The sequence below is a fragment of the Macaca thibetana genome, chromosome 2 (genome assembly GCF_024542745.1).
Source record: "Macaca thibetana thibetana isolate TM-01 chromosome 2, ASM2454274v1, whole genome shotgun sequence".
Classification (NCBI taxonomy): Eukaryota; Metazoa; Chordata; class Mammalia; order Primates; family Cercopithecidae; genus Macaca; species Macaca thibetana.
Genome location: NC_065579.1, coordinates 167,587,749 through 167,659,837, shown reverse-complemented (window position 1 = coordinate 167,659,837; position 72,089 = coordinate 167,587,749).

Here is a 72,089-nt window from a genome sequence, read left to right as displayed (position 1 = left end):
GGAATAAAACAATCTTTGCCATTGTTATTAATAAAAACTCTTATGGTTGATGTCTATCTTTCATAATAGAAGTATTTCTATATCACTTGGAGTTTGAAAATTATACTGTCTTCTAAATCTTAAATTATTGGAACAGGCAAATAGGGATTTTGTTGCTTGAGTCTTCTTTCAGTCAGGCATTTGGTTATTACTTCTTTCTAAGAAAGAATGTTTCAGAGAATAGAAAATAGTTACACATATGGGGTCCAAGGTCTTTGAAAGCATATCTGCCTTAGTCTCCTCTATAGTCACAAATGGAGGCTGAATTCACTGCAATGGCAACCACAGAGCAGAAGGGATACCCATAAAGAAGGAATCTCAGAAATAGTGTGTTTCAAAAATCCTTCTGTTTTCTTTCTGATATCTCTTTTTTGAAAAAAATCAGCATCAATATTTTTAGTAGTTTTAAATTTGACCAAAAAAAATTTTTAATGAATGAATCAAGTCATATTCAAAGGCCAATTATATATTCACAACAAGAAGACCTTAATAACTCAAATTCATTTCTGGGAATTATGACATATTTTCTAAACATGAGATAAATAATAGCTCAAGGGCAAATTTTCATATGGATTTAAAGTTTTATAAATATACATTTTTTTATCCTACGAAAGTACTGTAAGACTGTCTGTTTCAGAATTTCTTTACTGTCATAGAATCATAAAACTAATTTGAAAAGTCATTAACTGGCCAGGTTCGGTGGCTTATGCCTGTAATCCCAGCACTTTGGGAGTCTGAGGTGGGCGAATCACAAGGTCAGGAGTTCGAGACCAGCCTGACCAATATGGTCAAACCCCATCTCTACTAAAAATACAAAAATTAGCCTAGCATGGTGGCATGCACCTGTAATCCCAGCTACTCAGGAGGCTGAAGCAGAAGAATTGCTTGACCCCGGGAGGCAGAGGTTGCAGTGAGCCAAGATCACGCCACTGCACTCCAGCCTGGGTGACAGAGCGAGACTCCATCTCAAAAAACAAAAAAAGAATGAAAGAAAACTCATCGGCTATTTGTTTCATTAGTGTGTTGAAAGAAATCAGGCACATTCCTCAGCCCCGGGCTCAACACAAAGCACATTCCTCAGCCCCGGGCTCAACACAAACAGGCCCAGTACAAACACATCCCACCATATATCTCTCAATTTCCTGAGCCCAGTACAAACACATCCCACCATGTATCTCTCAATTTCCTGAGCCCAGTACAAACACCACCTGGAAAAGTCCCTGATAAGGACACAGCCGTTTGTGGTTTTACTGAAAGCGTGGGAACCAATAGAAAACTGCTAAATGTATAACTTAAAATGTAAACCAATTGTAATGCTGTAACCAAAAGAATTCCCTTGTTCCTCTGTAACTTTACGTATCTTATTTACATCGGGCTATAAAAAGCAAGCACTCGCATTGTTCGGGGCCCTCTTGTATGCTGTAGAATGGAGGGACCAAGTTCGAACTTGCAGTAAAAGATCCTTGCCGCTTGGCTTTGACTCTGGACTCTGGTGGTCTTCTTTGGGGAACAAACGGTCTGGGTATAACAGTGTGTATCATTTCTTCTCAGTGGTCACCTGAGAGGAATGTAATAGGTAAACGCCTCTGGGCACTGTATGTTATCTATAATTCCTTTATGTGCATCTCGGGGCTTTGGACTCTAACAGACCTCACTGTTCTTTTTTAACTAATGTAATAGATTTCTTTTGTTATCTGACTCTGAATTCCATTAGATCTCCATTCCTCTGTTCTACAATTCAGAGACAAAGGAGAAGAGTGTATATTCACCCTCCCAGCATATTTTGGCAGCTCCTTCAACTAGTATCTAGAGCATACCAGATAACAGCCAACCAGCATATCATATTAGTTTTCTATTGCTATGTAACAAATTACCACACACTCAGTGACTTAAATAATACCCATTTGTTAGTTCACAGTTCTGGAGGTCAGAAATCTGTTATGGAGTGACGGGGATGTCAGCTCAGGGAATCACAAGACTGAAGTCAAAGTATTAGCCGATCTGAGTTCTCATTTGGGTACTGGGGGGACATCTGCTTTGAAGCTCATTCTCCTTGTGAGCCAAATTCAGTTCAGTGTAGCTGGAGGACTGAGCATCTAATTTTGTGGTTTTTGTTTTTTTGCTATGCATCTGCAGGGTCTTCTCTTAGTTCCTAGAGGCTATCTGCATTTCTTCCCATACGGCCCTCTCTAACTCCAAGTCAGAAATGGTGTGTCAAATCCCCCTAGTGCTTTGAAAGTCTCCCCTCCAAGGAGAACCCAGTCTCTTTTAAGATAAGAGCTCATCTGATTAGGTTAGGCTCACCCGAGGTAAATTTCCTTAAAGTCAACTTATACAGCTCCTTAATTACATCTGCAAAATACCTTCACATGGGGTCCTAAATTAGTGCTTGATTAAACAACCGATATGCACAGGATCATCTTAGTATTAATAGTTGGGATCCTGGGGTCTATTTTAGAATTCTCTCTGCCACACATCTATTTTAACAGTTTCTGAACAGCTACGTTATTACCTCCAGAAGAAACTTGTGCCATCTTTGGATAAATATAAAACTAGTTTTCTCCTTGATTATTATGATTGAAGGCAGCAAGCATGTTTCACTTAGACTGGTATGCCAGGAACTCACTCCAATCTTTGCATGATAAATGATAGTTTGATAGATACATAAAAATTCACATTGTTTAAAAACAATGTTTGTTGATTTAGATAAAGTTTCCATTTTTGTGACTGAAAACCATTTCATTTTTGTGACTTAAAAACATTTTGTGACTTAAAATCATTTGGAGTCACATAGAGCAAAGCTAATTTCTGCTTTAAATATTTGAAATCATCTGATATTCATCTGTCTTTGAGATTTTTGACATTTCCAGACCACACATTTCTAATGTCATCAGTTTTTCATTATATATATTGCCCAATAACCATTGCCATCATGGTGATTTAATTTAATTTTACTGCTTTCAACTGGACACAATGCTCTAGATGATTTTTCCAATGTTGTTGTGATTGTTTTATTTGTATATTTGTTTCATTCACACAAATTATAATAGAGCTATCATCAACTGGGCTTGAACTCCACACCTCTATAGAGCAGTACAAGATGGTAATATCATTTCTAGAAATCACATACAAGGTTGACTTATTGAGCCTATAATCTATTAAATTTCTTAACTTTTTAAAAACATGTACTGCTATGAATCATGGCCTGTCAAAAGTAAGGATTTTTAGATACAAAGTGTACTGATTCTTACTAAACGTCATCATTAAATGTAACCTTTCATTTCAAATCCTTTAAGAGTGCTTGAGATCCTGATTGTGTCATTGAATGTATCATTGGGACATCAGTTCTTTTGTTCCTTTTGCCTCATGGCCCCATTGGCTGTATGTCATGTTGCATCTACAGCTTCCACTTACTCACATATGTCATAAACTAAAATGTGAACTCAAACAGAACCCAGGAGAAGAAGAGTTCTCTGGACTTTATGTTGACATTAACTCAAGAAGCATCACTCAGCCAGTTACCAATATACTTGATTATATTATGTCCCAACAGACTTTTCCATATTTTAGCTACTTTAACTTTTTGTTGTTGTTGTTGTTGTTGTTTTTGAGACGGAGTCTCGCTCTGTTGCCCAGGCTGGAGTGCAGTGGTGCGATCTCAGCTCACTGCAAGCTCTGCCTCCTGGGTTCAGGCCATTCTCCTGCCTCAGCCTCCTGAGTAGCTGAGACTACAGGCACCCGCCACCACACCTGGCTAATTTTTTACATTTTCAATAGAGATGGAGTTTCACTGTGTTAGCCAGGATGGTCTGGATCTCCTGACCTCGTGAGCCGCCCGCCTCGGCCTCCCAAAGTGCTGAGATTACAGGCGTGAGCCACTGCGCCCGGCCACCACTTTAACTTTTAAATACTTACCCAATTCAGATAAATTCAAAGAGCAGTTCTCTAGCCAGTCAATTAAGTCATTTCAACACACTTTATCAAAGACAAAATTATTATAAAACATATATTAAGGAATTTATTTATTTAACATCAGTTCTGAACTGATGATTGAATTAGTTTATTATGTCTTTGTTCTTCCACTTTTAAACAGATAAGACCTGCTCATAAAAGGCGTATTTGAGATATAATTTTAAAATGTGAATTTGACCATAAGACGAGATAGGAAGAGCTAATTCATTTGGTTAAAATTATATAACAGATGTAGACAAATATATTGTACAGATCTTTTCTAAAGCATCCATATATAATTTTTACTGAAATTTATATACCCGTTATTTACCAATTAATCAGAATTTATATTTCATTCTTACTAGTATTCTATTATTATGCATATTTAATTGATTGGTTTAATAACTCATTCAGTCATCAATTATTTAAAAGGCCCTAGTATAAGTAGTTCAATATGCTAAGAAATTTATAGTTAATTTGATGAAAATTAACTATAATTTGTAATTACTAAAATATGTAACTATAACTTATAATTGATGTCCAGGCTGGGCATCAGAGCAAGACCCCAACTAAAAAAAGTATTTGTAGAACTGGTGACTTTTGAGTTATAATTTAGGTGGTAGTATGTGTGATAAATATGGAACAGAGAAATAATGAAGGTGAAGAGACCATTTAGAAGCAGACAGAATTGTCCAGACAAGAGACAATGAGAGTATGAATGTATCTGTGTGCTAGAGAATCCATCTTTAGAAGCCAGAAGTGAGAGGTTAGATTGGACTAAATATTCACAGACTCTTTTCTCACAGAAACTAAAAGTGTGTCATGCAACACTATGAAATGTCATATAAGTAACAATTCATAGTTTACTGTTGATTAGTATCATCAGAAAGATAACAAATACTCAGAACTTCCTGCTGGGAGAGAGAGAGATAACATCCACTTGCCCACTTATTCAATAAGATCTTAGCATTTACTATGTGCCAACTACTGTGATAAGCATTGGAGATAAAGAAGTTTTTCAGTCCTTCTCTTTAAGGCCTTTATAATCTACACATAGCATAAAATTCGCTGTGGCATGATAGCTCATACCTGTAATCTCAGCACTTTGGGAGGTTGAGGCAGTAAGATCATTGGAAGCCAGGAGTTTCAGATCAGCCTGGGAAACATAGTGAGACTCTATCTCTGCAAAAGAAAAAAAAAATATAGCCAGTTATGCACCTGTGGTCCCAGCTACTCAGGAGGCTGAGGCAGGAAGATCGCTTGAACCCAGGAGTTCGAGGCTGTAATGAGCTATGATCAATTCATGGCACTCCAGCCTGCGCATCAGAGAGAGACCCCATCTAAAAAAAAGTCTGTGGAACTGGTGACTTTTGAGTTATAATTTAGACCACAGTATGTGTGATAAATATGGAACAGAGAAATAATGAAGGTGAAGAGACAATTTAAAGGCAGACAGAATTTTCCAGGCAAGAGACAATGAGAGTATTAAGTGTGTGCTAGAGAATCCATCTTTAGAAGCCAGATGTGAGACGTTTGATTGGACTAAATACTCCCTGAATATAGGGGAGAAGGAAATGGAATAAATCAAATATGCCCCAAGTTAAGCAGCATGTCTAGGAGAATGAGTCCTTTGATAGAAACGCTGGGTTTAGGAAGAGAAACTTAAATGGAAAAGACAATTATTTTTAATTATTTGGATGGAAATGATAGAATGTATATGTTGCCACTACATTTTTAATTTCCAGGATGCTTCTTTCCATGTATAAGAGATTCTGACATTGGAGAAACAGTACTGTATGGTATTTAAAATCATGGGCTCTGAAATCAAACTGCCTGTACTCGAATTCTGACTCTGCTCCTTACTAGCTAAGGAATGTTGAGCCAGTTGCTTAACAACATGTACCTGTTTCCTCATCTGTAAAATGGAGGTGATCTCAGAAGTGTATATCTCATATTATTCTCATGAAGAATACATGAATTAATGCAATTTAAAACAATGTTTGGTGCATAACAGGCACTTAATACATAGACTCAGTTTATAGCTCCATCTTGACTAGACTCTTGAATGCCAAACTTAGATGTCCAACTGACTATTTGACTTCTAGCATGAACTCAACAGGAACAAAAATGAATGTATTAATACAATTCTTCTTTATTTACCTAAAAAAAACCTTGCTCCTTCTCCTCCATTGCCTATTGGAAAAGGAAACCTGAAAGTCTTCTCCCCATGTATCCAATCAATTAGCATATCCTGAAGTCTTGATCTCCTTAATCAATCTCTTATCTGTCCTGTCAATCTTTATCCAAGGTCACTTTTTTGTTCAGGACACATTAACTCCCCTATGAGCACTACAGTAAGCTCCCAATTTGTCTATGGCTTTCACATCCACTAGACATTTGATATCTCTAAAATCCAAACCTTATCATAACATTTATCTGAATAGAACTTCTCAAAAACTTGCCATTGGCCACACAATACAGAATAAACTCAGAGAAACATGCTCCGCTTGTTTTGTGTGCTTGGACCCCTGTGTGTCGTAATGCTACCACTCCAATCACCAACTCCAGTTACAGCACAGCTGGTAGTTCTTAGACCAAAACAAGTTGTTGTCCACCTGTCATAGTTGACACCATTTTCATTGCTAGTAATATCCCTTGCTTTTTTCTCCTCAGTCCTTTTACCTAGGAATTCATGGGCATTTGTCAAAACTCATATCAAGGGTCACCTTTTATCTGAAACCTTACCAATTAATCCTCCTATTCGCTGTCCAGCACTTTCTATGATCTGTCTTCTCTGAAGCCTTCATTACATCCTTCACATCTGCATACTGGAGCACATGTTACCCTAATTAAATTAACATATTTAAATGTCTATTTCACTTAGACACTAAACCTCTCAGATATACTTACCTTAACTTGTAACACAGCCTGGCACATGGGACACCCAAAACATGTTCATTGAAGAAATGTTTGATACTTAGAGGGGCTTCATAACTGATTTAAGATGAAGTACAGTAAGGATCGCAGCTATAGTTTTCATAAAAGAAAAAATTAAACTAGAAAGAAGATTGGGAATGGGTTTGGGTTTCCAGTTACTTCACAGATTACTAAGATTAAAGTTATACAGCACACTGCTAGAGAGAAAATATTTTAATGCAGAAACACAAATGGGTTAACTTTTAAGTTAAAATAATTTGGGGATTGTTATAAATTCCCACCAAATGGTTTTGCACCAATTATTTTCTTCAAATTTTTACCACCTGTTTTCAAAGTAAAAATGTCAACAATAGAATTTCACATGCTCTTCTGTTTCTCCTAAATGTAAATTTCTACTGGTAAATTCTGCCCAATTAAAACACCTTATACCTTCCCATTAAGTAAATTTTCAAGGAGAAAAAAAATTGGTAATAAAGATTTTCCTCCCTCAGTTATGTTCTTGTTTCCATAACACTTGAAAAAACAACAATTGTAATGAATTTTGAGATCTTATATGAAAATGTATGCACTATATTTACTGCCTATATAGTTTCAGCTCAGCCAAAATATTTCCTCCTCTACTCACTTTCATGTTGAAAAATCAGGCAATATTTTAATCAGAGAAAATGTAGATGTACTGATTTTCTCTAAAAATAAAAGCAAAATTTAAAAATTATTATGATAGTACTACAACACCAACATCATGTAACAATGCAAATACCTCTACACAAGAAAGTTCACAGCCGGGCGTGGTGGCTCATGCCTGTAATTCCAGCACTTTGGGAGGCCCAAGGTGGGTAGATCGCCTGAGGTCAGGAGTTTGAGACCAGCCTGGTGAACATGGTGAAACCCTATCTCTGCCAAAAATACAAAAACAATAAAATAAAAAATAGCTGGCCATGGTGGCGGGCACCTATAATCCCAGCTGCGCAGGAGTCTGAGACAAGAGAATCGCTTGAACCCCGGGAGTGGGAGTTTGCAGTGAGCCGAGATGGTGCCAGTGCACTCCAGCCTGAGCAACAGAGTGGGACTCTGCCTTAAAAAAAAAAAAAAAAAAAAAAAAAAAAAGCCAGGCACGGTGGCTCAGCACCTGTAATTCCAGCACTTTGAGAGACTGAAGCAGGAAGATCACTAAGTCAGGAGTTCGAGACCAGCCTGGCCAACATGGTGAAACCCTGTCTCTACTAAAAATATGAAAATTAGCCAGGCTTGGTGGTAGATGCCTGTAATCCCAGCTACTCAAGAGACTGAGGCAGGAAAGTCACTTGAATCTGGGAGGCGGAGGCTGCAGTGAGCTGAGATGATGCCACTGCACTCCAGCCTGGGCAACAGAGCAAGACTCTGTCAAAAAAAAAAAAAAAAAAAAAATTCACTAATTAGGCCAGTAACAGAAAAGAGTCTTTCAGAACTATTAAAATCTTTCTAATATAGATTCTTGATTATTCTGTGGCTCTGAGTCATAATGATCCAAATTAATTTGTAGGTAAACACAATCAGTATCTTGGTCCATTTTTAAAGGTCATATAAGTTATTGGCAATTTTGTACATTTCCTAGTTAATTGCATAGAATTAAATTAAAATGCATTACATTAATGGTATTAACATACTCTGTGATTGAACCACTATAAAAAATGGTATTGTTAATTACAGTTATGCACTACTGGTTATGAAAATGCCCAAACTAACATAGAAAGCTCAGGAAATCATTTTTTTTTCTCTCCACAAATTAGATTGGGAGTTAGTATTCAAGAGATTTAAAAAAAAATTCTACAAGATGAGTACCTTACTGGTTTGCAAAACTGCTACATCAGATAACAAGAAACAGGTTTACAATAAAGAGTGAGGCTGTATCCCATATCCTAAATACTGCCCTCGTTTTTGCCTTATTTTCAATGTTGAACATCTCAAAAGAGTTCTCTAAATTTATTTACTTCACTTAGTATCCACTCAGCCCCCTCCAGTCTGGATTTTCTCTCTTCTGTAATGAAAGACTACTGGTTAAAGTCATCGATAATCTTCATGTTATGAATCCAATGGACCTTCTGTTAAACACGTTCTTTCCTGAGCTTCTGAGACACTACATTTTCCAAAGTTTCTTATCCAATGAGGGCTACTCCATTTGAGTGTCTTCCGCAGACTTTATCTTCACTGCTTGGACACTCCGTGTTAAAATTCTTAACATGTGGTCACAGAGCACTCTCTTTTCTCTGTTCTTTGCCTGTGAAATTTAACTATAACTACGGACTCATTAATAACTGGTCCTAATCCAGTGTTTTTGTCTCAATCATGCTACCACCAACCATCTTGTCAATTTTAACCACTACCTATTTCTCAGATCTGCCCCTTATTTTCCATTGTAACCACCATCACCAGAGTACAAGCCTCCAGTGTATATGTTACCCTTAGTAATGCAATATACATTCTAATTGGCCTCCCTGCCTTCTAGTTTTCACCTAATGAGTTTTCTACACCACATCTAGGTGATCTTTTCAAAATGTAAACTAATACCATCACCACCACACCTTAACACTTAGAAAAAACTTTCCACTGATTTTAGGATTACAATAGTATTTTACCTTGCCCTTCAAGCTATAAAATCTTGCTCTTACACACCTCTAATTTCATCCCACACCAAGACCCCACCTCAGCCTCTGTGTTTCAGTCACACTTTCCATCACGTCCTTAAAATTCCCCTGCTCATGAGCTGAGATCGCGCCACTGCACTCCAGCCTAACGACAGAGCCAGACTCCGTCTCAAAAAAAAAAAAAAAAAAAAAAAACACATCCCCCTGCTCCAGCTCCCACAGATCATTCCAGGGCTTTCCTCCCTACTCATTGGCCCAGTTAATTCTTCCTCATCCTTTAGATGTCAGCTCACTAATCACTTAATAGGAAACTCCTTCTATAACTACTCAGATATCCCTACATATTTTTGTGGCAAGTTGCAAACTTAATTTAAAAGAATTTTAGAAAATAAAACTTACAAAACGTAAACTAATGTGCCAATTTACCAAATCCGTTTTGTTTTATCACCTCTCTCATGATCCTGTTTTTTTTTGTTTTTGTTTTTGTTTTTTGTCAGTAGTTGCCTATTTTAAGTATCTAACAATTGCTAGGCTTAATTCATTTATTGAAGAACCAACTTAATAATTTAAATCTCAATTATAGCATATTATGTTGCAAAGTTACCTATTTTGTATGAAACACTGAATTTGGAAGGAAATTCTCATAGTAATCTTTTGATACAAATAGTATTTTTCTGCTGCCAATTAGTCCACTCTTGTTTTGAGTGCTTTAATCTTTTTCCTCCTACTTGGTTAAGCCCACCAAGGAGGAAAACCTAGTAACTGACCAAGCTAGGGCAGTGGATTAGCAAGAACATACTTTCAATTTTTTTTAAATCATAATTACGTATTACATAATTTTAATCTTCACAACATTACATTGTCCCCCACGTGCCATATCAACTTAAGAAAAAAAAAAAGTTTTTAAAAATAAAATATTTGAGTCTTATCACCAGAAAAATGTCTACTAGTATAATCCAAAAGATTTTATCTTATACAGACAAGAAAGCTTTTTCAGTTTCACCTTGTACTCACAATGCCTAGCTGAGTGGTAATGTGGCAGGCCAATTCTCCCTGACAATCACACAGACACGTCTGCAGGACAGTCACACAGAAAGGCCTGCATTGCACCCATTACGCGGACAAATTTCTACAGCGCTGCCTTAACATTGAGCAAATAGTTAAACCTGGGGATATCAGTGCCCAGACATCAAAGCTAGAAATGAAACATATGGTCAGTACGAGCCTTGAATGGGCTTCTCCCTTGCTGGAGCAAGCCAAAATAACAAAAACAGTTTTACATTCCTACTGCCAGGACCCATCTCGTTGACAAAATCTGAGACATTTCAAGGTAACAGAGGCAGTTGTTTGAATAGATTCACTGGAGAGTCTAAGGCAGCTCTCCGGACGAAGCTGTAAAGGAGATGAGATAGAAATCATCACTCTGGTACCACAGTAGACAGGCATTGAAGGTATGAAGGCCCTTTAAATCAGACTTAGCAAGCATTTTTTGGCCTCTGACTTCTAGTTGAAACAAAATTAGTTACCATTAGACTTAGGCAAATGCCATGCTGCAGGTAGGCACATAACCCCAACCTATATAAGCACTAACAAAATTGTAACACTTGGAGCTGGTCTGGTGGAATTATCCCCGGCCTTCTCCCTGTATCCGGTTACAGTAATGAACTCTCCTCTTTCCTAGTTTGTCTGCTTCTCACTTCTCTGGGCCTCAAGAAAATGCAGCCAGACCTGGCTTGGTTCCAGGAACAACAAGGATAGTATCCAACTTTAAAACATTTTTATCATGATGTTATCAAAACATCAGGGCTTCAATCTAGGCCCTGCTGCTCCCCACACAGAAAGCCAATCACTGAGACAAGTATTGCCAGTGAAAAAGGCTTTAATCAGGCACTTCAGCCAAGAGATAGGAAAACAATCTTGAATCCATCTCGCTGACTGAAATAAGGGGTTTATACATAGCAGGGAAAAAAATGTAACCACGTGTGGCAAAACAGGGGGTGGTAAGAGAGAGGAGTTGGTCAACAGGAAGTAGATGGTCACTTAAGCAATCATGATGGGTGAGGGTCTGACATGTCATTGTTCACATGGGATGATCTAGTAAGCTTCAGTTCCTTGAGTCAATCTGGGAGTTCTAATGGTTGGCTCCCTGAGAAAGGAATTCAAATAAAACTAATGTAACCTTCTCAGGTTTCCAAACTGGGAGTGTTAGTTTCTATGTTAATTCAAGAGAAATCATAACATCAGTTGTTTGGGAAAATTGGATGTTTTATTAACGTACGTGTAATATTTTACGAGACTAATGTTCCATGGAATATACTCCAGGGAGGTTTGTTCAAAACATATTAGAAGAATATAAAGATCCTTGGCATGTTATATGGCATAAAGACTTAGCACATAGTAAATCATTTTAAGAAGCAACTAAGACTTTTTCATAAAGAGGTCCATGAAAAATAACAAATAAAATATTACAATCAAATCAAACAATAAAATATCAGAACAAAACAAGAAGGGCACTGTACTTTGGAGTATTTACAAAGTATAAGAAGAGCCTGAATAACGCAGGGAAGATAAATCCAGTCTGGATCAGAGATAGGTCCACAACAATCTAAAGGTTTTCATCAGTTTCTTAGCCATGAAGAAATTGAAAATTATTATAAGAATTATATGTATATTTGTCTCAATTTTCCCTTACAATAACATACAAGGAACTATATTGAAAATCAGTGTTCATTATTCGCATTCCAGAGTGTTGCTTCACTGATCATCAACTAATCATTTCATTGTCTTTTCACAAAGTTTCACATCATGAAAACATCCAGATGTTTCAGATAAACATCTGGCTTTAGTGGACCCTACTGACCATTGTAGTAAAAATGCCTAGTCATGTTGCAAGAATTCATATATGATAATTTTCCAGTTCTCAATAGGTATTTTTTAAGTAATTCAAACTATTAGAAGCTTATTATTATATATTATATAGTCATGTTCAGAAGTAGGCTCACTACACACACACACACACACACACATTCTGACTACTGCAGAGATGAGCATTCAGAAATTTACACAGGAATGTTACTTTATTTATTGCAAGAGACTAGGAGAAGACTCACTTCCAAAAATTAGAAGAAAGACTTCTCAATCGATTTTATTGAGTTGGTATTGCCCTCATACCAAAAGCAAGGACCATATAATTTTTTAAATGAGATATCAATATCCATAGTGAATACAAATGCAAACACCTTTACAAAATATTAGCTAATATAATTCAGCAATATAAAAAAGAATCAGACAGGGCGCGGTGGCTCACACCTGTAATCCCAGCACTTTGGGAGGCCGAGGTGGGCAGATCATGAAGTCAGGAGACAGAGACCATCCTGGCTAACACGGTGAAACCCCATCTCTACTAAAAATACAAAATATTAGCGGGGCGTGGCGGTTCATGACTGTAGTCCCAGCTACTCAGGAGGCTGAGGCAGGAGAATGGCGTGAACCTGGGAGACGGAGCTTGCAGCGAGCGGAAATCACGCCACTGCACTCCAGTCTGGGCGACAAAGCTTGACTCTGTCTCAAAAAAAAAAAAAGAGTGATACACCAATACCAAGTGGGTCTATTTTTATTTTTATTTTTTTTTGAAACAGAGTCTCCCTTTGTCACCCAGGCTGGAGTGCAGTGGTGCAATCTCTGCTGACAGCAACCTCCGCCTCCCAGGTTCAAGGGATTCTCCTGCCTCAGCCTCCTCAAGTAGCTGGGACTACAGGTGCATGCCACAATGCCTGGCTAATTTTTTTTTTTTTTTTTTTTTTTCCCAGTAGAAATGAGATTTCACCATGTTGGCCAGGATGGTCTTGAACTCCTGAACTCAGGTCATCAGCCTGCCTCAGCCTCCCAAAGTGCTGGGATTACAGGGGTGAGCCACCCTGCCCAGACCAAGTGGGTTTATTCTAAGGATGCAAAGTTCATTCAATATTTGAAAATTAGTCAGTATAATTCATAATAGTTCTGTGAATCTATGTAGAGAAAGCATTTGACAAAAACCAAAAACCCTAGAAAAATAGCATGACTAAAAACCCTAGAAAAACAGCAGTTGAGGAAAACTTACTCAAGTTTATGAAGAGCATCTGCAAAAAGCTACAGCTAATACTATAATTAATGGTGAACTACTACAAAGTTTCCTCTTAGGATCAGAAACAAAATATGATGTGTACTCTGTTATTCTTTTTGTTTGTTTGTTTTGTTTTGCAGGTTGCCTTTTTGTTTACAAAAACTTTTTGCTGAGGTAAAATATATGGACATAGTTACCATCTTTACCACTTTAAGTGTACAGTTCAGTGGTAATAAATACATTCATATTTTCCGCCTTCATCCCTCCCTTTCTGGCCTCTGGTAACCATCAGTTTAGTCTCTATCTTCATGAGAACCACCATTTAGCTCCTGCATGTGAGTGAGAACATGCAATATTTATCTTAATGTGCTTGGCTTTTATTCAATATATTACTGGAAGGAAGTCCTAACCAGAGCAATCAGACAAAAGAAATAAACAAAGGGCATCCAAATTGTTAAAGAGGAAGTCAAACTGTCACTTTTTGCTGATGATATGATTGTATATCTAGAAAACCCTAAAGACTCATTCAAAAAACTCTGAGACCAGGTAAATGAGCTCACCAAAGTTTCAGGATACAAAATTAATGTACACAAATCAGTAGCTCTGCTATAGACCAATAGTGACCAAGGTGAGAATCAAATCAGAAACTCAACCCCTTTCACAATAGCTGCAAAAAAATAAAATACTTAGGAATATGTCTGACCAAGGATGTTAAACACCTGTACAAGGAAACTAGAAAACACTGCTGAAAGAAATTATAGACAACACAAACAAATGGAAACACATCCCATCTTCATGGATGGGTAGAATCAATATTGTGAAAATGACCATACTGCCAAAAGCAATCGATAAGTTCAATGCAATTCCCATCAAAATATCATCATTATTCTTCACAGAACTATTTTTAAAAATCCTAAAATTCATATGGAACCCAAAAAGTTCACGTAGCCAAAGCAAGACTAAGCAAAAAGAACAAATCTGTAGACTTGACATTACTGGAACTGAAACATACTATAAGGCCATAGTCACCAAAACAGCATGGTAGTGCTGTAAAAATAGGCACACAGACCAACGGAATGGCATAAACAACCCAGAAATAAAGCCAAATACTTATAGCCAACTGACCTTTGACAAAGTAAACGAAAACATAAAGTGGCGGAAAGAACTCCCCATTCAACAAATGGTACTAGGATAACTGGCAAGCCACATGTTGGAGAATGAAACTGGATCCTCATCTCACCTTATACAAAAATCACAAGATGGATCAAAGACTTAAATCTAAGACCTGAAATCATAAAGATTCTAGAAGATAACATTGGAAAAACCCTTCTAGACATTGGCATAGGCAAAGTCCTCATGACTAAGAGCCCAAAAGCAAATGCAACAAAAACAAAGAGAAATAGATGGGACTTAATTAAACTAAAAAACTTCTGGCCGGGTGCTGTGGCTCACGCCTGTAATCCCAGCACCTTGGGAGGCCAAGGCAGGCAGATCACGAGGTCAGGAGTTGGAGACCAGCCTGATCAACATGGTGAAACACCATCTCTACTAAAAATACAAAAATTAGGCGGGCGTGGTGGTGTGCACCTGTAATCCTAGCTGCTCAGGAGGCTAAGGAAGGAGAATCGCTTGAACCCAGGAAGCGGAGGTTGCAGTGAGCCGAGATTGTGCCACTGCACTCTAGCCTAGGTAACAGAGACTGCATCTCAAACAAACAAACAAACAAAACCTTCTGTACAGCAAAAGAAATAATCAGCAGAGTTAACAGACAACCCACAGAGTTAGAGAAAATCCTCACAATCTATACATCTGACCAAGGACTAATATCCATAATCTACAAAGGACAAAACCAAAGCTGACTGTTATTCAACATAATCCTGGAAGTTCTAACCAGAGCAATAAGGCAGGAAAAGAAAATGAAAAGCACACAGACTGGAAAGGAATAAATAAACAATTCCTATTTGTAGGTAACATCATTGTCTACATAAAAAATTCCAATGAATTTACAAAAAAAACCTTGTAAATTAATGAGTTAAACATGAATGCAGAAGAGAAGCTAAGCATACAGAAATTAATTGTATCTCGATATACTAGCAATGAACACATGGACATCAGAATTTAAAATACCTTACCACTTACTAGCAGTCTGAACAAATGAATTACTTAGGGGTAAATCTAACAAAACATACACAAGATTTCTATGGTGAAAACTACAAAATGCTGATGAAAAAAATTAAAGAAGACTTAACTGTATTGAGAGACATACAAAGTTCATAGATTGAAAGATTCAGCATAATGAAGATGTCAATTCTCCCCAAATTTAACATACAATTTTAATACAAGTTCTATCAGAACTCCAACATTGTTTAATAAATATAGACATGCTCACTCTAAAATTTATATGGAATGGCAAAAGAAGTAGGATAACTAAAAAGAATTGTGTAAAAGAAGAATAAGTTGGGAGGAATCAGTATACCCAATTTCAAGACTTATGATAAAACCTGTAGATAATAATTAAGTCAAAACTCAAAAGATGCTTAAATGTAAAATGCATAACTATAAAACTTTTAGGTAAGATCACAGCAGAAAAGCTTCAGTATCTAGGGCTGAGCACAAAGTTCTCAGGCTAGATACCAAAAGCATAATCCACAAAAGGAAAAGTTGATAAACTGCAGTTCATCAAAATTAAAATATTTCCTCTGTCAAAGGTCCTATGAAGAGGCAGAGAAAACAGCCACAGACTGGGAGAAGTATTTGCAAACCAATTAAAGGTTATTATCTAGGCTGTATAAATAACTCTCAAAACTCAGTAAAACAAAATAAATAATTGAATTAGAATGTGGGGCTTAAGATATAAAAAATTTCACCAAAGATAATATGTAAATTGAAAATGAGTACATGGAACAATATTCGACAATTTATAAATCATGAAAATATGATTAAAACTCTAATGAGCTATCACTATACACCTATCAGAATGGCTAAGATAAACTGTGACCAAATGCAAAAATATAGAGAAATTGGATCTCTCAGACATGCTGGTGAAAATGCAAACAGCCACTCTGGAAGACAGCTCTCCAGTTTCTTAAAAACTAAACAAACCACTACCATATAACTGGTAATTGCCTGATATCCCATATTCCAGAGAAATGAAGACTTGTATCCATGCAAAAACATGTACGTGAATGTTTATAGCAGTTTTATTTGTAATAGTTAAAACTGAAAACAGTTCAGATGACCTGCAACGAGTGAATGGTTAAACAAACTGTGATGCATTCATACCATGGAATACCACTGAGCAATAAAAAGCAACAAACTATAGATACATCCAATACTCTGAATAAATTGTCAGACAATTATGCTAAAGGAAGAAAGCAATCCCAAAAGTTTGCATGTCATATGATTTCATTTACATGACATTCTTGAAATGATAAACTATAAAAAGGAGCAGATTAATGGTTGCCAGGAATTAAAAGGAAACAATGGGGACAAATGAATGTGGCTATAAGAAAATGATATGAGGGATGGTTGTGGTGATGACAGTGTTCTGTATCTTGACTGTATTAATGTCAATAGTCTGGTTGTGGTATCATATCATAGTTTTTCATTGTTTCCACTGGAAGAACCTGATTAAAGAGTATATGACATTATATTTTTCAACTCTATGTGTATCTATAATTATCTAAAAATAAAGAGTAATTTGGCCGGGCACGGTGGCGCACGCCTGTAATCCCAATATTTTGGGAGGCCAAGGTGGGCGGATCACAAGGTCAAGAAATCGAGACCACCCTGGCCAACATGGTGAAACCCCTATCTTTACTAAAAATACAAAAATTAGCCAGACATGGTGGCCTGAACCTGTAGTCTCAGCTACTTGGGAGGCTGAGGCAGGAGAATCACTTGAACCCAGGAGGCGGGGGTTGCAGTAAGCCGAGATCATGCCATTGTACTCCAGCCTCGGTGACAGAGCAAGACTCTGTCTCAAAAAAAAAAAAAAAAAGGAATTTAAAAAAATACTGTAAAATAGTAGGCAAATAAGAATTATATGTCTGAGAAACAAGAAAATATTTTGAATGCTATTAGTAATAAAAATGCTACAAATTCAAATGACAATGGGCCACTATTTTTTCCTATTAATTTTGAGAAAGTTTTTAAAGGTGGTGAGACCTGCACTTTTTTTAAAACCAGTGACATATAATTTAATTGACTGTGTTTTCTCTTTATTAGCAATGCATTAATTAATAGCACAATGCATGGCCTTTTAGAATCACTAAAATGTGGTAAATATGATTATTGACAATTTATACATTTACACATTTATTCATTCTTCCATTTAATAGACATTTATCTAAAACATACTATGATCCACATACTTGGCCTTGGAAACTCAGGAAAACTTTATCCTAAAGTTTAAAATCATTTATAAATGGGGGAGTAACACTGTGTACCTATTTTCTCATTAATAAATTAATGAGTTCAAATAGACAGCTTCTAACATTGGCTTTAACATTTTGTAGTCTTTAAAAATTAAATTACATGAAAGGATTTTGGGACATTTTTTGTTCCTAAAAAGGTGAGACCTGAACTTTTATACACTGTTGGTAGCAATGAAAAACCATGACAGACCTTCCGGAAAGCAATTTGTCAAGAATATTAAATGTGATATTTTTTCTTTTGATCCATTAATTTGATCTAAAGCTCAAAACTTTTTCTCTTAGTTCTATTCTAAGAGTCTATATGAATGAAATTATAACATGCATATACACAAGTAACTTTGACATGTATCATAGTTAATAATTGGAAAAACAAAAGAATGGTTAAACTGTTGCACATTCATATAACGACAAACTATGTAGCCAATAAATATGTTCTTTCAAGAATCTATAATGATGAGGAAATGTTCATCCCATAATTGTATAACGAGAATATTTGTATTGATTTTCCCGACGAATTTTTGTTAAAAAGTTAAAACCAATAAATGATCATGCCTCTAAAATATTAGGTAAACCAAGCTTATTAGCAGCTTCTATTGCCCTAAAAGGCATTATAGAAACAGATTCACTACACACAGCCACAACCACACATAAACACACACACAAATATTCTGACTCACCCAGAGTATTCTCACATTATTTTTTTCCATTTTATTGCAAGAGGGCCAAGAGGGAATATTTGGAGAGCAGAATTATACATATCAATATTCCTTTGATGGTTTCTTATTTCTCCTCTTCAATCCTTTCTTCCACAACAGATAGTCAACCCTTGGAGTCTACCTTCTAGGGACTATTAGGACCTTTCCATAGAAGACTGTCACTCAACATCTTTTAAATTAAAATATTAATGAGCGGAAACTTAAGTTATTATGCCTCCCAGATATATATTATTTTTAAAAGGCATGTTAAATTTGGATAATACCTAAGAACCAAAAGAATTTATCACTGTTGGCAGAATTGCTGGCACCCTGGTAGATAACATTATTTGGGGCATATAGCTGTATAGGATTTCTTTAAAATCACACCACATAGACCACTCCATTCTGAAAAATGTGTAGATGTTTCACATACTGGAAAACAATGTATGGCTGGATCAGCACAATCAATTCCCATTACCGAGAAAGTAATTCAAATTCATATCAATGTGATGGTGAGTCAGGATTATTATTAAGGTATATAAAGGGATGTGCAAAAAGTGGCATGCATAAGGCCAACAAAATGTATTTTAATACAACCTGATAATAAAGGCATTATAAAGCAACTGATTCACCTTGAAAAGATTTTTATGGAGAATATATTAAAGAAAAAAATAAGGCCGAGCTCATCAGTAAACCTCATCTTAATGTCAACCAAAGAGTAAGATAAGGTCCCAGATGGACCTAGACAAATTCAGAACCTTTTTTAAAAAATCATTTATTTAAGCAGTCAATTTTAATAGCTACATCTGTACTGGCCTCATAAGGTTCTCATTTATCAAACAAAATTAAAACTTTGTTTGATCAGCATTATGAAACCAGTCAAACTCCACAGTGGTTTGAGAACTATTCAAATCCACTTGGGTAAAAAGGGAATTTGCCAGGGAACTCTGTGGGCTGTCTTCATTTCCTTAACTCCTTCATTCCAAATGAAACGCTACTCTTTTGTTAATTTGAGAAAATTATGAGACTAGAATGAAAATAGCATCAGATGAATCCTGGCTATTTTCCCATTTCTCCAAGTCCTGTAACTCATCACAACTTTCCTTGTCTATTACAGAGATTCAGAAAGGGGTTTTGTAAGCTGTTGTCCTAGGGGACCAAGCATTATTTAATATGCAGGTGCTTAAACCTGATCCCTGCTGAACAGGAAGAGATAGATTCTGGGACTCTATAGTGGCTGGGATTTGTTTTGCTTAAAATGCTTCAAGCGTTGAGTCTCTGGAAAAACACAGGAGAAAAGATCATTTTCAACGTTTTCTCTTTTCTTTCTGACAATGCCATTCTTAACTCAGTGAGTTAGAGATGGGCAAGCACAAATAACACCTTCTCAGCTTTCTCAAAATGCTAACAGAAGATAAAAATGTTACGCAGTGATGCTTAAAATTTAATGTCATTTTACAAAACAAAACCCATGAGTTCCTAAGTAGAAAAAACTGCTCTGCAAGAAAATGCTATAAATGCAATGCAGATAAGAGAGACATTGAAATGTAAGTAATCCACTCCCTAACAGACTCCCCTCATCAACTTATCCCTCCTCCCCACCTGTTTTACACAGAGAAAGAATAGAGATTTGTTTAAGATGCTTATATTATTTTCCTTCTAGAGTATTCTTTACGTAGAGTGCTTAAGCAAGAATATGCATAAGGATAAGCAATAAATAGGATGAAGGTTAGAAGTAGAATAACAAGATAAATAGCATGCAGCAAAATATTAACTTTAAGAAAAAGAAAATAAAAACATTTTCTAAATGACTTTAACTCATTCTGAAACCTATAAACTACCATTCATCCATAAAATAGAGAGGGAATGTACTTAGAGATTTCTAGTAAAAATATATTGTATGTCCCATTTGTGATACTGCTTTGTGTTATTTTAAATACCAAATTTTAAAGCAAAACTGAAAAAAACCCAATCCCAGAAGAGTAATCTTCCGTCAAGATACAAATTATCTTTGAAGAGGTGCACAAACTTTTTGTCGTAAGTTGCCTCCATTTTAAATTCAAATCACCAAATTTGTGATTTGCTGCTCTCAGTCTCTGCAGTTTCATCATGTTTATCTTTTAATTGTTCTTTAAGCAGACTGAAACCAGTGGCTAGTGCTTATTAGCATAATTTGAAGACTCTCGATAGATACTTTTGAAGAACTGGCCCGACATTAAATCCACCTTCTACCTCCTCCTTGGCCTCCCCGCCACACACAATTAGGACAGATAATGTAATGATAAACTTTACCTGGGGAAAAATTAAAAAGTGCTTTTTTAATCACAAGTATAATTTGCCAACTCTTCCTTATGAGAAAATAGTCATGGTGCTATTAGATTATTTTTTACTGCTTGAAAAGTCTGTTTTCTCTAGTTTGCTTTCAGTTCTAAAGAGAGGGCCTAAATTATTACATGACTATAATTTTGATGATTTAATAAAGAAAATCAGTGTAGATCTTTTCATTTGTTTCTTCTTCCTGTAAATATAAACTATTTCTATCGAGATTAATTGCAAAAGAGCTCGGGAGCTGATAAACAGAAGGATTTTTGCTCCTTTAGATGAAGTAACAGTATGTTAGAAGGGGGATTATTTTTAAAGTTTGATGTGTTTTTTGTAGATATTCTTTAAGAGTTACAATTTAGAGACTATTTTCATCTAAAATAAATCCTATTTGTGAAATCCTAAATCACAATAATCAGTTCCAAAGTAAGTAAGTAATTAAGGCACAAATAATTATCTTTTCAAAGTATAATCTGTTGAGTTGGCATCTGAGCTCAAATAATAATTTCAAACAATTTGAAAGCAGCTTTTATATAATTTCATGCTCTATGAAAAATCCATTTGGAAAATCATGTGTAGCCTTTTTTATAAAAGTAGTGCATTCATACGTACATCCCTCTGTTTTTTTTCCATTTTTCAACTGCTGCCTAACATAGGTCTAGGAGAGGCAAAAAACTGTCATCATTGTAACCACTAGGATGTGGTTTCAATGGGAAATCATCATTCAGGCTTCTATAACTATGTTTTGCCAGAGAATCTAAAGAATATCCTGAAAAAACCTACTGGAAATCAGCAGATGTGCTTCATTATGGTACAGACCTCATATGAAGATCTGGTTTTCTCTGTACTTCTTTTAGAAGATATTCACACGTGCATTGAATAGGAAATGTGCTAAATGCCAGGAACATATCTTAGCCTTTGGTCAGGTTACCACACTGTTTTATTTGCTCTTTAACTCAGATATATTAATGATAAAATTTGAAGAGAAAAATATATTAACCAACTACGGAGGTTAATTGTTCTTTAAGCAAAACTGAAAGAAAATTAGAATGTTGAATATTTTTCTTCTAATTCTTGTTAATTGTATAATTTTAAATACTTATTGCTACACCACTAGAAGATTGTCCTATACTCTTTATGGTTGTAAACATTAGCATAAACATGTAAGAATGAGTAATTTATTAATTTTTCTTGAAGGATAGCTATCACTAGAATAAGAGCTATTTAGTTTCCCTGGTTAGTGTACCCTGCTAAATAAGCCCCAACCAGATTATAACCTCTATAGCTCATGGGTTACACACGTTGGTTTGTTCTTGGGTTTCATAGTTTACATGGAAAGGCACTGTGAATATATGTTTGTACGTGTTAACATGCTGCTGACCAAGATCAGTAAAAATATATCAGTGGAAATAGAAAAGTCAATTATAATTACTAATTGTGAGTCAAAAGCCTTCACCTTTGTATGTAATCAAAATTACTGAAATTGACAAAAACAAGAAAAAATATGATCTGCCTTTCTCTAAGAATTTAAAATCTGATGTAGGATAAGAAGTGTGAGGATCACAAACCTATACAGACATAACAATAGCAGAAATAAGGAATACATAGTCAACATTGACTCTCTTGTACAGAGCTGTGAGTGGGAGCCAAGGCCATTGCTCTCTGGATAGTCTGGCCTTCCTCTACATTTTTTGGTGACTACATGTCAGCACTTTATGATCAGGAACACATGTATTACATATTATATCCATTATGTAGCATATATGAGGAGAAGAGAGTTTCAAGTATTAACATAGGACAATAAATCCTTTTCAACATATGTAGATTATCCAAAAACTAATTTATTTGTATGTTTCTGACATCATAATGATTTTATTTTTGCCTTTAACCTTACAGACATGGATGTGGTTTTTAGAGATTAGACTGTAAGAATATGGTTAGGAAGGGGATGATATTCCTTAATTAATTATACTGAGATTATTGCCCACGAATCTCTTTGTTTAACAAAGGAGGAGTTTAGAATTATCCATGCATTTCTCTCTGATATTATATCTAAAGCAGCTGGCTCCTTGCCTGGCACATAGCTGCATTATATCCTTTTATTTCTATCTGCATATATATATTTGTAGGATTGAAATATCTTAGTGGACTTTTAAAAAAATAAATAAGTTCTGCAACATTCTGAAACATTCATTTCCCATTGGAAGTCATTCTAGAAGTATTTCTGGAGTTATCATTATGTGCCAGTTCTTATTACATTGGTGTAATCGATACAGCTCAGTCTAGAAGTTAAACAGAAATAAATAAGGCATTGCAATGTGGCATTGATGGTAAAGGGATACTACAATTACTTTAAAACAGTCTAAGAAGAAGATTGAGCCAGGGAGATTCAAGTCAAGAGACAACAGTAACATAAAGTTCCCACAGAAAGGGACAGAAAGCATGAACATTCAGAAAACGGCAAGTAGTCAGGGGATTCCAGGAACTAAATGAATTATGGAAAAGCTACATTTCAATGATATATATGTGAAGATCAACCAAGACTCAAAATCACTGAAATCTGAAAATCTAGATTAGCTATAGAAATATAATTTTCTACATGACAAAGAAGCTATATGGTTTAAACTTGAATACATTTGTGCCACCGAAATATTTGGTTGTTAACTGATCTTCAACAAAGCTGTTCAAAGCAAACAATGGGGAAAGGACTTCTTATTCAATAAATGGTGCTGGAATAATTAGCTAGCCACGTGCAGAAAATGGAAACTAGACTCCTTCCTTACACCATATACAAAATATATACATACACAAAAATCAACTCAAGATATATTAAAGACTTCAATGTAAAACTCAAAACTACAAAAACACTAAAAGATAACCAGGGCTGACCAGGTGCGGTGGCTCATACCTGTGGTTCCAGCACTTTAGGAGGCCAAGGCAGGCAGATCACGATGTCAGGAGTTTGATACCAGCCTGGCCAACATGGTGAAAAACCATCTCTACTAAAAATATAAAAATTATCCGGGCATGGTGGCTGGCACCTGTATTCCCAGCTACTCGGGAAGTTGAGGTAGGGAATCGCTTGAAACAGGAAGGCGGAGGTTGCAGTGAGCCAAGATCATGCCACTGCACTCTGGCCTAGGCAACAAAAGCAAAACTGTCCCCCTCCCCCCCAAAAAAAGATAATTCAGGACATACCATTCTGGACATAGGAACAGGCAAAGATTTCATGATGAACATGCCAAAAGCAATCGCAACAAAAACAAAAATTGGCAAATGGGATCTAATTAAACTAAAGAGCTTCTGCACAGAAAAAAATATGTATATATATTGACAGACTAAACAGACAACCTACAGAATAGGAGAAAAATTTACAAATTATGCATCTGACAAAAGTCTAATATCCAGCGTCTAGAATTAAGTTAAGCGAATTTACAAGATAACCCCATTAAACAACCCCATTAAAACATAGACAAAGGACAAGAACAGATATTTTTCAAAAGAAGACATACATGCAGCCAACAAGCATATGAAAAATAGCTCAAATCACTGATCATTAGAGAAATGCAAATCAAAACCACAATGAGATACCATCTCACACCAATCAGAATGGCTATCTTTAAAAACTCAGAAAAACAACAGGTGGGGTGAGGTTGCAGAGCAAAGGGAACACTTATATACTGCTGATTGGAGTGTAAATTAGTTCAACCATTGTGAAAGGCAGTGTGGCAATTCCTCAAGTAACTAAAACAAAACTACCATTTGACCCAGCAATCCCATTACTGGGTATCTGCCCAAAGGAATATAAATCATTCTTCTATAAATACACGTGCACACATATGTTCATTGCAGCACTATTCACAATAGCAAAGACATGGAATCAACCTAAATGCCCATCCATGGTAGACAGTATAAAGAAAATGTGGTACATATACACCATGGAATACTATGCAGCCACAAAAAAAGAATGAGATTACATCCTTTGCAGGGGCATGGATGGAGCTGGAGGTCATTATCTTCAGGAAACTAATGAAGGAACAGAAAACCAAATACTGCGTGTTCTCATTTATAAGTGGAAGCTAAATTAAGAGAACACATGGAAACAAAGAGGGGAACAACAGACAATGGGGCCTATTTGAGGGTGAAGGATGGGAGGAGGGAGGGGGTCAGAAAAAATAACTATTGGTTATTAGGCTTAGCGCCTAAATAATGAAATAATCTGCACACCAAACCCCTGTGACATGAGTTTACCTACATAACAGACCTGCACATATACCCCTGAACTTAAAAGTTAAAAACTAGTAAACAAACAAATAAATATCTAGTTGTGATAAAACTAAATAAATGGCTTATGAAGTAAATTTAAAACTGCACAATGTATTTTTTAAATCGTGCTTCTTATGCCATTACTTTTCTTATGTCATTATGATTGAATTATCATTTGTTTTATTGTTTCATAATTTTTCTTAATGAAAATAAACTTTTAATAAAAAAATTTTCAAACTGATATGATTACATTAATTCATCATTATATAGTATTTATTCACTAATACAATTTATTCTTCACCAAACTTGTAATACCCTTCATATTTAATTATTCTTGGTATGATTTAATTTGTCATTTTAATACTAAATGATAATTGTTAGTGGCTGAAAGTGCAGATTGGATACTACCACTCTGCTTATTGCAGAGTGGGACAATGTCATTTTCTACAATGCACATAAACAAAGTGTGTATAGGCGAAGAATACTTATGTTTGTACATAGAAACAAATATTCTCCTTAAAAGCATTTTTGCTTAGATCTAATACAACTTGATGATGTTTAGTTTGTACTGACAACACTGCCATGCAGAATATCACAAAATTATTTTTAGCACAATTTCTTTGAAATCTTTTCCTTTGTGTTTCTAATATTTCCTGAAGATAAAGGGCACATTAACTATCTTTATAACTGGGAAAAATATCTTAAAAGTAATCTGTTTTCATATTAGAGAGATTACATTTTGGTCCATTGAACAACATTGAGGTCATGAGAGTGTCTGTCACAGCCAAAACAATTCTCTTTTTTAACCTTTAATTTTTATACCTTGATGGAGAATTGTTAAACTTCAAATTATTTTTCTGATTGGCATTTTTTCTTATTTGTATTATTTTGCTTACAGGAAGTTCTAACTTCTTGCTATTGTTAGCAAAATTGGACAAGTAGGATTAACAAAGAAAATCATTCTGCTTTGAAAGTTACTCTTATTTCAACAAACGGATTTTACCTCCAACAAACTAAAACGAAGAATGATGATTTTCTGGAACATTTAAAAGACTAAGTATCCACAGAGTAAATTTAAAACCAGCAAAGTGGAAGATGGCTAATATAATTTATGACATGTATCTTAAAACATAGAAGACTTGTGATATAAAGAGAGAGAGTTAACAAATCTAATAAAAAAAGATTTCTAACCAAATGGTTGACTTGCAAAGATACCAAAATATGCCATAGAACAACGCAAACAGTTTTTTTAGAATTTCTCATTACTTGTCTTATAAATTAATTGTATTCATTGAGAATAACATACTAATTAAGTAATGCTGACAGGTAAAATTAAGTGTAGCAATATGCAAGTTGCCCTGGTCTTAAAAATCGACTAGTGGCTGGTGGAATTGGATGATGGAGAGTAAGATAATATTTGCACTAACATCAAAAACATTTTCCTTTCTTTTTAACTCAAGCTTTTAGTTCATGGGATGAAGATACCAGATTTTGCATTCAAATACCCTGCTAAACTTTAGAAGGAGGTAGTGGAGTGATATCCAAGAGCACCATTGGACCAGAGGAACTTTATGGCCATCCAACATGATTGTGAGTAGGGAAAGAGTAGCCCAGAGACAAAGGGAGACTACAACTAGCTCTCCCTCAATATAGGATGTGCATATATCCAGACAGAATGTTTATTGCCTAATATGCTATGCCGGAAGACTAGTCCTTGTTCTCCAGAAATAGGACTAGTCTGCAGTAACTGGGCATGTAAAGAAAGAAAATATAAATAGTCTACAACCCATATTTTCCCCTTATTTATAGATGTGCAAAAGAAGACTCATGATAATGCCTTCTATAAACATTTTGACCAAAACAATTCAATTATTAGTGTAAAAGTAACCATGACTTTTTTTTTTTTTTTTTTTTTTTTTTTTTTTTTTTGAGATGGTGTCTCACTCTGTTGCCAACCTACAGTGCAGTGGCCCAATCTTGGCTCACCACAGCCTCTGCCTCCCAGGTTCAAGCAATTCTCCTGCCTCAGCCTCCCGAGTAGCTGGGACTACAGGCATGCGCCACCATGACCAGCTAATTTTTGTATATTCATTAGAGACAGGGTTTCACCATGTTGGCCAGGATGGTCTTGATCTCCTGATCTCATGATCTGCCCACCTCGGCCTCCCAAAGTGCTAGGATTACAGGTATGAGCCACCGTGCCTGGCCTATTACTCTTTTATGTGGAAACATATAAATAAAACTTTTTAATTTGGGCTTTGATTTGGAATTTGGAATAACTGTAACAATTTGAATTAGTTTAATTTTTAAATAAGTGTTAGAAACAGTTTTGAGGACTGGTGCAGTGTGGTGGAAATAATAGTATAACAGGAGCCTAAACTTTTAGTCCTAACTCTATTGTGTGAACATAACCTAGTGACTTCAACTTTTTGCACAGTAAGTCCATTATCTTCATTAACTCTAGAGCTTAAAATATATTAGACCATCAATAAATTGTTAAATAAAAACCCTTTTTAAACAACTCTATTTGGCAAATTTAAACAAATTAATACTTTAAAAAGGTAAATATCAGCAAACTTAAAAGAAAAAGTTTTCAAATAATGCCCTAGAAACACTTTGTTTTTAAACAATGAATCTCCCAATGGATAATTATGTAAATACACAAATAATGTTTTATATTATATTTCATATAAACTGCCCCTGTAAGCATTTGCATATGAAGAACAAAATTGAAGTTATTTGAAAATGTTTTTATATACTCACTAAATTATACTCTAATTATTGAAAGCAGGTTTCTAGGTTGGGTAGTAGCTATAATGATGTGTATTTGTCTTTTGGTTTTTTGTTTGTTTGTTTGTTTTTTGAGACAGAGTCTCACTCTGTTGCCCAGGCTGGAGTACAGTGGTGCGATATCGGCTCACTGCAACCTACGCCTCTGGGGTTCAAGAGATTCTTCTACCTCAGCCTCCCGAGTAGCTGGGAATACGGGTGCACGCCACCACACCTGGCTAATTTTTGTAATTTTAGTAAGGAAAGGGTTTCACCACATTGGCCAGGCTGGTCTCAAACTCCTGACCTCAGGTGATCCACCTGCCTCGGCTTCCCAAAGTGCTGGGATTACAGGCATGAGCCACCATACCTGGTCAATGATGTGTATTTGTTTTAATCAACATTGGTAATGATATAGATCAAAATAGCTTGGAAATACTATTATGTGTTTCTGATGATAACCATTGGTAGGCTCAAAACATCTGTTCAAAATGAAAGAATATATAATTACTGTAGAGAAAGCATGAATTAAAAGGGAAATGAATTACAATATTTCATTTAATTGAATATAATTAAAATCTTGTCTATTTGAATTAAAACTTCACTCTCTTCTAGAAGCGCTCTGGATACAAAAATAAGCAAAATAAGGAATGAGGGGTGAGGAAACTTTTGCAATAACAGAAAAATACTTCCTAACCATCTAACAATAGGAAACCTTGCTGAAAGCATGCCACCCAGAGTAGTTCAGCAATCTAAGGGAAGGGAATATTTACAGAAATCTATGTAAGAAAACTTCACTAGCTAAACCATAAGTAAAGCATATCATTCTACTGTAATATCAAAGTGTTAGGTGATGATTCACCCACTGAAGAACATTTGGGCTGTTTCCAGGTTTGGCTATTATGAATAAAACTGTTACGCACAATTATGTACATGTTTTCTGCAAGCATAACTTTTCATTTCTCTGGAATAAATGTCCAGCCGTGCACCTGCTAGGTCATGTGGTACCTGCATGTTTAGTTCTTAAAGTATAAGTTGTCCTGGAGTTTGTCTTTCATCCTCTTCACTTGCGCTTTCTCAGGGTAATTTTTAATTTTGATGTGATCCAATTTATTGATTTATTTATGTATCATGTTTTTATGTCACATCTAAGAACTCGTCTAGCCCAAGACCCTGGATATTTTTCTCTTACTTTTTTTTCTTTAGGTTTTATAGTTTTACATTATCTTGGAAGTTTATGATCCATTTTGAATTAATTTTTATATAAGGTATGAGGTTAAAGGCAACACTCATGAATGCATATTGATACTGAATTGTTCCAGAACCATTTGTTGAAAAAGATTTTTTTAATTGAATTTTCATTTTGTCAAAAATGAGAATTTTGTGAGGGCCTATTTCTGGGTCCTGTATTCTGTTCTGTTGATATATGTTTCTATCCTTCCACGTATATAGTGTGGTATTGTGAGATATTGGATATATCACACACACAAAAAGCACATTGGCTATCCTTCCAATGTCACACTATACAGCCCTTAATATGCAGTCTTAAGCCTGGCAGTGAAGGATTGTGCCTCCACCTGGTTGTTTTTTGTGGTAGAAGTCCCAGTCAATTCTCCTTGTTAGTAGTGACAGGTTCCCCTAGTGTGGTCAGAGGGACTCCCATTAGATCCAAGGACAGGTAAATGGGGTCGCCTGGGCTGTCTTCAGTTTTTATTTTGGGTGCCCAGAAATGGCAGATGTGAGTGAGCTTCCTCTGGTAGGTGGGAGTATTCAGGATGCTCTGGTGCTGTGCCACTTCTTTATCTCGGGGGTCCCAAACCAGCTCACTTTCCTCTAGCATCTTTTAGAGTAATCCTTTGGTTGTTTCTTCTGCTTTATAGTTGTGCTTACCAGGGAAGAACAGGGAAAAATGGGTACACTATTTCGTTCTGACTGAAAGTTATGACCCTATATATTTTAAGAAGTTTATCTATATTGCGATGCAGGCAAAGGCTAGACGCAGCTCTGAATGATAGCAGCTGCTTTCCCCGAGAGGAACCGGAACTAGCGAGCTAGCATGACTCTTCCCTGTTCATATATATGCTCACTGCCTAACACTAGGCTTCCCCAGAGCTCTCCTTCCTCAGAAGAGCGGAGCATCAAGAACTCTGATCACATCATTTCCATTCCATTTAGAACACATAGCCCATATTTCCATTCCATTTTAGAACACATAGCCCACTCTAGTGTTTGAAAAATGGATATCTTTTTTTTTTTTCTTGAGACGGAGTCTCGCTCTATCGCCCAGGCTGGAGTGCATTGGCGCGATCTCTGCTCACTGCAAGCTCCGCCTCCCGGGTTCACGCCATTCTCCTGCCTCAGCCTCTGGAGTAGCTGTGACTACAGTCATGAGCTACCACGCCCGGCTAATTTTTTGTATTTTCAGTAGAGATGGGGTTTCACCGTGTTAGCCAGCATGGTCTCGATCTCCTGATCTTGTGATCCGCCCGCCTCAGCCTTCCAAAGTGCTGGGATTACAAGCATAAGCCACCATGCCCGACCATGGAAATCTACTTCTAATCAACTACACATGCTGAGAATTATTTTAAAATCATTTTTTCTCTTCTTAATATGACATCACTGACTTAATATATGGATAAGAATGCAAGCCATCATAATAAAAGTTATCCCACATTGATTTATTATTCAACCATTTATCATAGTTTTTAATACTATCAAAAAAGACACAATTTTTACTATTGTTTATACCTGGACTTTGCTCAATCAACTGGCAATGGATCTCATGCCACATCTGATAAATTGTAAACAGTTATTTTGATTGAGACCAATGCGTGTGATTTGAAATAAGCTACTTCCACGTTGTTCATGTACATGTTCTTGAAATAGCAAGGACTAACTTCCTTGCCCTCCATTGACCTTGCATACAAGATAAATAAATGTGCTCAAGTAAATATGCAAGTCTGTGGCCTGCTGGGTCACTAGCACATAAATTAGAACTAGTGTTCTGAATGGTGTCCAGCCAGAGAACACTGATCACAGTAGGAGAGAATATGGTTTTCTTTGGACCAAGCCTCACCAGAAAGAAAAATGCTAGATCCACAGACTTTCAAATTAACTTTACAGAAAAGCAGATGTGTTATTGTGTTCTGCTGTGGAGTTACATATGCTTCCTTTAATAGTCAAAGAAAAAATGTGACTTCTAGGGCCATTTTATTTTTTTTTATTATTTTTTTTATTTTCATGTCTTTTTCTTTTTTTATTTTATTTTTTATTTTATTTTTAATTATACTTTAAGTTCTAGGGTACATGTGCATAACGTGCAGGTTTGTTACATATGTATACTTGTGCCATGTTGCTGTGCTGCACCCATCAACTTGTCAGCACCCATCAACTCGTCATTTACATCAGGTATAACTCCCAATGCAATCCCTCCCCCCTCCCCCTTCCCCATGATAGGCCCCGGTGTGTGATGTCCCCCTTCCCGAGTCCAAGTGATCTCATTGGTCAGTTCCCACCTATGAGTGAGAACATGCGGTGTTTGGTTTTCTGTTCTTGTGATAGTTTGCTAAGAATGATGGTTTCCAGCTGCATCCATGTCCCTACAAAGGACACAAACTCATCCTTTTTTATGTCTGCATAGTATTCCATGGTGTATGTGTGCCACATTTTCTTAATCCAGTCTGTCACTGATGGACATTTGGGTTGATTCCAAGTCTTTGCTATTGTGAATAGTGCTGCAATAAACGTAAGTGTGCATGTGTCTTTATAGCAGCATGATTTATAATCCTTTGGGTATATACCCAGTAATGGGATGGCTGGGTCATATGGTACATCTAGTTCTAGATCCTTGAGGAATCGCCATACTGTTTTCCATAATGGTTGAACTAGTTTACAATCCCACCAACAGTGTAAAAGTGTTCCTATTTCTCCACATCCTCTCCAGCACCTATTGTTTCCTGACTTTTTAATGATTGCCATTCTAACTGGTGTGAGATGGTATCTCATTGTGGTTTTGATTTGCATTTCTCTCATGGCCAGTGATGATGAGCATTTTTTCATGTGTCTGTTGGCTGTATGAATGTCTTCTTTAGAGAAATGTCTGTTCATATCCTTTGCCCACTTTTTGATGGGGTTGTTTGTTTTTTTCTTGTAAATTTGTTTGAGTTCTTTGTAGGTTCTGGATATTAGCCCTTTGTCAGATGAGTAGATTGCAAAAATTTTCTCCCATTCTGTAGGTTACCTGTTCACTCTGATGGTAGTTTCTTTTGCTGTGCAGAAGCTTTTTAGTTTAATTAGATCCCATTTGTCAATTTTGGCTTTTGCTGCCGTTGCTTTTGGTGTTTTAGACATGAAGTCTTTGCCCATGCCTATGTCCTGAATGGTACTACCTAGGTTTTCCTCTAGGATTTTTATGGTATTAGGTCTAACATTTAAGTCTCTAATCCATCTTGAATTAATTTTCGTATAAGGAGTAAGGAAAGGATCCAGTTTCAGCTTTCTACTTATGGCTAGTCAATTTTCCCAGCACCATTTATTAAATAGGGAATCCTTTCCCCATTTCTTGTTTCTCTCAGGTTTGTCAAAGATCAGATGGCTGTAGATGTGTGGTATTATTTCTGAGGACTCTGTTCTGTTCCATTGGTCTATATCTCTGTTTTGGTACCAGTACCATGCTGTTTTGGTTACTGTAGCCTTGTAGTAGAGTTTGAAGTCAGGTAGCATGATGCCTCCAGCTTTGTTCTTTTGACTTAGGATTGTCTTGGAGATGCGGGCTCTTTTTTGGTTCCATATGAACTTTAAAGCAGTTTTTTCCAATTCTGTGAAGAAACTTGTTGGTAGCTTGATGGGAATGGCATTGAATCTATAAGTAACCTTGGGACGTATGGCCATTTTCACAATATTGATTCTTCCTATCCATGAGCATGGTATGTTCTTCCATTTGTTTGTGTCCTCTTTGATTTCACTGAGCAGTGGTTTGTCGTTCTCCTTGAAGAGGTCCTTTACATCCCTTGTAAGTTGGATTCCTAGGTATTTGATTCTCTTTGAAGCAATTGTGAATGGAAGTTCATTCCTGATTTGGCTCTCTGTTTGTCTGTTACTGGTGTATAAGAATGCTTGTGATTTTTGCACATTAATTTTGTATCCTGAGACTTTGCTGAAGTTGCTTATCAGCTTAAGGAGATTTTGGGCTGAGACAATGGGGTTTTCTAAATATACAATCATGTCATCTGCAAACAGGGACAATTTGACTTCTTCTTTTCCTAACTGAATACCCTTGATTTCTTTCTCTTGCCTGATTGCCCTAGCCAGAACTTCAACACTATGTTGAATAGGAGTGGTGAGAGAGGGCATCCCTGTCTTGTGCCAGTTTTCAAAGGGAATTTTTCCAGTTTTTTGCCCATTCAGTATGATATTGGCTGTGGGTTTGTCATAAATAGCTCTTATTATTTTGAGGTACGTTCCATCAATACCGAATTTATTGAGCGGTTTTAGCATGAAGGGCTGTTGAATTTTGTCAAAAGCCTTTTCTGCATCTATTGAGATAATCATGTGGGTCTTGTCTTTGATTCTGTTTATATGCTGGATTATGTTTATTGATTTGCAAATGTTGAACCAGCCTTCCGTCCCAGGGATGAAGCCCACTTGATCATGGTGGATAAGCTTTTTGATGTGCTGCTGAATCCGGTTTGCCAGTATTTTATTGAGGATTTTTGCATCCATGTTCATCAGGGATATTGGTCTAAAATTCTCTTTTTTTGTTGTGTCTCTGCCAGGCTTTGGTATCAGGATGATGTTGGCCTCATAAAATGAGTTAGGGAGGATTCCCTCTTTTTCTATTGATTGGAATAGTTTCAGAAGGAATGGTACCAGCTCCTCCTTGTACCTCTGGTAGAATTCAGCTGTGAATCCATCTGGTCCTGGACTTTTTTTCGTTGGTAGGCTATTAATTATTGCCTCAATTTCAGAGACTGCTATTGGTCTATTCAGGGATTCAACTTCTTCCTGGTTTAGTCTTGGAAGAGTGTAAGTGTCCAGGAAATTATCCATTTCTTCTAGATTTTCTAGATTATTTGCGTAGAGGTGTTTATAGTATTCTCTGATCGTAGTTTGTATTTCTGTGGGGTCAGTGGTGATATCCCCTTTATCATTTTTTATTGCGTCTATTTGATTCTTCTCTCTTTTCTTCTTTATTAGTCTTGCTAGCGGTCTGTCAATTTTGTTGATCTTTTCAAAAAACCAACTCCTGGATTCATTGATTTTTTGGAGGGTTTTTTGTGTCTCTATCTCCTTCAGTTCTGCTCTGATCTTAGTTATTTCTTGCCTTCTGCTAGCTTTTGAATGTGTTTGCTCTTGCTTCTCTAGTTCTTTTAATTGTGATGTTAGAGTGTCAATTTTAGATCTTTCCTGCTTTCTCTTGTGGGCATTTAGTGCTATAAATTTCCCTCTACACACTGCTTTAAATGTGTCCCAGAGATTCTGGTATGTTGTATCTTTGTTCTCATTGGTTTCAAAGAACATCTTTATTTCTGCCTTCATTTCGTTATGTACCCAGTAGTCATTCAGGAGCAGGTTGTTCAGTTTCCATGTAGTTGAGCGGTTTTGATTGAGTTTCTTAGTCCTGAGTTCTAGTTTGATTGCACTGTGGTCTGAAAGACAGTTTGTTATAATTTCTGTTCTTGTACATTTGCTGAGGAGTGCTTTACTTCCAATTATGTGGTCAATTTTGGAATAAGTGTGATGTGGTGCTGAGAAGAATGTATATTCTGTTGATTTGGGGTGGAGAGTTCTATAGATGTCTATTAGGTCTGCTTGCTGCAGAAATGAGTTCAATTCCTGGATATCCTTGTTATCTTTCTGTCTTGTTGATCTGTCTAATGTTGACAGTGGAGTGTTGAAGTCTCCCGTTATTATTGTATGGGAGTCTAAGTCTCTTTGTAAGTCTCTAAGGACTTGCTTTATGAATCTGGGTGCTCCTGTATTGGGTGCATATATATTTAGGATAGTTAGCTCTTCCTGTTGAATTGATCCCTTTACCATTATGTAATGGCCTTCTTTGTCTCTTTTGATCTTTGATGGTTTAAAGTCTGTTTTATCAGAGACTAGTATTGCAACCCCTGCTTTTTTTTTTGTTCTCCATTTGCTTGGTGAATCTTCCTCCATCCCTTTATTTTGAGCCTATGTATGTCTCTGCGTGTGAGAAGGGTCTCCTGAATACAGCACACTGATGGGTCTTGACTCTTTATCCAGTTTGCCAGTCTGTGTCTTTTAATTGGAGCATTTAGTCCATTTACATTTAAGGTTAATATTGTTATGTGTGAACTTGATCCTGCCATTATGATATTAACTGGTTATTTTGCTCGTTAGTTGATGCAGTTTCTTCCTAGCCTCGATGGTCTTTACATTTTGGCATGTTTTTGCAATGGCTGGTACCGGTTGTTCCTTTCCATGTTTAGTGCTTCCTTCAGGGTCTCTTGTAAGGCAGGCCTGGTGGTCACAAAATCTCTAAGCATTTGCTTATCTGTAAAGGATTTTATTTCTCCTTCGCTTATGAAACTTAGTTTGGCTGGATATGAAATTCTGGGTTTAAAATTCTTTTCTTTAAGAATGTTGAATATTGGCCCCCACTCTCTTCTGGCTTGTAGAGTTTCTGCCGAGAGATCTGCTGTTAGTCTGATGGGCTTCCCTTTGTGGGTAACCTGACCTTTCTCTCTGGCTGCCCTTAAGATTTTTTCCTTCATTTCAACTTTGGTGAATCTGGCAATTATGTGTCTTGGAGTTGCTCTTCTCGAGGAGTATCTTTGTGGCGTTCTCTGTATTTCCTGGATTTGAATGTTGGCCTGCCCTACTAGGTTGGGGAAGTTCTCCTGGATGATATCCTGAAGAGTGTTTTCTAACTTGGTTCCATTTTCCCCCTCACTTTCAGGCACCCCAATCAGACGTAGATTTGGTCTTTTTACGTAATGCCATACTTCTTGCAGGCTTTGTTCATTTCTTTTTCTTCTTTTTTCTTTTGGTTTCTCTTCTCACTTCATTTCGTTCATTTGATCCTCAATCGCTGATACTCTTTCTTCCAGTTGATCGAGTCGGTTACTGAAGCTTGTGCATTTGTCATGTATTTCTCGTGTCATGGTTTTCATCTCTTTCATTTCGTTTATGACCTTCTCTGCATTAATTACTCTAGCCATCAATTCTTCCACTTTTTTTTTCAAGATTTTTAGTTTCTTTGCACTGGGTATGTAATTCCTCCTTTAGCTCTGAGAAGTTTGATGGACTGAAGCCTTCTTCTCTCATCTCATCAAAGTCATTCTCTGTCAAGCTTTGATCCATTGCTGGCGATGAGCTGCACTCCTTTGCCGGGGGAGATGTGCTCTTATTTTTTGAATTTCCAGCTTTTCTGCCCTGCTTTTTCCCCATCTTTGTGGTTTTATCTGCCTCTGGTCTTTGATGATGATGGTGACGTACTGATGGGGTTTTGGTGTAGGTGTCCTTCCTGTTTGATAGTTTTCCTTCTAACAGTCAGGACCCTCAACTGTAGGTCTGTTGGAGATTGCTTGAGGTCCACTCCAGACCCTGTTTGCCTGGGTGTCAGCAGCAGAGGCTGCAGAAGATAGAATATTGCTGAACAGCGAGTGTACCTGTCTGATTCTTGCTTTGGAGGCTTCCTCTCAGGGGTGTACTCCACCCTGTAAGGTGTGGGGCATCAGACTGACCCTAGTGGGGGATGTCTCCCAGTTAGGCTACTCAGGGGTCAGGGACCCACTTGAGCAGGCAGTCTGTCCCCTCTCAGATCTCAACCTCCATGTTGGGAGATCCACTGCTCTCTTCAAAGATGTCAGACAGAGTCGTTTGCGTCTGCAGAGGTTTCTGCTGTTTTTGTTGTTGTTTATCTGTGCCCTGTCCCCAGAGGTGGAGTCTACAGAGACAGGCAGGTTTCCTTGAGCTGCTGTGAGCTCCACCCAGTTCGAGCTTCCCAGCGGCTTTGTTTACCTACTTAAGCCTCAGCAATGGTGGGCGCCCCTCCCTCAGCCTAGCTGCTGCCTTGTGGTTAGATCGCAGACTGCTGTGCTAGCAATGAGGGAGGCTCCATGGGCGTGGGACCCTCCCGGCCAGGTGTGGGATATAATCTCCTGGTGTGCCTGTTTGCTTAAAGTACAGTATTGGGGTGGGAGTTACCCGATTTTCCAGGTGTTGTGTGTCTCAGTTCCCCTGGCTAGGAAAAGGGATTCCCTTTCCCCTTGCACTTCCCAGGTGAGGCGATGCCTTGCCCTGCTTCAACTCTCGCTGGTCAGGCTGCAGCAGCTGACCAGCACTGATTGTCCGGCACTCCCTAGTGAGATGAACCCAGTACCTCAGTTGAAAATGTAGAAATCACCGGTCTTCTGTGTCGCTCACGCTGGGAATTGGAGACTGGAGCTGTTCCTATTCGGCCATCTTGCTCTGCCCCTCTAGGGCCATTTTAAATAAAATAAGTTGCAGGACAAGCCCTACAGGGCTTCAGCATATAGTCATTCTTATGCCCCAGATTATCAACTCTATGTCTATATCTTTGTCCCAGTCTGCCATAACAAAAGACCATCGACTTGGTAGCTTAAACAACAGAAGTTTATGTTCTCACGGTTCTGGAGGTTGGAAGTCAAAGATGAGGGTGCCAGCCTGGTCAGTTTCTGGTGAGGTCCCTCTTCCTGACTTGCAGATAGTCGCCTTCTTTCTGTGTTCACACACAGTAGAGAGAGTGAGGGAGATACCAAGTTCCCTTCTTGTAAGGTTAATGATGCCATCATGAGGCTCCCACCCTCATGAGCTTATCTAAACCTAACTACTTCCCAAAGGCTCCATCTTCAAATACCAACACATTAGGGGTTAGCCCTCAAATATATGAATCTTGGGAGACAAAAGTCAGTCTATAGTATTCTGCAGATGTACAGGTGCCTTCATCAAAACAATCTGAGTCATCAACACTAGATGGATTAGTATTACTAATCCTACACTGAGGAGTCTGTAAATTGAAAGGTATTATATAGAATAAATAATAGTAGGCCGGGCGCGGTGGCTCAAGCCTGTAATCCCAGCACTTTGGGAGGCCGAGACGGGTGGATCACGAGGTCAGGAGATCGAGACCATCCTGGTGAACACAGTGAAACCCCGTCTCTACTAAAACTACAAAAAACTAGCCAGGCGAGGTGGCGGGCGCCTGTAGTCCCAGCTACTCGGGAGGCTGAGGCAGGAGAATGGCGTGAACCTGGGAGGCGGAGCTTGCAGTGAGCTGAGATCAGGCCACTGCACTCCAGCCTGGGCGACAGAGCGAGACTCCGTCTCAAAAAAAAAAAAAAAAAAAAAGAATAAATAATAGTATATGGATAGTAAAACATTATAGGAAAACTCTACACACTACCAAAAAAGTAATGATAAATTATTTGCTATATAAAGAGGAACTTTCATTATTCAATAAACTCAAAGTACATGTTTTAATAATGTCAGTATATATAAAGCAAATTTTCTCCCTGACTATAAGCATATCCAACATAGCCCTTTCATGTCAAATCTCTTCTCAACCCCGCTATCTCTTTTAACTACTAATTTCTCCATTACTGGAGCTCTCATCTGCAGGGATGGTCCTCCTTCCACTTTTCTCCCTTAAAACCCACGTAACAAGACAACCTGATTCCTTGTAAAACTTGGCTTTTCAGATTTCCATATACACGTCATTGATTTTTTTGTGTGTAAATTTTCTTGAGCAAATCCAGGACTAAACAGCCTAAGCCCTAAGAACATAAGTAAATAGCTGATTAGACTTCGTTCCCCTTCATTCTCTGATAACCTCCAGACTCACACAGGACCAGTTCCAGATTAATGTGTATTATGAACAAGCATGGTCAGGCTGTCCTAACATTTTCCAGGCCTGGGCAAGAGTACAGATGGACATCCTGCTTAAATCTAGAGGACCATGCATGGGTATAATTGGAAGGATGGATATGGGGAAGAGGTTCATGTAGGCACTGGACACGAAGTGATGGGTTCTGGGATTGCTGGGGCATAGTTTACAAGAAGGGTTCTGGGTGGAAACACCCCCTTAGACCCAGAAGATCCTTCTACCTAAAAGAGAAGCACAGTCAGAAGACAGAAGAGTGGGACTCTCCACCACGTGGAGACCCAGTGCAGGAGTCCTGGTTTCCTGGGTTTGTGGTAGCACTCGCCAAGGTTGTCTCTTCATTACTCTACCTTCTTAACCTACTGCATTAAATGTCTTGGTACATAGTCTTAGCCTTAGCCTGTAATATTATCACCCTTCTTGTAATTTAGGGGCCATTTAATTTCCCTTCCTTATATCTTTCATCTTTCATTTATAGCATCCTCATTCCCTGCCTGAAGTAGCTAACAGCTAAGCATGGAAACTAAAGTGTCTCATGCAATGCTGCACAATGAAGTCCAGGATAACCTGTGGATACCTGATAATATAAAGGTATTAAGTGAAACCTAATAATATAAAGGTATTGAGAAACCCTGGAGAGCCTCTTCCCTCTTTGAGAGAATAAAATTGCTACTTCCAGTTCTTCAGCATGTCCTCCTTAATTCACAAAGGAAATGCGTCTCTAAGTGGGGAGTGCCAGTTCTCACGGAAGGGCAAGACACTGTTCTTGGGAAGATGAACCTGGTGCATGCTCCTCAAATCTCACACCACAAATAATCTTCTATTTTTACCTATAAGAACACCTTTGATCCTATAAAAACAACAGAAAATTTTTGGAATCATAAAAATATTGGAAAGGAAAAAAGGAATCATTAGCTACTACTATTTTCTGTTTTATCTTTAAAGAAATATAAGTTGTTCTACCAATTTTTTTTTAAAACACTACATTAGTAGTCAAGTATATTATAGATTATCTAAGAAACATGTAACTTATATCTAGAAAAATCAGGGTTTTAAGAAGGCTTTTATGCAACAAAAGGAGGACAAGTGGAGTTCTGTCCCTCACAACTCTTCATTTAGTATAGAAGAGGCTGCATCACTGATTTTGATGGCAGGAAACAGCGATAGAACTTGATTTGTGGATCATAGGTTAATTTGGAAATCTGTCAATTTATAAAGCTATCTATTAATAGATCAATTCTCCATACTAATCTTATTTATAAAGGGCACTTTTTTAATCCACCAGATAGAAGAACAGCTGAAAACTCCAGATGTAAGTAAGCTTGACATGATACTGGAAGAGAGCAAAAACCTAAGCTAATAACTTCATTTTTACCCTCTCTCACAAAAGGAAAACTACCTTCTCAAACAAATGAAACAGGAAAGTGAGAAATCATGACTTGTTGCTTAATGCCTCCCAGGGGTATTATTCTGAATTCCACAGACCTGCTGCTGCACAAGGAATGCAGAAACTCTTTTCAGTTTTCAATCAAATTCTCTACAGCAATTCTAATGAAGTCCCACTGAGTCCTAGTCCAAGCTAAGATTTTGAATTTGGATCTGAAAATAGCTGTAAATATTTTCTTTCTGTTACTTTTTTTCTTTGCAGAAAAAGCCAATGTTGGGGTTCCTAGTGCAGCAGATGTTTGCTAGAAGATAGGAATACATTATGTACAAACCAACTTGTTTTATTATAAATACTGAATTTAAGCTGTGTTTTTTTCTATGTCCTAAATAATATTAATCGATGAAATTCATCTTACTTAAAAATTTAATACAGAAAACTCTTCATATTTATAAGCATGAAGTGATTGAAATCATGGGAAATAAGTAGAAACTACTAGCTGTGTATCATAGGAGTCTACAAATAAACCATGGTGGCCAGGTGCGGTGGCTCATGCCTGTAATCCCAACACTTTGGGAGGCTGAGGTGGGTGGATTACCTGTGGTCAAGAGTTTGAGATCAGCTTGGCCAACATGGTGAAACCCTGTCTCTACTAAAAATACAAAAATTAGTCGGGCATGGTGGCACATGCCTGTAATCCAGCTACTTGGGAAGCTGAGACAGGAGAATTGCTTGAGCCCAGGAGACAGAGGTTGCAGTGAACCAAGATAATGCCACTGCACTCCAGCCTGGCCGACAGAGCGAGACTCTGTCTCAATAAATAAATAAATAAATAAATAAAACCATGGCATGAAAACAGTTTAATGGGCTATTAAAAAGAAATTGAAAGGAGATTTGTAAATTTCTTTGTCTGGCATTCAAACATCTACACATTTCCTTACTCAGCAGCAACCTTTCACAGCATATGGGAACTCTAGTGTTTCTTATAAAATAAGCTTGTATACATCTCTGTGCCTTTCTCAAAATTGTTGCCACTCTTTAGCTTTGTAAAAAACCTATTTTAGAATGAAAAAGAATGGTTAAAAATGTATCAACTCCTAATTAATTTTTTTCATTAAGGATTTTTGGTTCTGGAATTCAAAAAGTTTAGTTCTGGACCTACCTCTTACACATAGGTTCCACCTTGATCTACCACCACTAGGACTCAGAAGAAGCAAAGAAACTGTTTGCAAAAGGAACCCTAGGGAAAGAAAGTCTAGTAGGAGTTTGACTGAATAACAAAGTCTTAATAATAAGAACAAAGGAGGCAAAGCTAAGTACTAGTGTTTTTTCTTGCCTAATCTCCTGGTGAACTCATATCTTAAATCTTGAAATTGGCATGTGACAACCTAGATGACAGGTTGATAGGTGCAGCAAACCACCATGGCACATGTATACCTACGTAACAAACTTGCACATTCAGCACATGTATCTCAGAACTTAAAGTAAATAATAAATAAATTAATTAAATTTAAAATAAAAGAAATTGGCATGTGACTAAAAACTGAAGACATAGTGTGCTAGTGGTATGAGACCAGTGAAAGTGACAGCAGAGGCATTCTTGAGTGGTAGTACCTAGTAAATGTGACATGGCAAATGAAGTACTGGCCAGATAAAAACCTGCTAGAACCTGGAAAATCAGCTAGCTCCACACTGGTTTATAAACACATATAAGATACTGCTTAGCGACTTTAGCAGCTCTTGACGGAACTTATGCTATTATTCCAGGTTGAGGTCCTATGTTACTATGTAGGGCAAAAACTTGGAAAACTGTCAGATTTTCTCATCAGAAAGAGAAGGTAACACTTCTGTACTTAACCTAAAAGATTGTTACAAGGATAACATGAGATAGTATAGATGAAAGCAATTTACACTTGAAAATGTCATCAACTATTCTATGACACATAGTAGTTATGCAGCAAATAGAAGACAGAAAGGAAGAAAAGGAGAGGGAGCGGAGAAAGAAAGAAGTAAAAGCAAAGGTATTTATTTATATGGTTGCTATTATTAAACTTTTAAGAAATTAGTCAATTTCCCCTTGAAATCTTCCTCCTGATGCTAATCCATATTAACCAAACCCTCTCTAACCTTTTCCTTACTTGGTGTTGCATTCCTCAATTAGCATTTAAGTAGAACAGTCCTAGACTCTAATCATATAAACAATAGAATTTATGATATCTGCATAAGCAGTATCCATGTCTCTCTGTTTTTTATTTTAGAGCTTTAAGCATTGGCAATGCCTAGTAAAGAGCTTTAATCAATCCTCAATAACTTACCACACAATCACTGGATGAAGGTTAAAGGATTTTATCTTAGTTTGTTTGGGCTGATACAACAAAATTCCTAGGACTGGGTAATCTATAAACAGAAATTTATTGCCCACACTTCTGGAAGCTGGGAAGTCCAAGATCAAGTCCCCATCAGATTCAGTCTCTGGTGAGGGCCAGTTTCTCATGTATGGCACCTTCTATGTGTCCTCAGATGGAAGAAGGTGTGAACAAGTTCCCTCACGCCTCTTTTATAACAGCAATAATCCCACTCATGAGAGCTCTACTCTCCTGATCTAATCCCCTCCTAACCTCACCTCTTAACATCATTGCATTGGGGATTATGTCTCAACATACAAACTCAGCTGGGACACAAATATTCACATAGACAGTAAGGAGACTATTAAAGTTTGAATGAGAAAAACTGACTTTCAAATCTCAGCATTGACACTTAGTAGACATGTAAATTTGGTCATATTACCTAACTTCTCTGAGCCATTTCTCATCTAAAAAATAAGGAACATGGACAGTGCTGAAATTGTAGTTTGTGACAATATATAAAAAAGAATGCATAACATATAATAGATAATATATGTTAGGTTAATTTGAATTTAACATTTTTTTAAACTAGTATTCTTTTACTTGTATGTAAGCCAAATATGCCCCAAAAGACAAAGATAATAGTGTCAGAATACAACATACTCCCACGTGAGAATTTACCTTAAAATAATATATTTTAGGCTGAGCGTCGTGGCTCACACCTGTAATCCCAGCACTTTGGGAAGCTGAGGCGGGCGGATCATGAGGTCAGGAGATCGAGACCATCCTGCCTAACATGGTGAAACCCCGTCTCTACTAAAACTACAAAAAAAATTAGCCAGGTGTGGTGGTGGATGCCTGTAGTTCCAGCTACTCGGGAGGCTGAAGCAGGAGAATGTCATGAACCAGGAGGCGGAACTTGCAGTGAGCCAAGATCTCACCACTGCACTCCAGCCCAGGGGACAGAGCAAGACTCTGTCTCAAAAAAAAAATGATAAATAAAAAATAATAATAATATATTTTAAAACTGGATCTCCACAAGCACAGTAAAAGCAGGATCTGCCTGCATATAATATGTGAATATGTCTCATTCATGAATTATTTTATATATATGAGTTTTGTGTCCTCAAATAAATTATGAGTTTTTGTGGGCAGCAGTTATATCTTATACTCACACATATTATTTGATAAATTACATAGTACTGGGAGCAGGTTTTCAATACTATGAATTCATTCATTCACGGGTACAAAGCAACTGTCTAGGAAGAGACAAATTGGAAACCACAGCACTAAACTCTAATTAGACGGATCGGCAAGTTTATATGCAATTTCTTGATTACATTGTCATTTATCATTTTTTCTCCTTTAACATGGACATAAAACAAAACTTTAAACTAGGGTCACCATGTGGCAAAATAATGATCAATGACGTGTTATGTCTTTCTAAATGGAGGGGGAAAATAATATAATCACATAACAATTTCAAGAGAAAAGCCACAAGATAGCCACAGCATGCATGTGTGCATGTGTGTGTGCAAAATTTTTGACTTAACTCAAAATAACGTTGTCTCTCTAAAGACTAGGATTTTAGAAAAGTTTAGCTTGCAATTCTTCCAGAATAAAGATACATTTTAAATGTGATCTCTTTTTAGAATTAGAATTAGGGTTAGAGTTAGGGTCAGGCTGAAATGTAAATATCTCTGTCTATACTTACAATGGCACTTTTTCTATTTCCTGGCTTATCACATCTAGCTCCTCCAGTGTTATGTATTTTTCTAAGGGAAAGAAATATAATCTTTTCCTGTAGTCAAAACATGTCCTGAGTTTCTCTTTAAAAAATTCCCTTATGGATCAAAATGAAAGGTATTTTTTAATTGCTTTTTTAAAAAATGATTTTAAAATCCCTATCCAGTTATTTAATTGGCACATGGGACAACTATATTCCCTTAACTATTGTTTGTTAAGTTATGGACTCAAGAACAATCAGTCTAAAGTCTTGGCTTGCTTTAGTGAGCTTCTACTTCCTGTTCTCACCCTACCTAACCGGAAGTGTTTCCACTACTGCTCTGAGCATGCTTTCTCCCTAGATAAAGTACATCTCTCCGAGCCCTATCCTCACTGTGTTCATCAGCATATCTGGGTTTTATCCAAATGTTTCTTCAATCCTTACCTTTTTCTTTTCAATTATTCAAATTCCATACTTTCTTCAAAATTTAACAGCACATTATGATACTTGCTATGTCTTATCTCATTCCAAAGGAAACTGCCAGGACCAGAGTTCCTGTTGTAGGAGAAGCCAAAATGAGTAAGTCTAAATTGGATGCATATTGGCTTCTGACCCAAGCATTGGCTTGGGACCTATGACATAATACGGTGTGAAGATGAGTGGGGATAATAAGAAGTTCCTTCTCTGGAATTTAAATTGAGAAATTTTATAAGACAGTGGCTCATAAAAGCAGGAAATAAAATAATGCAATTAGCAGAAATGAGATAAAATTGAGGCTTTGACAGGTGAAAAGTTGTAAAAAATTATAAGTAAATAAAAACAACAAAGCAAAAAACCAACCCAACAAAAAGAGAAAGAAAGAATAGTCTGATGAAAATATGTCAAGGGTGGAGTTTGAGAGTAGAGGTGGGCACTAAAAGGAACTGAGCTATGTTATTGTGAAACATGAGTGTTAAAAACAAGAAATCCTATTTAGACATCTATCTCTGTGTTCTTGCCAACCAGGATTTGTGTTTCCCTTGAGGTACTACACATGTATATGATTAGGTGTTGCTTACCAACCTCTAATTCATTCAATTATCTTTACCACCGGATTATAAGCATCTTGAACTCTGATATCCTGTCTTACTCTTTCTCTTTTTTTCTCTTTTACCCAAAAACCTAGCACTAAATAATACTTCTACGTAGAAAATGTTCATTAAGAGACTCAAAACAAGTTAAAGGTCCTAAATATTAATTTTATCCAGAAATCTACAAGATAATGATTCCAAGTCTTGTTATTTCAGTTTATAAAGTAACAAGGAATGCAATTTAACTTCTAACATGTTTATTTCCCCCTTTTTGTCATTATTATTAAGGGTCTGCAATAATAACTCACAACATAGCTGGAGCTAAGTAACAGAAGACTTCAATCCACAGATTTTTGAGTCTGATAAATGGCAAGAACAAGTCAAAGATTTTTTATGCCAAGAAAAACAATACCATCTTTTCAGATAAAAGAAGAAGAAAAACAGAGTAATACTAGTTGATTATCTCTTCCTAACACTTATTGTTTCAAATGGAAGAATGTCAAATACAAGTTCAGGTTTTTTAAATGGGAAAAAAAATTATAATAATTAGTATAAAATGAGTCAAATATGCTAGTTACAGAAAGATTTAAGAATAATTCCTTAGTAGTTTCAAACTCTATAGAAATGGATAAAACAGAAGTAGTAGTCCTGTTGAAATCTGAAGATAGTTATTAAGTTACCATTCAGCTTCCTCTTCTTTCAAGTAATACTGGGTTCTTTAGAGTTTTCAAGCAGGTCATCTTTTTCATCCCTTTAATCACTGTGGTTGGTCTTTTCTGGAAAAAAAAAAAACAATTTTTCCACATCCTTCTCAGGTAATTTTCATGACTTTACAATGGCTTGTGTTTAATGGCAGAGTGAGCCAAAGGATCAAAGATTTATTTGGCTCTTATTAGCTTGTATCACAATAGTGAGAGAATATTCTGGCTTATAGACAAGGAGGAAGCAATAAATATAGCATGTGTGACCTTCAGGAAAGGTTTTGATTCTATTATGAATGCCATTTTACTCAGCAAGCCAGAAAGTTAATCATCTTCATTACATAACAAACGGGGGCTCATGGAACCTCACCCTTCTAATTCTTATAACGCTGAACCAAATAAAGTGGTCCTTGTACTCACTTGTATATCTTTAAGGGGACGGGGGCAATCTAATTGATGTCCTATTTTGATGCTCTCCTGAAAAGCCTGTTAGGTCCTGAGCTCGTCAGGCTTATCAGTCAATGAACCAGGGTGTACTTTCCCAAACTGAACCTTTCTGCTACTCCTCCTTATACTAGTATAACATTTTTATAGGGTTGATATAAGCTTTGCTCATAAAAATACAGGAAGAAAAATTAGAGAATGTAACAAACGGAGACATGTTAAAATCACAGAGACTTAGTGTTTTCAGTGTCCCTGGAAATTCACTCGCTGATTTAAGTTCCTAAGTTAATTATCATAAGTTTTAGTTGCTGTCTTGATCTGCATCTAAACCACTCCCTGTTGGTGTCATTCATGTTCCAAGATCAACTACTGAGAAGCAACATAGGTGAGGTATTGAATAGCAAACGAGGCTGGGAGGATCTTTTTTCTCTTGGGAAGGCTGAATAAACTGTGGGTTCTCTGCCTGCATTTTGACTGAGACTCATTACATAAGGTCACATGTGGAATTTTCCATTTTTATCATGTCGATGCTCACACACTTTCAGATTTTGGACGATTTCTGATTTTAGATTTTCAGATTAGGGATGCTCAACCTGTGCTTCTAAAAGCTTAGCTAATTACATGGATCCTCTTCAATTTAAAACATGGATTTTGTGCCCTTGAGCATGTTTCATTCCACCTCACATAAGTAATGCTCTGGGAGGTGTGTAAGTTTATATTTCACACTCTTAAGATCTACTGATCAAAAATCTAGCCCGAAAGTTCATGAGGGCAAGGATTAGGTCTTATACCTCTTTATAGAGGTATACCTCTTTGTGCTTGGCATTGTTCATTTTACCCTGACCTTACTCAATAATTCAGGGACAGAGCAGGATTTATACTCAGGATGCTGGACCCAGAGTTTATGCCTGGGTCACTGCCCCTGTGCTGGGATGGAGCCAGGTTTTCACCAGCCAGTCTAGACAATGAATGTGTCTCATCTGTAGATATACTGAAACCCCTTTGCCCTACCATAAGCTAATTAATGAAACTTTTTGAAAATTAATAGAATTTAGACTCTGGATGCAATATCAAATTTATAGTATAAATAATTAGGATAAAAACACAACTTTTTAACTCACAAAGTGCATATGGTATGGCAGAGATGGTTCGGCAAGTTTGGATTAGAGACTATTTGCTATTTCACTTGTCTTTGTTTCCTAAAGGTAAATTTAGTACCATGCAAGAAATGCACATTATACCCTTTCAGTGCAATAATATTTCACATAAATTTGATTTGCATGAAGCCAATACTGTAAATAAAGCAAACATATTCTGTGTTTCATTTTTTAAAAAGAGTGATGAATGCAATTCCTGGGCTTATTTAAGCTTCCTACATTTTATAACTTTTTCAGTGGGATGAATTAGCATGATGTGGTGAAACAGGCTGGCAGATGCCAGATGAAATTAAGACTTCCTGGGCATACAAGTAAGAGAACTCCACATATAGCAGAGAAATAAGGACAATGTGATTTTCAAAGCAGTTGCTAATCTTATTTTCTGCTCATATCTACTCTACATGTTTCTCCTGGTGTGAAACTTTTATGAAGTTCCAGTTTTAGGGTTCACTAAAGAAAAGACTGCCAATAATCCTGAACTCTGAAATATTTTATCAAAGCTTAGACAGACAAAAGGTCATAAGGAACTGAAATAAAAGGAACTCAGTATCTCAGTGAATTGCTGTAAGTAGGATTCCTAACCCAAAGACCAAATATTGAGAAGTCAAACCTAAATATGTATGTGTTTGCATGTATGCGCATAGGCATATATGTGCATACACATATACGTGTATGCGGAGAGAGGAAGAAAGGAAGAAGAATGAGAGAGGGGTGGGGGAGATTCAGAGACAAAATTGGGAAGAGTAAAAGTGGAAGAGTAGCTTCAAATAGAATTTGGTCTGAGGGCTAATTTGTGAAAGTACAATTAGAGAAAGACAATGACTGCAATTATAAAGATAATGACTCATTATCTTTAACAGTTAAGCAATTGTTAAAAGACACAAAAAGTAATTTAAGCTTTATGTGCTATAAATCATGCAAAAGTTATTAAATTCACAATTTGTACATATGTGGAAATATAGACATATGTTAACCCCTTATATTTAAGAATATGTTGAGCAGGTATGTGTTCTATGGTAAAGAAAAATGTAATGAAAAATAGATATAGAAACCAGTGATTGAATAACATGACTTTGTAAACCAAGCAAAAGGAAAAAACACCTCTCTTTCTGTAGCTGACATTCTCATCATCACTGACAGGTTAGTATCATAGTAAAAATGTAAGCAATTATTTTAAATCAAGAAGCAATACAATTTGATTTATTCTAGCCAAGAAAATAAATCACCATAATTAAACATATAATGCAAGAATGATTAAAATTGATAGCTGGTAATGCTTTTTATTCATTAAACCATTAAATTCTCACTGTAACCCCATTTGATTGGAAAGGAAAGTAAGGCTTCAAGATGCTGAGTAACTTATCCAGTCACAAAGTAAATGATAGATATGGGATGTGAATTCAGTTTCCTGTTGTTCCAGAGCAGGAGTAGCAAACCCTACAGTTACCCTACAGCAAATTCATTGGGAAAATAGGCTCTCATTGGCCAGTCAAATGTTTTAAAAGAATAAAGCCTTTTAGCAGGGTAGGTATGTATGCTCTGTTGACCCTATTCTGATTCTTGATTACTACATTTAAAACTACCTCAAAATGTCATGGTATAAAATCACTATTCTTTTATTGGGCTCACATTTTTATATGTTAGGGAGTACTGAGGTGGGTGGTTCATTCGTAATCCATCTGCTATTAACTGGGGTCAGCTGGTGCTGAAGGATCAGCTTCCAACTTGGCTTCTTCATTTGCAGGTCTGGCACTTTCCTTTTCCCTGGCCTTTCTGTTTCTAGCACAGCCTCTCATCCTCCAAGCCCTCTCCACATGGGCTTGGGTGGGAGTAGTCACACTTATTAAATGGTGGTTAGCTTCCAACAGGGAGGCAGCACAAGTTTCCAGCCCAATTAAGGGCTGTGCCTGTTACTGGCAGTGTCAGTTCTGCATATTGTATTGGTCAAAGCAGTCTGGGGCTGTCTCAGATTCAAATAGGTGGCAAAGTAAACTCTACCTCTTGATGGAAGAGTTACAACAGCTCAATGCAGATGAGAGATGTTGTTCTTGTCTTTGGAAAAGACAATCTGCCACAAGCCCTGTAACTCCAAATTGCTTTAAATCTAGTACCTTCAGATATTGAAAATACTTGCCAACCACAAAAGGACTAGAGTTTATGTCTATACAGTAGAGCTTATTTTTATAACTACTATTAAATCATCTTCTCCTAATCTTGTTTATTTTTTATTTATTTATTTTTTTTTTTTTTGAGACGGAGTCTCGCTCCGTCACCCAGACTGGAGTGCAGTGGTCGGATCTCGGCTCACTGCAAGCTCCGCCTCCCGGGTTCACGCCATTCTCCTGCCTCAGCCTCCCGAGTAGCTGGGACTACAGGCGCCCGCCACCTCGCCCGGCTAGTTTTTTTGTATTTTTTAGTAGAGACGGGGTTTCACCGGGTTAGCCAGGATGGTCTCGATCTCCTGACCTTGTGATCCGCCCGTCCCGGCCTCCCAAAGTGCTGGGATTACAGGCTTGAGCCACCGCGCCCGGCATCTTCTCCTAATCTTAAATACTAATTATATACAGATAAGAAAAGAAAGTCAACACTGAAAATAAATATAAAACACATACGCACAAAATTACAAGAAGAATTTAAAATATTTTTATGGAAAATAATATTAAAGGTTATAATATAAAAATTAATGGGTGGGGCATGGTGGCACATACCTGTATTCCCATTACTTTGGGAAGCTGAGGCAGGTGGATCACCAGAGCCCAGCAGTTCAAGACCACTGTGCAGCAGCATGGTAAAACCCCATCTCTACAAAAAATACAAAAATTAGCCAGGTGTGGTGTTATGTGCCTATAGTCCCAGCTACTCGATGGGGTAGAGGCGGGAGGTTGGGGTGGGGAAATCCATTGAGCCTGGGAAGTCGAGGCTGCAATGAGCTGTGATTGCACCACTGCACTCCAGCCTGCATGATACAGTGAGACCCTGTCTCAAAAACAAAAACAAAACAAAACAAAACAAAACAAAACTAACAAAAGCTATTAAAAGTCATTTTTTAAATTGTGGACACAGCAATGCCTACTAATTAAAAATAAATAAATACTAATTAAAAATTTTAAAAAAACAATTCAGAAAGATCAGGAATTTTGTATTCTAATTTGACACTATTAAGTGTCTATTAATTCTATTAAGAGATATGCACTTGAATATATTAATTTACCACACTGAGACTCCATAGAGGGGATAGTACACATAACATTCTTAGTATAGTACCTGCATAAATTGAATCAGGACCCAATAAACTTTAGTTATATTTACTTGGAGGATGGAATTTTGTGTTTTTACAAAATTCTTTATATTTATATATACAAACTTGTATCACCTAATACTGACTTGATGATCATAGGCTTATTTTAAAGAGTTTTCTATCTAAGCAAAAGATGGACATCATTTCATTAATTCAGTGTTTTATCTCTGTGTAGATATTTTATGAAACACCCAGGAAAGTGCCTGAACACTCAAAACAGTGAAGTCAATCCTCATTATTTTCAGACTGCATATATTTTGTCTACTTCTAAAATGTATTGGTAACCCCCCAATTAGTACACCATTTATGTGGTCATTCCTGGACATGTGCAAAGCAGCAAAAAACTTGAGCACCTGGCATGCACATTCCCAGCTGAAGGCAACCTCTACCTTCTTATTTCAGGTCTCATAGTGTAAACAAGTTTCCTTCTGAGGGCATATTTAATGCCATGCTTTTGGAATTTTTGTGCTGTTTATTGGTGTTTTGCTATTTAAAATGGTTCTCAGATGTAGTGCCAAAGTACTGCCTAGTGTTACTAAACACAAGAAGGCTGTAATGTGCTTTATAGAAAAGTATCTGTGCTAGGTAAGTTTAGCTCAGGCATGCGTTTTCATGCTATTGGCTGTGAATTCAATGTTAATGAATCAACAATATATATCAATAATATATATTAATTAAGGCATATTTAAACAGAAAGACACATAAAATAAGGTTATGTATTGATTGGTTGAGGAAAATATGAACATAAGCTCCCAGGAACCTAACCCTAGATTTCCCCTAGAAGTAATGCTTTAGCACTCACTAATTCAGCATTTGTGGTAACTTTATAGAACATGAGCACTGCAAATAATGAGAACTGACTGTATTTAATATTTCAATATACACAATTTATCTGGGGTGGTATATGTAATATAATGTAAACAAGAGCACTGGAAAGAATAACTGATCGATATAGGTACAAAACAATATAAAACAAGTCAATTATCCAGAACTCAGATTTATGGTAGTTATTTGGAACATGGCCTGGAGGCTGAAATTCAGAAAGGAGGCCCTATTCGATAAATGGTGCTGGGAAAACTCAATAGCCATAGGTAACTATACGTAAAGAATGAAACTGAACTCCTATCTCTCACAATAGAGAAAAATTTAACTCAAGATGGATTAAAGATTTAAATGTAAGATCTGAAACTATGGAAAGAAAATCTAGAAAAAATTATTTAGGACATTGGCCTAGGCAAAGAATTTATAACTAAGATCTCAAAAGCAACTGCAACAAAAATAGAACTGGACAAATGAGACTTGATTAAACTAAAGGGTTTCTGAACAGCAAAATAATTAATAAACAGACAACTGACAGAATGGGAGAAAACATTGGCAAATTATACATCTGAGAAAGGACTAATATCCAGAATCTACAACAAACTTAAGCAACTCAACAAGAAAAAATCAAATAACACAAATAGAAAGTGGGCGAAGGACATGAGCAGACATTTCTCAAAACAAGACATACATTTTTGCAGCCAATGTTAAGTTGGTATCAGTTTAAAGTAATGGATTATAAGATGTTATTTGCAAACCTCATGGTAACCTCAAATAAGAAAACTTACAACAGATACACAAAAAATAAAAAGCCAGGAATTAAAACATACCACCAGAGAAAATCACCATTATAAAAAGAAAGACAGAAAAAAGGAAGAAAGGAAGAGAAGACCACAAAACAACCAGAAGACAAAAAACAAAATGTTAGGAGTAAGTCATTGCTTATCCATAATAACATTGAATGTAAATGGACTAAACTCTGCAATCAAAAGTAATAGAGAACCTGGATTAAAAACAGCAACAATGATCTGTTATCTACAAGAAACACACTTCAGCTATAAAGACACGCATAGACTGAAACGAAAGGATTCAAAGATATTCCATGCAAACAGAAAACAAAAAAGAGCAAGAGTAGCTATACCTATATCAGACAAAATAGATTTCAAAACAAAAACTATAAAAAAAGAAGAAATAGACTATAGACTATTGGTTATAGTCTATTTCCTATTAGTCAATAGATTAAAGGCACTATAGAACAAATGACCCTAATAGATATTTACAGAACATTTCATTCAATGATTGCAGAATACACTTTCTTCTCCTTAGCACATGGGTTATTTTCAAGGATAGACCATATGTTAGACCACAAAACAAGTCTTTTGAAATACAAAATAATTTAAATTAGATCAAGTATCTTCTCTAACCACAATGGAATAAAACTAGATATCAGTGGCAAGAGGAACTTTGCAAACTATACAAATGGATGAAAATTGAACAAGGGCTCCTACATCATAAGCGGTCAATAAATAAATTAGGAGGAAAATTTTAAATTTTCTTAAAACAAATGATAATGGAAACTCAACATTCTAAAACCTATGGGATACAGTGAAAAAGCACTACTAAGAAGCAAGTTTATAACAATAACTGCCTACACAGAAAAAGCAGGAAAACTTCAAATAACTTCCCAATGCACCTTAAAGAACTAGAAAATAAAGAGCAAATCAAACCCCAAATTATTATAGCAAAAGAAATAATAAAGATCAGAGCAGAAATGAATGAAATTGAAGCAGAAAAATATATAAAAGATCAAAAAATGCAAAAAGTTCATTTTTTGAAAAGATAAACAATATTGACCAAATTTATCCAGACTAAGAAACAGAGAGAAGGCCCAGATACATAAAAACAGAGACAAAAAAAAGGAGACATTACAACTGACACCACAGTAATTCCAAGTATCATCAGAGACTACTTTGAGAAACTATATGCCAATAAATTGGAAAACCTAGAATAAATGAATAAATTCCTAGAGACATACAACTTACCAAGATTGAAATATAAAGAAATCCAAAACCTGAACAAAACAATAACAAGTAATGAGATTGAAGGCATAACAAAAATTAAAAAGTCTCCCAGCAAAGAAAAGCCTTGAACCTGATGGTTTCGTTGCTAAATTTTCCAGTTAAAGAACTAACACCAATACTACTCAAACTATTCTGAAAAATAGAGGAGTAGGAAATATTTCTAAATTCATTTATGAAAAGAAGTATTACCCTGGTATTTTACCCTGGTATTTTCAAAACCAGAAAAAAACATATCAAAAAATGTAACTATAGGCCAATATCTTTGATAGATATCAATGCAAAAATTTTGACAAAATACTAGCAAACAAAATTCAATAACACATTAAAAAGATCATTCATCATGTCCCATTGGGATTCATCCCAGGGATGCAAGCATGGTTCAACCTATGCGAATCAATCAATGTGATATATCATATCACAGACTGAAGGACAAAAACCATATAATATTTCAATTGATGCTGAAAAAGCATTTGATACAATTCAACATCGCTTCTTGACAAAAACCCTCAAAAAAAAAACTGTATAGAAGGAACATTCCTCAACACAATAAAAGCCATATACAAAAGACTCATAGCTAGTATCATACTGAATCAGGAAAAACTGAAAGCCTTTCCTCTAAGATATGAAACATGACAAGGATGCCCACTTTTACCACTGTTATTCAACATAGTACTGGAAGTCCTAGCTGGAGTAATCACACAAGAGAGAAAAATAAAGGGCATTCAAACTGGAAAGGAAGTAGTCAAGGCATCCCTGTTTGCGGATTACATAATCTTATATTTGGAGAAACCTAAAGACTCCACCAATAAAACTATTTGAACTAATAAAGAAATTCAGTAAAGTTGTGGGATAAAACAATATCAACATGTAAAAATCAGTAGCATTTCTATATGCCAACAGCAAACAATCTAAAAAAGAAGTCAAGAAAGCAATCCCATTTACAACAACTATGAATAAAATTAAATATCTAGGAAGAGAATCAAATAAGTGAAAGATCTCTACAATGAAAATTATAAAACATTGATGTAAGAAATGTAAGAGGACACAACAAAGGAAAAGATACTCCATTTTCCTGGGTTGGTAGGATCAATATTGTTAAAATAACCCATACTACACAAAGCAATCTGGAGATTAAATGTAATCACTACCAAAATACTGATAATATTCTTCACATAAATGGAAAAAAGGATTCTAAAATTTATATAGAACCACAAAAGACCCAGAATAGCCTAAACCATCCTGAGAAAAAAGAAGAAAACTGGAGGAATCACATTACCTGACTCCAAAGTATACTACTGAGCTATAGTAATCAAAACAGCATGGCACTGGCATAAAAACAGACCAATGAAACAGAATACAGAACCCAGAAATAGGTCCATACATCTACAGTGAGCTCATTTTTAACAAAGGTGCTAAGAACATTCACTGGGGAAAGGACAGTCTCTTCAACAAATTATCCAAGGAAACCTGGATACCTATATACAGAAGAATGACTCTAGACTCCTATTTCTCACCATATACAATAATATATACAAAAATCAAATAAAAATAGATTAAATACTTAAATCTAAGATCTCAAACTATGAAATTAATAAAATAAAACATTGGGGAAACTCTCCAAGACATCTTAGCAAAGGTTTCTTGATTAATACCCCACAAGCATATGCAACCAAAGCAAAAATGGACATATGGGATCACATCAAGCTAAAAAGCTTCTTGCATAGAAAAGGAAACAATCAGCAAAGAGACAACCCACAGAATGGGAGAAAATCTTTGCAAACTATCAATCTAATATATAAGAAGTTCAAAAAACTCTATAGGAAACATCTAATCTGACTTTAAAATGGCAAGAACTGAATAGATATTTCTCAAAAGAAGACATTCAAATGGCAAATAGGTAAATGATAAGGTATTCATCATTGAATATCAGAGAGGTGCAAATCAAAACTGCAATGAGATGTTATCTCACACTAGTTAAGAGGGCTTTTATTCAAGACAGGAAATAACTAATGCTGGTGAAGATTTGGAGAAAAGGAAACCCTTATACAGTGTTGGTGGGAATGTAAATTAGTACAGCCTTCATGAAGAACAGTATGGTGGTTCCTCAATTAACTAAAAACAGAACTATCACATGATCTATTGATTCCGCTGCTAGGTATATACCCTAAAGAAAGAAAACAAGTATGTTAAAGAAGTCTCTACACTTCCATGTTTATTTTAGTACTATTCACAATAGCCAAGATTTGAAAGCAATCTGTGTCTATCAACAGATGAATGGATAAAGAAAATATGGTACATATATATAATGGAGTACCATCCACCCATAAGAAAGAATGAGATCCTTTCATTTGCAGCAACATGTATGGAACTGGAGGACATTAAGTGAAATAAGCCAGACACCTCAAGGCAAATTTTGCATGTTTTCACTCATGTGTGGGAGCTAAAAGCTATTGTTTCTATTGAACAATAGAAATACGTACAAAAATATAGTTAGAATAAATACAATAGTATTTGATAACACAGCATGAAGTTTAAAGTCAATAATTTATTGTGTATTTTAAATAACTAAAGAGTATAATTGTGTAACACAAAGTAATGATAAATGTTTGAGGTGATGAATACCCCATTAACCCTGTTGTGATTATTACACATTGTATGCCTGCATCAAAATGTCTCATGTATTCCATAAATATATTCATCTACTATGTACATACAAACATTTAGAAATAAAAAGAACACATACAAGTGGCCAAGAAGCATCTGAAAAACTGCTCAACATCATGAATCAGAGCAATACAAATTTAAACCACAATGAGATACTGTCTCACACCAACCAGAATGGGTACCATTAAAAAGTCAAAACAACTGATGTTGGCAAATGTGTCAGTCTGTTTGCATTGCTATAAAGGAATATGTGAAGCTGAGTAATTTGTAGAGAAAAGAGTTTTATTTGGGCTTACAGTTCTTCAGTCTGTAAAGGAAGCATGGTGCCAACATCTGCTTCTGGTGAGGGAATCAAGAAGCTTCTAATCATGGCAGAAGGCAAAGGAGAGCTAGCAAGTCCCATGGCCAGAGAGGGAGCAAGAGGCAAAAAAGGAAGTTCAGGTTCTTTTATACAGCCAAGTTTTGAGTGAATTCATAGAGTGAGAACTCAGTCATTACCATGAGAACAGCATCAAGGCATTCATGAGTGATCCACCTCCATGACCCAAGCACCTTCCACCAGGCCACACCTCCACTCACTGGGGATTGCATTTCAGCATGATTTGAAGGAGACATACATCCAAACCATATCATCAAGGATGTGGAGAAAAGGGAATACTTACACACTGTTGATAGGAATGTAAATTAGCACAACCTCTGCGGAAAACAGTATGGAGATTTCTTAAAGAACTAAAAATAGAACTACCATTCAGTCCAGCAATCTCCACTACTGAGTATCTACCCAAAGGAAAAGAAATCATTATGTCAAAAAGATATTTACATTTATATGTGTATTGCAGCACTATTCCCAACAGCAGAGTCATGGAATCAATGCAAGTGTCCATGAAAAGATGACTGAATAAAGAAATGTCACACACACACACACACACACACACACACACACACACACACACACATCATGGAATATACAGGCATAAAAAAGAATGAAATTGTGTTTTTTTGAAGCAGCGCAGAGGAGCTGGAGGTCATTATTCTAAGCAAATTAATGCAGGAAGAGAAAACCAAACACTGCATCTTCTCACGTGTAAGTGGCAGCTAAACAGTGGGTACACATGAACATACAGAGGGAAATAATAGACACTGGGGACTCCCAGTGTCTTAAGTCTATTAAAAAAATTAGAGAAGCCTCTAAATAGCAGAGCTTTGTTGATCTTATGCTTCCCCAACCTGTGCCTGCTTATCACCTTGAGCTCTGCCTCACATATTCATGGTTATTGAGACATTAGAATTATGGTTATTGAAGTAAGGGGCTGAGGATTGTGATTTGTGAGGCACAGAAAAAGCAAGAACTAGCTAAATGTAATGGTAAGTTACCTCTGTGAGGTTGGAAATCAGTCAGAGCTAATTTGTGATATCTGAACCTGGAAAAGTTGACGGTTAGTAATGTGGTTAAGCCATTTTATCATACAGTCACAAAAACCATTGTTACTTGTCCATTATAGCCAATGTATGCATCAACAGGAAACAAGGCAAAAATCAGAATTGCAGCTATTAACTCATTAAACATATTCTTACTTTTCTCCCTATTTTGACATGTGTGTCTCCCCCAATCTGAGAGTGGTTTTCAGTTATTCATTCAACATAAATTAATTACTTTGTAAGTATTAAATGTTGGAGGTAAAAAGATGAAAAGATTCTGTTGTTGTTGACTTGGAACCCACAGTCTAGTGAGAAAGATAGTTCTAGTATAATCTCATAACATGCTTATGAGAGCTGGTGTGAAAAATAAGTACTTTATCACCATTTCAGCAGAAAATAGCAGAGTGAAAGTGTGTCATAATAATAGAAACTGACAAATGGATCTTTGCATATGTCAGTCAATTTATAATTTAAGATGGTAGTGATAGTTTTGAAACATCAATGCAATGATTTTCAAATTCTGAAGTGCATTTAAATCCCCTGGGATCTTGTAAAAATACAGATTCCGATTCAGTAGCTCTGGAGTAGGACCTAACATTGTGCATTTTCAGCAAGGTCCTAGGTATTGTTAATGCTGCTTATCTGCATACCACACCTTGAAAAGCCATTGGTTCATGAGCCCTATCTTTATATATTCCAATTCAATAGTCCCAGAGTGGGCCGAAATATCTTCATTTTAACCTGCAACGCAAGTTATTCCAGTGCAGATGGTGCTCAGATAACACTTTCATAAAGCATTGATTTATGAGCTCATAAGATTTCTCAATTAGCAGTCTCTCCTTCTAAGATTAACACATGTTTTTTAATTCCTGCCACCTGGACATTTTTTAACACACCTTGTTAATTTACAGAGATGCAAAATACGCTGAAAAATAACACACTATGCTCAAAATTAAAGTGGAATTTAAAAGACCTGGTCAGCTTTACCTCTTCCAAAATAAATATTTAGTCAGGATTCATTATTAGTGAATGCCTCGAGTGTTGTATTAGGTGCTAGGGTTACAAAGATTGAGAAGAAAAGATCCATGCTCTTTTACATAAGCTTGTTTCAAATGAACAAATATGTAGTGAATGCCATGCTAGACATCATGCTAGGCACAGAGGCATTGCACAATCTTGCAGGAACTAGTCTTACTTGTTTAGAAAATATTGCTTAAATAACTGAAATTTTTTCTTGGGTTTCCTATGATTAGTTCCAAAATTATTCTGAAAACTTTAAATATGTGTGCCATATATAACTTCTTATATGCCCATTTGCACAGTCATCACCTAGTACACACAAAAAAGAAGCATGTATTCAACAAATCTTGGTTGCACTTAAAATAACTAAATTTCTAAATTCCAAAAATTATTACTGAGTTGCTTATCAAAGATAATATAGCAATTCAAGTTTGATACTGTATTACAAGACTTGTCTGTAATTACAAGACTTGTCTGCAAGCAGCCAACAAACACATGAAAAATGCTCAGCATCACTAATCATCAGAGAAATGCAAATCAAAACCACATGAGATACCATCTCATACCAGTCAAAATGGATAATTAAAAAATTCAAAAATAATAGATGCTGGCAAAGTTACAGAGAAAAAGGAGTGCTTATACGCTGTTGGTGGTAATGTAAATTAGTTCAGTCACTGTGCAGAGCAAGTTGGAGGTTTCTCAAAGAACTGAGAATTGAACTAACATTTCACCCAGTGATCTAATTACAGGGTATATACGCAAAGGAAAATAAATCATTCTACAAAGAGACACATGCACTTGTATGTTCATCACAGTGCTACTCACGCTAGCAAAAATGTGGAATCAACCCAGGTGCCCATCAACAGTGGATTAGATAAAGAGAATGTAATATATATACACCATGGAATACTACACAGCCATAAAAAAGAATACATTATGTCCTTTCCAGCAACATAGATATAGCTGGAGCCCATTATCCTAAGTCAATTAATATAGAAACAGAAAACCAAATATTGTATGTTCTCATTTATAAGTGGGAGCTAAACACTGAGCACACATGGACATAAAGATGGGAATGATAAACACTGTAACTACCAGAGGGAACAGAGAGTGATGAGAGTGATGAGGGCAAGAACTGAAAAACTATCTATTGGGTGTTATGCTCACTACCCAGATGACAGGACCATTTCCACCCTAAACCTCAGCATCACACAATATTCCCATGTAACAAATCTGAACATGTATTTACTGAATATAAACTAAAAGTTGAAATTATTTTTTTAAAAAAGAAATGTCTTTATGTGGCCTGTTTTACTCCTGATATTCAAATTTCTACAATAGTCTGCATTTTTTTCTCTTCCATATTAATAGAAGAATAATTAAGAGAAGAATGCAAAACACACAAAGCCATGCTTTTCTTCCCCTCCCTGATTTTATTTGTACATTATCTCTATTAAATTAGAGCAAAAGAGATTCTACAGTTAAAATTGCTTTATATTTTGTGACGGTGCTATACCCAAACAGTAAGTTTTTTGTCAGATGATGGTGTCAAATATTGGAAATAGAGCAAAAAATCCCAATAAAAATCATTTTGGTCGCAAATAAAGAACATGGTTTCTTCTGGGCAAAGTCTATGGTGTGTGACATTACTAGCTCAAGAAAGGCAGAATATTCTGTTTTCATTTATGTTCCAAACGTGATCAGTTAACCTTAAAAATACCAAATAAATGCCACTGAAAATAGCTCAACCTAAAATTCCTAGAGGAAAATAATTTCAGGTCTATTTCTGTAGTTATTACCAAAATAAGAAATGTGGTTGGTTATGGTTGAAAAAGTCACTGCAGAGAGGCTGAACTGATGATAATGGAAAAGCGACATGCAGGAAGAAAGCCGCAGCCATGCTCAGAAGTGTAACTTGTAAATGCTGCCCAGGGCAGCAAACTAACTTTTATTTTTACCCTGACTTCTGCCTTACAGGTCTATAAATTCTTCCAGCCCCAGGATCTCTGATCTTAAAATGATTTCCTAGTTATGAGTAGAAAATACAGTTTTCTCTTCAAACAAGGTTAGATATAGCACAATTTCTCATTTTTGTTCAAACTGATATATTAGCAGATTCAGCCTTGACCTAGGAAATAACAAGAGGGCTGGAGGGGCGTAATGCTTCCGTGTTCTTAACCTACTTCAGCCGATAATTATTTCCATTTCAGGGCCAATCACTTAGGTAATGAAGGACCTGTTTACTTACTCCCATCCCATCAAAAAAATTAAAGTTTTATTTACATTCAGTTTTTAAAGATCACATTAGAAGGGGATCATTTTTATCATAAGTAAACAAAAGAGAGACTATCTCAATACATGTATACAACTCTACAAAATAATGGAAAGTAACGTTTTAAATGATGGTGATTAGGGCCGGCCGCAGTGGCTCACACCTGGAATCCCAGCACTTTGGGAGGCCAAAGCAGGTAGATCACTTGAGGTCAGGAATTCAAGACGAGCCTGGCCAACATGGCGAAACCCCATCTCTATTATCAAAAACTACAAAAATTAGCTGGGCATCGTGGTGCATCCCGGTAATCTCAGTTACCTGGGAGGCTGAGGCAGGAAAATTGCATGAACCCGGGAGGTGGAGGTTGGAGTGAGCCAAGATCTTGCCACGGCACTCCAGCCTGGGTGACAGAGCAAGACTCCGTTGCAAAACAATAAATAAATAAATAAAAAGCAAACAAACAAACAAACAAAGATGGTGATTAGTTTTCATATAAGTATGCCAATCTGTCCATTTGAATTTTCAAAATTATCTTCTGTATTCTACTCAGAATAATTATGTGTCCTTCTGTGCAACTCCTCACCTTCATTTGTAGTAACAGTTAATTGTAGCTCAGATATTTTTATCATTATGTTCATTGCATATTAGGATGAGGAAGGGCTAATCAAATCCCCAAGATTTATTTAACCTTGTGCATTTTGTTTTTAACATAAAAATTATTCTAGAGAATGTTACTTGATTATTTCCCACATTTTAAGGGGGATAAACAAAACAACCTTGTATTTTAACATTGAAATATGCTTGAAAGTAAAATTTGAAATACGCTAATGTAATTATACTGACATCTTCTGTAAGTGATAACACATAATTGAATGGCTCCTGTACCAGAAGAATCACAACTATGGAAAAAGACAAAGAGCCTAATTTATTCTGACTAATCAGGATTGATGTTAATTAAAGAAGAGTGCAAGATAATGACTTCTCATTACTACCTGATAGATGGAAATAGATTGTTCTTCTAGGTGAAATAGCAATTAAATAACTTTTTAAAAAGGATTTATTTTCTGAAGACTTTCTTCTATAAATGGTGAAGTATTCACATAAAGGCCTTTTTGAGAAATCAACTAGAAAAAATAGATTTCATCAAAGGCTGTTTATTCTTTAGTATTTTGTCACATTTCTTGGATATGCACAAGAAAAAAGACAGTATCTGAACAGGTGGCAATCAGAACAAAATTGACCTGCATTATTCTGTGGAATGTTTAGAATTAAGAACATAGTGTAGTGGAGTGATTAAAGCACAAGTTCAAATCCTAATTCCTTCATCAATCAGCTCTGTGACCTGCAACAAAATGTTTTAACCTCCCTAAGGTTTAATTTTCTCACTTGTAAAATTTTTAAAATAATAGAACCTGCTTCATAGAGCTGTTTGAGTATTAAATAAAATTATCTGTGTAACATTCATAGCACAGAGTGTGGCATTTAGAAAGAGCTAAATAAATATTAGCTAACGTATTCGTTTTCTCTTGGCATGTAACAAATCACCACAGATTTACTGGCTGAAAAAAACACAGTGCTATTACACCAGAGGTTCCATGTGTCAGTACTCCGGGCTTGGGTTTGTTGGGTCCTTTGCTCAGGGTCTTCCCAGAGGAAATTAAGGTATTAGCTGGGGCTGCAATCTCATCTGGGGCTCACGGTTTCTTCCCGGTTTACCCATTGTTGCCAGACTTCTGTTCCTTGCACTTGGGAGACTGAAGTCCCTAGCAACTGCAGGTGTTCCTCCATTCTCTGCCAAATGTCTCTTCCGTGGCATGGAGGCTTGTTCTTCGAAGCCGGCAAGAGTGCATCTAGTGCTGCTTTCTTCTACCTACCTTCCTCCATCTCTGACTTCTAAATTTTTCTTTTATCTTTTATATTTTTTTTTGGTGGGGAGGGGATGGAGTCTTGCTTTGTCACCCAGACTGGAGTGCAGTGGTGTGATCTCAGCTCATTGCAACCTCTGCCTCCAGGGTTCAAGTGATTCTCCTGCTTTAGCATCCCAAGTAGCTGGGATTACATGCCTACCACCATGCCCAGCCAATTTTTGTATTTTTAGTTTAGACAGGGTTTTGCCATCTTGGCCAGGCTGGTCATGAACTCCTGACTTCAGGTGATCTGCCACCTCGGCCTCCCAAAATACTAAGATTACAGGTGTGAGCCACCGTGCCCGGCCCTAAATTATTTTTTATTATTATTATTTTTGAGACGGAGTCTCACTCTGTTGCCCAGGCCGGAGTGCAGTGGCACAATCTCTGCTCACTGAAACCTCTGCCTCTTGGGTTCAAGTGATTCTCCTGCCTCAGCCTCCCAAGTGGATGGAATTACAGGTGCGTGCCACCATTCCCGGCTAATTTTTTTTGTATTTTTTGTATTTTTAGTAGAGACGAGGCTTCACCGTGTTAGCCAGGAGGGTCTCAATCTCCTGACCTCGTGATCAGCTTCCCAAAGTGCTGGGATTACAGGCGTGAGCCACCGCCCCGGCCAAATTGTTTTTTGAAAGAGCTCGCCTCATTGTGTCAGGCCCTCACAGGATCTTTTGATCAATTAAAACTAGCTGGTTAGGGACCTTACTTATATCTGCTAAATGCCTTCACCTTTGCCATTCAAGGTAACTTAATCATGGGGGTGATATTCCATTATAGTCAGAGTTCTCCCCTGCACTCAATGGATGGGGATTCCTATCAGGGAGTATGAATTGTGAGGCTCATCTTAGAATTCTGCCTACCAAAGCTATAATTTTATTATAATTTTATAATTATTACTAAATATTAACTGGAGTATTTATTTAAAAACGAGTCTGAGCCAGGTGAGGTGGCCCCTGTTTGTAATCCCACCACTGTGGGAAGCAGAGGCAGGTGGGTCACTGGAACCCAGGAGTTCAAGAACAGCCTGGGCAACATGATAAAACCCCATCTCTTCAAAAAATACAAAAGTTAGGTGAGCGTGGTGAGGTGCACCTGTACTCCCAACTCCGTAGGAGGCTGAGGTGGAAGGGTCATTCAAGCCTGGGAGGTTGAGGCTGCAGCGAGCTGAGATGACACCACTGTACTCCAGCCTGGGTGACAGAGTGAGGACCCTGTCTCAAAATAAAATGACATAAAGTAAGTGTCTGAGATTATGGTTAGATGTACCTTAACATTTCTTCAAGCACCTGCATTTTAAACTCTCGTTGAATAACCATTGAGAAAACAATATTTTAATTTCTTGAGGATTTAGCACATCATCTCAACACTTTATTCAAGGTTGCTTTTCCCAGGTGTTTACATCATGGTGAAAAGTAATAGCAGCAGTGAAAATACAAATAACCACAAAATTATAAAATATCCAAATACAGGCCTAAAAGGCATTGCTTGTGATACGGTTATAAGCTAAGCTGCAGAAGCATCTCTGAAAACTATTAACTGAAAAGTTACGAAGAAATTTAAGAAAAATAATGATTACCAGCACTCCTAGATGATGAATAACACACGTAGATTGCCAAAGGAGATTATTACCTACAAAATGATAAGATTTTTCATATGTATATACATACACAAACTGCTCTGCAAAAAACACTATTTGCAAAACAAAAGAAAAAAATGCAAAAGAATGTTTGTAATGGGTAGCTTTGATTTTGAAAGAAGCAAAAAGCCTTTACATGATTAACAAGATTACCTTAATCAAAATTAAAATAAGAAATGACATAATGGTTAACTTATGGCTGGATGAAGGTAGAGTAAGGGAACAAACTATAGTAATATTTTGAGAGAATGTAATTGTAACGGAAATGGCTGTGCTTTAGTCAGGAGCAGACCGAAGTGACCTTCTGGGGTAGCATGACTCAGCGGGTTTCGAGCACGGGCACACCACCCCCACACATTATGTAATCACTCCATGTGAAGCACGTTAGGAAACCACTCACACGAGCTCATACTTGGCTCAGAGCGACTATTGTCTGTAAAGGGTATAATTACCTGCTGCCACTGTACCTATGGCTCGCACCCAGGCTTGCACCCACAGAGAGAATAAACCATGTCAAAACTGCCTACGATTCCTCTAGTGTTTTTCCAGCTACTCGCCACTCACCCACTCACTCCCCTCGGACCTTAGCTTGGGCTGGAAACTGACACTTCGCGTGATGATAATTTTCAAAAATAATTATCAAAACTATTGAATAACGGAGTCTTTCAATTTCTGATAAGTCCATAATATGTATGGCAATTAGTTCATTGTAGGCAAAAAACTTTAGGACAAGAAAAAGAACAATTATTTCGGAAACTCCTGCAGGAATAGGTATATAGTAGAATTGATTAGATGAGATCTGTTCAACTGAATGAAGAGAAAGAATCAAATTATAGGGGTTAAACGAGTTAAAGATAAGAAATTTAGGGAAGTATATGCAGGTCAAAAAGTCCTTGAGGAAAAACAGAACAATTAAGGAGAAAGAGGCAGGAAAGCTACAAAATAATTTATATTTTTGCTTCTACCAAATGAAATGGAATCTGACCAAGTAGAACTCAAGTTTTAAGAGTGACCTGCACATTCACCTCTCCTAGTAAACTTGGTAGTAGCTTCTTCATTTCATAGCAGTGATTTCTAATGAGGGAAAAATCTCAGGCAAATTGACTAACCCTTAATGATAGAACCTGGTCAAACCAGGCTCTCGTTGGAGGAAAAACTCAGAAGTCTTCAGGGGCTTTCTGAATCAGATTAAAAGTGAGACCATTTAAATATGAGATCAAAAATAAGATTGATGGTATAATATAAAAGAGCTTAATTAAGTGTCCATGCCTATGAGATTCCAGATACTGAGAGTACTTATAATTGATGCCATTGATTTAGTCATTATTAGTACTATGGAATTAAATACTCTAATTGCATATTATTTCACTGGTTCCTCTCTTGGACTTTGCTTCCTTAAGGAAACTTGTCCAGTGAAAAAAAATGAGAGATCATTCTGTCGGTCACTATTGTAAACAGGTTTGGATTGTCATAATTGCTGTTCCCAATATCTGCCAGGAAGAGCTGAGGGTAGTATAAGAAACACTAGGAAATCATAAGAAAAAAAAAAAAAAAAGAAAAAAGACCCTTCTCAAAATCTGGTATCCTCCTTATTTTGTAAGACTTTTTTGTTGTTGTTGTTTTTTTTTTTTTTGAGAGACAGTTTCGCTCTTGTAGCCCAGGTTGGAGTGCAGTGGCGCAACCTCGGCTCACTGCAACCTCAGTCTCCCAGGTTCAAGTGATTCTCCTGCCTCAGCTTCCCAAGTAGCTGGGATTACAGACATGCACCACCATGCCTGGCTAATTTTTGTGTTTTTAGTAAAGATGGGATTTCACCATGTTGGCCAGGCTGGTCTGGAACTCCTGACCTCGGGTGATCCACCCACCTCAACCTCCCAAAGTGCTGGGATTACAGACATGAGCCACCCTGTCCAGCCCTATTTTGTAAAACTTCATACTGATGAAATTACTGATGCATCTTTATCACTGTGGTTGGCAGAATAATATCCTTCCTCCAAAGATGTCCACACACTAATCACTTAAACCTCTATGTTATCTTATATGCCAAATGGGATTTTGCAGATGTAATTAAGGTCAAGGACTTTCAGATGGAGATATTATCCTGTGATAATATATCCACAGAGATTATATTATGGATGTCAATCAACTATCACATGAGTCTTTAAAACTAGTCTTTCCCTGGCTGTGTTAAGAGAAAGAGATGTGATGATGAAAGCAGACTCGGATATGACGTTGCTGGCTTTGAATTTGGAGGAAGGGGCCATCAGCCAAGGAGTGTGTGCAGCCTCTAGGAGCTGGAAGAAGCAACCAAACAGGCTCTTCTAGATGCTCCAGAGAAAAACTCAGCCCTGCTGACACTTCTATTTTGTCCCAAATAGGACCTGTATCAGACTTCTAACCTACAAAACTATAGGATAATAAATGTAGGTTGTTTTCGGCATTAATCTTGTGGCAATTAGTTACAGCAGCAATAGAATACTACTATAATTTCTAATGGAAATTTAGCAAAAACCATTCTACGTGAGTAAAAAGTAGTACCTTCAGAACTACTCCTTCAGAGGAGTAAACAAAAATGTAGGAAATAAGGAAGAGTGAAAGACAGCCAATTATTGCTCCCATCTGTTCTTTCAACCACTTCCCACTACAACACCTCTATTAAGTTAATTACCCTCTCAGGACACTTATGAAATATAGAGCTGTAAGGTGTGACAGTGAGGAAATCCTAAGCTGAATAATTCAATAAATCTGAGTTTGAATTCTTCCTTTGTCACATAGAAGACTTGTGGTATTGAGCAGAGTATTTTAAAAGCCTGATCCTGAGTTTCTTTATCTCCATGATGAAGATAATTATCCCCATAAGGGTTGTCAAAATAATCAAATGAGCTAATATTTAAATAATGGCTAGTGCATAGTATATCCTAGCTGAATGAATTTTAGCTAGTTATTATCATCAATTTTTCTAGTGAGTTACATAAACCATAAAGAAATTATATGAGTAGTGTAAAGTTCACATTAAGAAAACCACAGCAGAAAGACTAAATTTCCAGGACTCTAGCCTCTAATTATTTTTTTCACTATTGCCTGCAGCCTCTATCAGTCAAAATATGTGTTACTATATATTTATATATATATTATATATTTTATATATATGAACTATACATAATCTATTATATATTTTTATATAGTATAATATGTAATAAATATAATATATTATATTATATATAGTTCTGGCTGGGCACGGTGGCTCATGCCTGTAATCTCAGCACTTTGTGAGGCCGAGGTGGCAGATCACCCGAAGTCAGGAGTTTGAGATCAGCCTGGCCAACATGGTGAAATCCCGTCTCTACTAAAAATACAAAAACTAGCCAGGCATGGTTGCACACACCTGTGATCTCAGCTACTCGGGAGGCTGAGGCAGGAGAATTGCTTGAACCTGGGAGGCAGAGGTTGCAGTGAGCTGAGATCACGCCATTGCACTCCGGCCTGGGCAACAGAGCAAGACTGTTTCAAACAAACAAACAAAAAACAACAAGAGTTCTTTAAATTGCCATCTTAAGTGTAAAAATTCACAAAATATTTAAGTACATTTATAGGAACAAAATGAACTTGTCTTTATCTATGGGCATACCTTAAAATTATCTTTTACTAACTCTTTCACTAACTCAAAGAGTAAAACAGTATAAGTCAGTTTTTGAATTAATCTCTTTAGATCCTTGTTCTTTTTAATGGAATATCATCAATAAATATAGACTTAGAAATGAGTCAGTTATAAAATAAATAATTGATCTTCATATTATCACTGATCTTTGAAAATAACATTTATTTATTAATATATAAGCCACAAATATTAATTTACTGACGTATATATTAATGCAATCTCAGCATGTTGGATAATCTGTTTCCAGATAGGAACAAGTGGCAAGTATGCATTACATTTTCTACAAGACAGGCTAGATTCTAAAATCAACATGTAAAGCAAAATAGAGGGAGTTGTTTAATAACATCAAAAGTGCAAGACCTGTCCTGGGAGTCTCCCTAATTAATCATCTCATCCCATATTCTTTATTAAAACTTTAAATGAATTAAGTGTTTGGCTCACTGATATGTGGGATGCACCAAAAGTAACTGAATGTGGTAATCGAAAATATGTTAAACCTGTCACTGTGCATCATTATCAGCTTTAAATCCAACACAGAACAATTAGCTTACAATAGTTATAGTTGAATCAAGTCCACTTTATGGTTGAGTGAGTAATGCACATTCATCAGTAAATTAAATTAGACTCCAAGTAGATGAACAGGATAAAGGTTGCATGTGTGAATGGTGTAAATAAAGTAAAACATAGGATTTATGGAGTGCTAAACCTACTTCCGGAAGCAATGTGGGCTAAATAGCCTTCATTACAGCCTCTTAACCAGCAGACAGGTCATAGATCAAGCAAGAGTCTGAAAATAAAAATCTACTTAACTCTAGCCCCTGGCTTATGATTGATTCGTTAAAAGTAAATAATCAGATGTGTAACTATTAATAGATAGCAGATACCATCATCTTCCCGTTGCCACACAACACTACTAAAATTTATAAAAGCTGAAAACTAACAAACTCTATTGTCCCTCATATTTTACAGGAGAAGGCTTTGGGGTAAGAAGGCCCCATTATGCTCTCTCAACTGATTAGTATTTTTAATTAAAAGTTACGGTTATGCTCATTAACAAAAATTTTACTGCAGAGTTTCTGTAATGATGGAAAATATTTGAAATATTTGGTAAGGATACATTTATTTGGCAAGAAAATTAAAGTTACATTGGTCTACAATGGTGTATTTTTATACACACTCATAAAAGGTTTTAGGTGCAGACATGTTCTGTTGAATGACTTGGAATTGCCATAAATATGATGTTGAAAAACATAACAAACAGATATTTGTGTTACTGATGTGTTTGAGAAGCTGAGAAACAACAAACATTGGATAGTTGTGTAAATGCCAGATATAACACAGTTACAAAATCCTACAAGTCTGAAAATTTGTATCCTTTGATCCAAGGGTCATCTAAATCTTAGGTTACAGACATAAAATGTACACATTTATGCTGTTTAAGGCTAAAAATTCGATTAATTTAAAACTAGCAGTAAAACTTAAAAGTGGACTGTAATGTTTATAATTCCTACCAAGTTATCTCCCCCCCCAGTATTATGGTATCTGAGAAATCAAATTAGTAATTTTAATTTTTTCTGGTCAGTATGTTTATAGTCTCAGTGAATGTTTTATTGCATTCAAGCTAAGTGAAAAATGTATGGGTGCCTTTGAGTTTCTAAAGACAGACTGCTATCTCTCTTAGATAATATATTTAGGAAAATATTAACTATTGAGAAGTTTTTATTTCTCCCAGCTTCTCCCACCACCATTTTCTAGATTTCTTGCATTAATTTTCAACATATTTTCATCACACGACACATGTTAAAGCATTTTCAATGATTACATTCTCCACTGATCATTTCCTGTTGCCTTATAGCCAGCCTCCTAAATCTCAACAATAACGCCTACAACTCTCATTACAGAACTGATTACTTCTCGAAAACCTTCCTGAAGATAGCTAATCTCAGCCTTCTAAGTTCTTGTTGCTTGCAATAATAACATGGCAGCTCTTGGTAAGTGTCCTGGCATATTTTTGATTTGTACTTTAGGCATGTTTTTAGGGTTTTTCAGTGACAGTTGAGCTAATAACTCCATGGCCTATGGATTTCCAAAGAAATGTATAATATTTAATTGTCATTTTTACTTATTGATAAAGAGGTATCTCTTTTATAAGAAATTTAGTTCTGAATAGTTTATATAGAAGGTAGAAAATATTTCTTCAGTTGATTCAGAACTTATCATATTTCTATATATTAATGTCTCTCTCTTTTTTTTTTATTTTAAGCATTTCCCCTAAAAATTTTAAAAGTAGACATAGTTTTAAAGGGAATTCATTACTTTGGGGCTACAAACCTGAATATACTTTTCTTTTTCCCATGACTAGTTAAGACCCGTAATCTCATCTGATCTCAAGTTGTCTTTGGTTTACTGGCATTCGGATGCTTGTTTCCATCTGGGTTATAACCCTTCATTGGCATCCTTATGATAGACATGTTGAGAATGTAGGAGAACCTTAAATCCATCCAGTGGGCCTAAGTTGCTGTTGATACTTTTTCTCCTCTATAAAATTAAATCAATACCTTATGTGAAAAAATATTTGGAACATTCTACAATATAGATTTTTTAAAATTGAAGATTTTGTAGTTGACTGAAACTATATAATCCTTATTCTAGTGAGCCAAATGCTAAATTCTAAGCCTTACCTAAATGGTACAAAAGGTTTTAAACACCAAAATAATATACATTATTTTCATTTAAGTACCCCCTGTGTGTATGGCACTGTACAATGTTCTTTGGGTGGAGAATGCAAAATAAATAGAAGATGGATCCTACTATTGAGAAATCAGTATGCACATGTATTAAATGAAAAGCCAATCAGTAAAAACCACCTATACATTAGTTCCGTGTGGTATGGATTCAAGTCAGGGGAAGTCCTTAAGGGTTTTAGGATACAAATATATAACGTCGAAAAGGCACAACCACCTTCATCACATCAAAGACCCTCTAGGCCAGCACATAGACGATGATAAGCTGCAAGAAAAGACAAGCACTATAATAGTAAATTCAAGCCAGACAGTTTCCCTCAGTATTTAGCACTGGAAAACTATCTGCATTATGAGTGAGGCTGCAGGAGCTCAAAACAGACGCTCAACATTCATACAAAATTGAAACTTCAATATCATAGCAAACCAGGGAATAGTCTAAATAGTTTTAAGTGATTAAAAAACAAACTAAGTTGATTTTGATCATCTGCAGTTTTACTTCCAAGTAGTCTTTCATAAATTAAAAAAAAAAAAAAAAAAACACAGTAAACTTTTTAAAAAGTTTAGTAAACCTCTGTATCCCAACCAGTAAAGACTCCAAAATTAATACTTTTCCTTTTTTGTCTTATTATAGATCTATTCACCTATATCCCTCTATACAGACATCAGTTTATCTGTATTTTTAATGAATTTCCAAATAAGTTTCAGACATCAGTATACTTCCTATGTAAACACT